At 37.3% G+C, this 72,089-nt stretch overlaps 1 protein-coding gene across 1 annotated transcript; it reads right to left on the bottom strand.

Annotated features, from left to right (window-relative positions):
• Window positions 1–22,976: 22,976 nt before the first annotated feature.
• On the bottom strand, window positions 22,977–42,443 carry LOC145111793 (uncharacterized). The gene is made up of 9 exons (XM_079048044.1): window positions 42,282–42,443; window positions 41,901–42,240; window positions 41,182–41,648; window positions 40,537–41,124; window positions 40,272–40,420; window positions 40,102–40,163; window positions 23,549–23,679; window positions 23,233–23,439; window positions 22,977–23,144 (listed from the first exon to the last, which is right to left on the bottom strand). Exons 1-9 carry the CDS (start codon window positions 42,441–42,443, stop codon window positions 22,977–22,979), a joined length of 2,274 nt encoding a protein of 757 aa, XP_078904170.1.
• Between the last annotated feature and the right edge of the window lie 29,646 nt (window positions 42,444–72,089).

Genomic DNA, 72,089 nt, shown 5'->3' with positions numbered 1-72,089 from the left:
CAATATGACAGGAGCAAAGAGGGACAAACAACAACAAAGGCATATGTGTATCATATGACAGACTTTCCATATCACCTAATGATTTGATTCAAGGATTTACAATCAATGAGATACAACAATTTCAACATGATATACATCAATAAGACTTCAGCCCAAGTGGCACAGAAAATAAACAATTTCTGATTATCATTTTGCTAGAATATACAGGCTTTCAGCCCTACCTAGCCCGATGCCAATACCAAAAGTGATACCAGTCATTCTCTATATGGCCAAAGGCACAAAACCAATACCAGAAGTGATACGAGACATGCTCTAGATGGCCACAGGCATAAATCCAATACCAGAATAATACGAGACATGCTCTACATGGCCAAAGGCTCAAAGCCAATACCAAAACTGATACGAGACATGGTCTACATGATCAATGATATAAAACCAGGATAACATTGGAAAGCACATTGAAGATATAACACATAACATACAATTGTCCCTATATTGAACTCACAGTGAAATAACCGAATGATAAAATGGTAATCTGGGCAGCACTTCGTTTCTAAAAATGACTTTCTTTGACGAAACCGGGATTTTTATTGAAAACCGGGCTTTGTGCGGGCATAGTTTCGACTGAAAATATTATTTTCTCGGGGTCTCCAGTGCTCTGGGGCTTGCTTCGGGTGTTGGGGTGATTTCCTAGGCTTCGGGGGTGTTAGGATAGCTTGAAATGAAGTAGAGGGTGAAAGAGTGTCAAATTTGTAACCATAAATGGGCAGCCTCGCACCCTATTTATTGTATCTGAAGTCCAACATTACGTTGGGCGTAATCTTTAGGTACGCATGGCGTACTGGCTTTTGATGCTCCATGCTGAGCGTATTCTCGTACGATGGGCGTAGAAGCTTCGTGTCATTTGACGTGTCAATTGTGCGAGATATGTGTTGCATGCAATGGAGTAGGCGATGTGGCCAATCTCGGACCGTGTACACGAGTACGCTGGGCGTACTCCGATTTTTCAAACTTCAAAAAATCGTAACTTTCGCATACGAGCTCCATTTTTGACGTTCTTTATATCCATGCGTAGGTGAGATTATACTCTACAACTTTTGTTTAGACTCTGTCGGCTAGGTTTGACTTCATTTTTAATATTATATTTTTAACAGGTCGGGACAGGAAAATCCGTTAAAATTTCATAACTTCTTCATCCGACGTCCGTTTTCGTCTGTCTTTTTACCGTTGTACTACTATTGACGAGACCTTCGATTCTCGTTTAAGTTGTGTCGGCTAAAAATCACTCGATCTTTATTTCGAGTTTCAGATTATGTCCTGCTATGCCGAATCTTAGAAAAATCATAACTTCCTCATACGAAGTCAGATTTGGACGTTCTTTTTATGAAAGCTCTCGGTTTAATGAATACTAAAACTTTCATTTAGATCACTTAAGCTATAAAGTAGTTTATTGAAAACTCACTTTTTACGTCATATTGCGTCGTGCCGGTTCTGTCGCGAAACTTTAATGAGTCATAACTTCTTCGTTATAAGTCGGATTTTGATGAGGTTTTCGCCTAAATGTTTCTAACGAGATAATCTACAACTTTCAATAACATTATTTTTACTTATTTCCGACTTTGTATTTTCGTTAATTTTAATAGTTGACTTTTGATCGGAATCTCATAAGACTTCCAATATTTTCCGAATGATTCTAAACATAGTTTTACTTCAAATCTCGTAAAAACTATCTTGTTAGAACTCAACGCTCAAAATCATATAATATTTAATAATATTCACTAACAGGCTTACAAAATACGATAATTACACTAGGTTAATAATGGGTATGTTACAGTATGTGACTCATTTCTGCTATTTCAGCCTCTATACTCGGACTCTGAGTCTTACTCAGATTGGCATTGCATTCGATAGGTAAGTCACCTTTCTTGGAGTTATCCATGCTGAAACGCTTCAACACATTGTCCAAGTAGGTACTTTGACTAAGTCCTATTAGACTTTTACTCCTGTCTCTCAATATCCTTATCCCTAGAATATAAGCAGCTTCAACGAGGTCCTTCATAGTGAAACACTTCCCAAGCCAGGACATAACCTTCTGCAAGGTTGGGATGTCATTTACTATGAGCAGTATCCCATCTACATACAATACCAGAAAACTAACTATACTCCCACTAGCTTTGACAATATACACAGGACTCATCCTCGCTTCTCGAAAATCCGAACTCTTTGACTTTCTCATCGAAACAAAGATTTCATCTGCGAGATGCTTGCTTCAATCCATATATGGATTTCTGAAGCTTACACACTCTATTAGGGTACTTTTCATTGACCAAACCCTCTGTTGACTCATGTAAACATCTACAGCCAACTTTCCATTAAGGAAAGCGGTTTTGACGTCCATTTGCCATATTTGATGGTCATGAAATGTAGCTATGGCTAGAATAACCCTTACAGATTTAATCTTCACTACTGGTGAGAAGGTCTTATCATAGTCAACTCCTGGAGTTTGAGTAAAGCCCTTCGGAACCAGTCGCGCTTTATATGTGTGTACTTTCCCATCCATGTTGGTCTTCTTCTTGAAGATCCGGTTGCACCCGACTGTGTTACGACCCGATACATTATCAACCAAGTTGCAAACTTGATTGTCATACATGGACTGAATCTCACTGTCCATAGCCTCTTTCCATTTTGCAGACTCGGGGCATGCCATGGCTTCCTTGTAGTTGTTAGGTTCATCCAAATTTACCAGTTGGCTATCACTGATAAATGTATCACCTTCAGAAGTCATATGGAAACCATAAAACTCAGGTGTATTTCTAACTCTACTTGAACGCCTCAGAGGCAAGGACTCGTCAATTGGATCAACTGGAGTTTCCTCCTCAGGTTGATTGCTAGTGTTTGAGGTTCCTTCACCATTTGACTCTTGAAGCTCTTCAAGGTCAATTTTCCTCCCACTGTTTCCTTGGCCTATGAGTTCTCTCTCACGAAAGTCTCCTCTCCTCGCAACGAAGACAACATTGTCACTTGGTCTATAATAGAGATATCCAAAGGATTTCTGTGGGTAGCCGATGAAAATACATCGCTCACTCCGAGGTTCGAGCTTGTCGTGATTTTCTTTTCTCACAAAAGTCTCGCAACCCCAAACTTTGATGTGGTCTAATGTGGGAACTTTCCCTGTCCACATCTCATGAGGTGTTTTGGAAACCTTTTTGGTAGGGACTAGATTAAGGATATGGGAGGCAGTCTCTAATTCATACCCCCACAATGAGATGGGTAACGAAGCTCGACTCATCATGGAACGAACCATGTCTAGCAAGGTTCTATTGCGCCTCTCAGCTACGCCATTAAGCTGTGGTGTCCTAGGTGGCGTCAATTGTTAAACAATTCCACATTCCTTAAGATAGTCAAGGAATTCGATACTAAGATACTCTCCTCCACGATCGGATCGCAACATCTTTATCTTCCTTCCCAATTGATTCTCCACTTCTTGCTTAAACTCTTTGAACTTTTAAAAGGTTTCTGACTTATACTTGATTAAGTAAATATACCCATATCTACTATAATCATCTGTAATAGTCACATAGAAGCGGTTAGCATCCCTTGTGGCGGTTCTGATTGGTCCACACACATCAGTGTGTATGAGATCCAACAGACCTTCACCCATTTCACAAGCTCTAGTGAAGGGTAACTTGGTCATCTTTCCAAGTAAACAACATTCACAATTGTCATCCGACTTTAAGTCGAATGACTCCAAAACTCCATCCTTTTGGAGTTGGGCTATGCGCTTCTTGTTGACATGTCCAAGACGACAATGTCACAAGCATGCCTTATCCAAATCATTGGAAGAATCAATATTCAACACATTATTTCCTAAGTTATCTACAACCATCACAGTTTCATATATATACCATTTCAATGTAATGCTTCAAAATAAAATACACCATTACAATAAGCATAAATACCACCATTTTCATTATTAGAGGAAAAGGTAAAACCTTGTTTATACAAACTGTGAAATGAAATAACATTTCTCGCCATATCGGCCAAGTAAAAACAATTATTCAAATGTAAATTTAAACCATTACTAAGCAATAAAGAATAAACTCCAATCTTGGTCACAGGCGACACTTTCCTATTTCCCATGATTAAGTTTATCTTCCCGTTCTCCACAGTCCTACTTCTTTTTAGTCCCTGCAAATCAGAACAAATGTGAATACCATAACCTGTATCAAGGACCCAAGAATTAGCATGTGATGAGTTATTAGATTGAATAGTGTAAATACCTGCAAATGAGGGTTTGATCATCCCATCCTTAATGTCCTGCAAGTACTTGGGGCAGCTTCGTTTCCAGTGCCCTTTATCATGACAGTGGAAGCACTCTGTTTCCTTCAGATTAGAAGAGGGAGTAGCAGAACCAGCTTTGGTCCGACTTGAACAGGATCCATCAAGAGACTTTCCCTCGCGGCTCTTGTAGGGAGCCTTCCTCTTCTTACCCTTTCCATGTCCAATTGCCAGAATAGGGGCAGAAGTAGTGATAGGAGTAGACACAACCGACTTGCCTTTCAGGTTGCTTTCTGCAGTCCTAAGAAGGCCTTGAAGCTTGCTAAGAGTGACCTCCTCCTTGTTCATATGATAAGTCATACGAAACTTATCATAACAAGAAGGTAAAGAGTGTAGAATAATATATATGGCCAACTCTTCATCAAAATTAACATTTAATTTAAGCAAGTGATCCACAAATATGTGCATCTTTTGCAAGTGGGCCGTGATGGGTTCACCATCCTTCATTTTGGTTGTGATCGTGGAGGCAATGATCTCATACCTCTCCTGCCGAACACTTTGATGGTATATTTCCATCAAATCATGATACATTTCATAGGTATAGTAGTCCTCATAGGACTTCTGCAGCTCAGCAGTCATGGTTGCAATCATTAGACACGACACCTTTGTCGCATCCCTCTCATGAGTAGTGTGTTCAGCGATTTGTTCAGGAGTAGCAGAGGTGACATCAATCTCCTTGAGCTCTTTATCTTGGACATATTCTTTATCCTCATAACGAATAGCCATCCTGATGTTTCGAATCCAAACATTGAAATTCGAGCCATCGAAAATGACCCTCCCATATAGGTTCATGAGGGAGAAAGAGCCTGAAGTGATTGGGTTGGAAGCATTGTTTGGGATAGACATCTGTAAAAGAAGAAAAACAAAGTTTATATTAGATGAGAATCCTTAATATTACAGCCAAATGAAATATTAAGGCTAGGACCCAACACAATATTCTACAATTGTGAAGAAGGATGCCGTAATCCAATTGTAAAATATTTGAAGGTAGGTAAATGACGATTTAACAATTTCCACCATGAAAAACGAAATAGATTATTAAGTTTTAATTGGTTTGAAATTCATTGAACTTTTAAATGGCATGTTTAAATCTTGATTGTGCCCTTCAAGTTTGTGATTGGGATGCCGAGGATCACAAACAAGGAGTGAATAACCATGCAAATTAGCTTGGTACACCTAATGTTACAAATCACCTAATCAATGTGTCGGTTAACCACACACGCTCCATTGATCTATGATTAACACCAAGTTACCCTTTGTCACACATTGTCAATCCCAGATTAGTGTGTCGGTTAACCACACACGCTCCACTAACGACTTAACAAGTTACCCTTTGGGAATTCTAATAAAATTTTAGTTACTTTATATTTTATCATTATACTTTTAATGAGGGAGAATTAATGTCCTATCCTACCCATTCGGCTAACGACCCTCCACCAGTCAAGGAAGCGGTGGTGAGAGTGAACACCCATTAAACTACCATTTTATAGGCAGTAACCTTATACCCCCCTTATAGACCGGCTTCGTGAATGAGGCCTAATAACGGTAAGACCGACTTAGTTTTATAGATATATATAAGTTTAATATTATACTTTATACTTTATAATATATATACTTTATAATATATATAAGTTTAATATAGACCGACTTATACTTTATAATATTATAAGTTTAATAATATATATATATATATATATATATATATATTATTAAACTTATAATATTATAAAGTATAAGGGTTGAATTTTAACTTTTAAAACTCTAGGGTTTGGAATTAAAGTTTCATTAGTGTGACTTTACAAATTCCAAAACTTGAGGGCAAGTTTTGAAACTTATCAAAACTCTTCACATTCATAACTTATGAGTTTAATTGGATTTTAATGTATGAGACCTTTCATTTTCCATAACTCGAGGACAAGTTATGGATGTCATTAAAATTCATTTAGATCATTTTTCTAACAACAAAATTATCACATAATCTATGATCTAACTAAACTCATACTCAATATAATTTCTATTCAACAATTTGAAAGCAATTTCGGTTTATCATATAAAGACAACAATTATTTTAAAACTTTGACAATTATCTTGTGGTTGGATGAGTACAAGCACTACCATATCATAAAAAACATTTCCAATTATCCAAAATAGTTTGTGGTAGTGTTCCAAATCCAAACCAGGCCAAGAAACTAGAAATTCTGCACACAGAGCCTTCAACTCGTCGAGTACATGAACTGGACTCGGCGAGTTGCTCTGTTACTGAGTGGACTCGTCGATTCTGTTCATGTACTAAGCGAGTTCACCATTCAGTGGCCAAAATTTCGACTTTTTAGCTTTGAAAAACTAGTAAGAATCAAATATAATAGAAAACAATCATAGTCTCTGATACTACTGTTAGGTTTTGAGCACTATAACACTCATATGTTGCACATGCAACCCTAAATGCTTTGGATCTATGTTTTCTCTATTATACATGCATATTTTCAATTTTTCCAAACCATTGTCCTAACTAGCGTACAAATTACCAAATGAATAATAACATCTAGTTAGATGACATACCTTTTAGAAGGACTTGTAGTTCTTGACCTTTGAAAGCTTGAGCACCTCAAGTGTGATGCCTCTAATGGTTCACAAACACCAATATGGAAGAGGATGATTTAACAGAATAATCTATTTATCTCAAAGAGAAGAGGCAACCGATTTTGGTCTATGAAGGGTTCTATTTAGAGTGTTGCACATGCTAGGGTTACACTTGGTAAACCCTAATAACCCATGACTTTCCACATTCTCATGCTCCATGGGTTTATCCTCCATGGACTATCCATGGATTAGTTTAGCCCATAATCATGGATCATTAGCCCACACTACAAGAATGATTGATTTACATAATCAATCCCCATATATTTAATTAGTCTCTTTTGATCACAAAATTAATAAATTAATTCTTGATCAATACTAATTAAATAATTTCGTATTAATATATTATACTTGTAATATATTAATAAACAATAAATAACCTTATTCTCAAAATCCATCCTATCAAATTGCACTAGTGAAGGCAACCCAAAAGGACCATGCTACAATCGGGTCAAGTACATACCAGTTATAGTTATGGGCTTAGACACCAAATCCAACACTTGTAACGTCCCAAATTTCCACAATAAAATTTAAAGATTTCAGATAGAATAAACAACCAACCAAGTTAAAATCATTTTTTCAATGACCATATTTCCAAATCAGAGTTAAAAGAGAAAAACAATGTGAAATCTTGAATTTTAAAACTGTTGATGTGTGTATAGTCCCGCCTTCTCCATATGATGAGTACCAGAAAAGCATTTAATCCACAACTGTAAGCCAAAGATTAGTGAGTTCCACCAACATAAACCCCACACAATAATACACATACAATGCATCTACACATGAGCCTTTAGTCTGCCTGGACTGAGTCACAATGTCTACGGGATACCTGGACCTCTCTACCGAGCCTATAGTCTAACTGGACCGCTCTACCGAGCCTATAATCTAACGAGACAACTCCCTTGGGCCTACAGTCTGACTGGAACACCTTACAGGGTCAACAATACACTTGGACCGCTCGGGTATCTTGTCCTATAGCACAAAGAAGGACCGCCTCAACCCAACAAACCACAATATGTCAACATACACAAACAGATAAACAATAACCAGCATAGCACAGGTAATCATAATAGATCTACCAAACTAACAGATTACTACCGCATACCAACATCCTATAGATCAGGATACATACTATAGTACAAATTATACTGAGAAAACTAACCTGAGCTAACCAGTAGAGGCTCAACGTCAATACTCAGGAACAGAACAATTGACACAAGCTAACTAGCCAAACTAGAACCAGATCTTAGCTAAACACTCAATTTTATCATAGTGTAACCAAAAGTCAAATTGTTCAAAAAGTCAATGGTCACCAGTCAAAGTCAACATCTAAAAGTAAGCACAATTGATCACCACGTCGTGGCCATGTGCTTGCCACGTTGTGTAAATCCCTCGACAAAACAGCCGCAAAGAGTCCACTCGCCACAAACTATCATGTCCAATGCATGTCTTGAACTTGGTTAGGTCGAAAATGGTGAAGATGAAATCAAAATCGCATACATGGAACGAAAAATCAACCAAACTTTAGATCTAGCACACTAAACCTCAAAGGGACCCGAGGGACCCATAAATTTGCCAACTTTATAGAATCTAATCACTCAAACCACTCTAAACATGAAGAACAAAACATAAAAACCTAGATCTAGAAGCATGGCACATAAAGGTTGGAACTTGAGGACTTACAATGGTTTAAAATATATGCTCCATGGTGGTGAGGGAACTTATTTGTTGGATCTATACACCAAGAACACATTCTTCTTCTCCAAGGTATCAAAATCAACACCAAAAGATCACAAATGGGTGAAAGAGAGGATGGAAGGCTTAAAGTGATGAAAGGGAGGATGGGGTTTCATTTAGGAAGGTTGGAGGCTAAATATGATGCCCTAACCTTGAATTTAGAGGCTTTAAATATGGAAGAAACCCTAAAAGATCATAGGCTTGGGCTACCACGGCCACCATGTCATGGCACACTCCTTGCCACATCGTTGTGCTCACCAGAAAAGGGCGATCATAAAAAGCCATACCACATCATGGGTATCCATACACCACGTCGTGACAAATATTTTTCCTTAAAAACCAAACTTTTGACTTATTCAGGTGAGCACTAATCCATCCTGCAAAACGGATGTTACAATATATATATATATATATATATATATATATATATATATATATATATATATATATATATATATATATATATATATATATATATATATATATATATAGGGAAGGGTTATATGGAAAACAAAAAAACCCTAAAAAAACCTTAAAAATCATAAAAATACATAAAAAATACCTAGACATCACAAAACTTTTTTTTGACTTTACACATCAGATAATCGCAGGTTTTTTAAAAATTTCGCTGAAAAAAAAATAAAAAATCAATTTTTTTTATAAAAGAAAATTTCAAAAAGAATTTCAGCGATTTTGTGTTAAAAGGTGCGATTTTTTTCAAAAAAAAAAATCAAAAAAAAGTTTTGTGATCTCTAAGTATTTTTTTAATGTATTTTTATGATTTTTAGGATTTTTTTTCCATAGAACCTAAACCTATATATATATATATATATATATATATATATATATATATATATATATATATATATATATATATATATATATATATATATATATATATATAGATATATCTTACTACTTTATAATGTATATATAATAGTGGGACCCCTTAATTTTAAGACCAAAGTCTTAAAAACAAGGAGGACAATTATAAACCTTTAGATCTAATTTGGATGGTGTAGATTGAAAAATAATGATCCAAGTAAACAAAAATGAACCAATTAAAACAAGTTATTTTTATAGTACCTCTATCAAAGCATTAAGTATCACAAACCATGTTTAAAGAAACACAATTCGTTCGGATTACACATGACCATACATACATACTCACACTCTATATAAACATATGACCCCACCACACCATATTTCTTATTTTTATTTGTCAATTTTTTTTTCTTTTTTCTCTCTGGAAACCTAATAAACAAAAGCATAAACACTTTTCACCATCGCCTTCTTCATTAGCGCTTCATGAACCACCCACCAGCATCATCGGTTCCCCTTTCTGTTATTGTTCCTCTCCGTTACCGTTTCTCTCCGACGAACAACTCCGCAACCAACGCTTCTGCAACATCGACACCTCTACTTCACCTCCCTACCATCACCATTATTGTCGTTGTCACTGCTTCCAAAAACATGTTACAGCCGATGCTATTGTCACTTCTAAACTCCATGGTTTTACAGTCACAACCTTTACAGCCACAACTACCTCGTACAAGTTGTGTCTCTATCTCTCTCATTTTCTATTCTATCTTTATCTCTTTAATCTATTATAACCAAGATTTTTTATGGTAATAGATTCATTTAGACACATCGTTCCATCTCTTTTGTTGATGAATGTTGACGGAGAAGATGCAGAAAACAAGATCCAACATTTGATGTATTTTTTAAAGTTTTTTATTTATATATTTTACATATAAATCGTATTTTTTTTAGATTTTCAGCAAAATGTTTCGATTTTATGTTGTAGTAGTATAGATTTGAGAAAAAATTATTGTTAAATACATATTATGTAAGTGTTAAATTTCTATGAGTTTTAATTTTTTGAAATATTGCATATAATAACTTCCTTATGGATATGAGATACGATTAACCTTTTATAGTTTTGTGATGCTATATGTTTTTGTGTAGAGTTTGATTATTGTTTTTTATATTAATATATATGTTTGCAGTTTAAAAGAAAAATCGATTGAAGTTTATTCTACAAAGCTATAATGCTATTTCTTTTTGGAGTTCGTCATTTATATAAGTTTTGTAATAATGGTGTTATAAAGGAAAATATTGCAGAAGTCAAAAGAAATGTTTATATAGATTTGGTGAATGGTTGTTCGAGGGAGATGATGATATTGACTAAGAGTAGACATAGTTTGTGTGATGGTTGTTATATAATGTGTTCTGTATTCTAGAATTTTTTTGTTTTTGTAATCTAAAATTGTAAATTTGAATTCAAGTTTTCTAGGTTTTTAAAATATGTTTTATAACTCTGTTGTTCCAAATATATATATATATATATATATATATATATATATATATATATATATATATATATATATATATATATATATCTTTTATATTTCTTTTTAGAAACCTTTAAATGAAAGATATAATGTTTATTCTAATTTTATCTTTGTATACCATCGAATCAAAATTAACTGGTTACTAATGATATGTATTGAAAATTTAACTTAATTGGGAAACTTAATGTCTTTTTAATACAAGTTCAATTTAATATTATTTGGCTTTAGGTTAGTTTTTTTTATTTAATTTAAATTTATAAAATAATGTTTTTGTAAATACCCTTACATTTTAATTAAAATAATCAATGTAACAACAAAATGAATATATTTTAGTATTTATTTCTTTCTTTTGTAAAGGAAAAAAATTATTATCTTTAATTAATTATAATTTTAAAATCTTAATATTAGATGAAAGCTTATTTTAATTTATATTGTAATTTTGGCATAAACATGACGGTTGAGATGCTTTGAAAAACCAAAAGACGTTTACAGTTCCAAAAATAAGGTTTTAATATCATATTTTATCACAATTATAACATCAAAATGCTTTACATAAATTGTTTTCAATATATATCTATAAAATAAAAAATAAAAGCTATTAATATTATATTTTTGTGTCGAATAAAATATACTAATAAAACTCAAATGACTATAAATAATGTCTAAAACGATGATATTATTTAAAATGAGAATATATAAAAAAATTACTTGTAATCATTAGTAGTTATTAAAATTATATATATATATATATATATATATATATATATATATATATATATATATGTATATATATATATATATATATATATATATATATATATATATATATATCTTACTACTTTATAATACATATATAATTGTGGGTCCCATAATTTTTAAGACTAAAGTCTTAAAAACAAGGAGCTTAAATATTAGCCTTATGATCAAATTTCAATGGTATAAGATGGTAATCCAAATGAATAAAAATCAACCAATCAAAAATAGTCTTTTGTAGTATAAAATAAGACACAAATCAACAACTTTTGCTGAAAAACCCTAGAACTTCAAACATCTTTCGTGCCTCACGAGATTCAGCCATCACCACTGCACCCTCATCTATTTGAAAATAAAACCTAATGTTGTCACTCTCATCTTCTTCTTTCACTTATGTTGCCGCTACTATTGGCCACAACAATCGACATCACCTATGTCATCGTTCTCCGATATCAAAAACCCACACATGTAGCTGTAACTAACCAATGATCTAAAACTCCGAGTAACAACTACTCACCGTTGTTTAACATTGCTACTACTGTTTGTATTTCACCAGCGTACATCTCTCTCATTCTTTCTTTTTCTAAGAAAACAACAAATCTATAACGCGGACACACCTCTCTCTTTTTAAGTCATTTATTTATCGGTGCACCACCGTTGACATCACAATTACAAACAAAATATAATCAATAGGTAATGTCGTTAGTATACTATATTCAATTTGATAAAATATGACATTTCAAGAAAAAGATATAATAAAATAAAATATTTTTCACACAAAATTTAAAAAGATGAATTGTAGATATATATATATTTTTTTTAAACAGTGGAGTTAATGATTAACAGTTACTATCACACTTTATTAATTGTATTGTACATATACAATTAATATACTTTTCACTATTTAATTCTTATAGAGTTTCACAATGTATTCATTATATCACAATCCTTTTATAATAAAAATAATATTATAATATTCAAAATATCATAATAATTATTTGTTATATAAAAAGATTATTTTGTAAATGAACGTTTATTAGTTGTTAATGATTTGATAATTCGATTTTTGTTTAGTATTATAAAAAATAGCTAAAATAGACAATGGAACTATCTTACTTAATTCTACGACGGTATTATGTGATATTTTATATTTTGTGATAGAAATTCTCTGGTCCATTGGTATATTAGAATTAGTCTAAGAGTAAATTAAATTTACGCTAAGATCAGTATATTGTTATGTTATTCCGTAATTTGGTGTAAAAAACAACGTATTTTCATTTTTAACTAAAAACTGCATGTATTTAAAATAAAATAGCAACACATTTTTATTTTAACCCAAGAATAACATTCATCGAAAGGAAACTATACATCAAAAGGAAACAATTTGAGGAATATAAAAACGAAACTAATTTTCTGCTAAAACTAATTGCCGCAAATAAACAAATCACCGCCGCTGCATAGCGCGGGTACACCACTAGTATATATATATATATATATATATATATATATATATATATATATATATATATATATATATATATATATATATATATATATATAAACAACCCAAGCATGCAAAATATATATGTATAAACCAACTATCTATTGACATTTTGTGAGCCAGCATAAAATTGTCAAGTCCTTACAATGGGACATAAAGGGACCATAAAATCTTCATATTGTTGCATTTTTTTCCTCCCGGTTGCTTTACAACTCTAAGTTCCAAAGCTACAAAAAATTTAAAAGTTTTGAAAACTTTATAAAATCATTGGGTGAATTATTGATCATCCAAAACGGTCATCATCTTCATCTTGTCACATCTTGTTAGATTAATGTATCAGTTTGAAACAAGTAATTGATGATACTCCTTCTATATTTAAAATGAAATTTTATGTCAATATTTTTGGGATGTTACACCCACTTTTCCCCGTTTGTTACTCGGAACCGAGCAGAACCAATTCCTGTATACCAGTTCGGTTCTTGGTTCTTATAAATCATCAATTTCGGGTTCCGGGTTTTCTGGGTCCGGGTAAACTGGTTCGGGTTTGGACCCACTTTCATCCCTAGGCTCAATAATGTAGCTATCAAGATAAGAAAAGAAATGACGACTAGCAGTCTCCTTTTATGTATAGATCCCCAATTGTCTCCCTAGCTCAATCAAGCTACAAGATCAGGATACGCCTCCCAGGAAGAAAGAGAAATATGATCGATCAGCCCACCTCGTCGACGCCTTGTTGAAGTGGACTGTCAAAAATAACTACCATTAGAGCCCATTGTAGATCATCTCCCAGATCCTAACGTCGACGCGACGCCATCCCTGGAAACTAAATAGCTCAAAATTGTTATCATCACGTAGGGCCCAAGTAAGGAATGGGTCCAAACAAACCATTAACCCAAAGCCATCTACATCACTCAAGGAAATAGCTTGGGAACACTGATCTTCTTGGATAGAAGAGAAATCAGGAGAGAGAAGAAGGAACTCCAATCAGCAAGATTATTGGGGAACTGTAGAAATGGATATCACAGTCAGTTTGGAGGTAACTGACCTGCAGCCTGACGACCTTGTTTCGACATATGTGTAGAAAAATAATCAAAAGACATTTTGGAATTAGTTGGATTAGGTAAATCCAGCATAGAGTGTCGAAATGTATCAAACGCGCAAAGGTGCGTGTTGCATGATAGTGCGCGCAATGCATAAGCCTCCGCACGACGTGCTCTAAGAACATGAAGAACAGCAGGTTTCGAGATCCGCTCTTTCGTCTAGATTCCAACACAATAACCATGTAGGGATGTTTGACCAAGCTTCTAGAATGCAAATAAGTAGTTTATTTCGCCTAAAACACTACCAATTGAGGGATTTAGTTGAAAATTTTGAAAAATTTTTGAAATCTAAAAACTCAAAATATGGATCAATGGAGGAAATAAAGTCAAAAATTATTATTAAGGTAGTAAAATCGGTAGTATAACAAGCCTTATGGTATCCCATTTCAATCAATTTGTCTAAAATCTACCCAATACAAATATTTCTAAAAACCCTTAAAACCCGAATTTAAGCAATATAAAGGGTTCGGATTAGTGTATATAGTACCTGGAAGTAGAGGAATCAAAGGAAAAGCTAAAATTCGAAGCATACGATTGAGCGTGTGGCGTGCTCATCGTGCGATTGGGGACTAGTCGATACAGAAAAGGAGAGGGGGGGGGGCAAAGGAATGTTTGAATATGAAGCCAAAAATTGACTTTAATGCTAATCTGTTTCAGGTGCACTCAACACATATCGTATGGTTGTCGCGCGTTGTTCAAAATTTCAAAAATTATCCTTTTGATTTACCCTCATATTATATTACACACTAAAAACCCTAAAGGCTTAATTTAGTTAGGAAATAAGGAACAATAAAGGAAAATTTTCATAAGATAAAAGTAAAATTTTTTAGCAATAAGAAGACTGGTTGCTAGGATAGCAGCAGTGGCTTGCTATAACAGAGGAAATATAATATTCCTAGTATCAAGACACACAAGGACTCGATTACAACCCCATTAGTCAGATATAGGATCGAAGAATAACCTATTTGTTGTCATTTCAGGATAATAACCCATCAATGGTAACCTTGATTGACCCAACCACCATTTAGACCATGATTCAACGTCAAGTCTCTGATGCGTTAGGGAATCTCAAAGCAAGTAATGAAGAGGGAAGCAATAAGGAAGATTGTCAAATGACAAAAACCTATAAGGATTTCATCAACAGTAAACCAAGACCTTTTTATGGAGATAAAGTAGTAGATAGTTTTATCCACTGGATAAAGGAAATGGAGAGTAAGTGTGCTAATAAACATAGAGTTAAGTTCACATCATGCATGTTTATGGAAAGAGCTCTCATCAGGTGGACTACTCAGGTCAAGGCTTTAGGCATAGACAAAGCCTATGCAATCCCCTGGGAAGAGTAGAACATGATGTTTGGTCATCTAAACACAAGGGAATCAGGTATAGCCTTCTATACCATACAATTTGAGCACCTAATCACTATATGCCCTGAATTGGTTGACTCATAGATCAAGAAGATCGAGGCATACCTTCAAGTATTAACTCCCCATATTAGGAAAGAGGTGCATGCATACCAGCCCAACACCTACTAGGAAGCTAAATATTTAGCCTTCAATATCAAGGAACCTATGATCCAGAACTCAAGAAGGAGTAAGAAGAAGTCCAAAAAACTCAAAAACAAGTGGGAAGGAACCACCAAGGGCAAATCTAGCCAATCCTTGTGGAAGGAAAGAGAAGAAGGAAGCCTTGTGAGAGATCACCCACTCCACCAATGGGATACTTGGGAAGACTCCCCTTGTGTAATAGTTGTGGACTTCATCTTCTGGGCAAATATGAGGAATTTAGGTGTAACAATTGCGGTAGAACGGGACAGATCGCAAGTGCTTGTATAAGTCAACCAGGCCATTAAAAGGTAATATTGGGTGTTAGAATAAGGGATTTAAGGGAAACGTCCCATACAAATAATCATGTAATGTTTTAAAGAAAGGATTGAAAATCCTTAAAATTGTACTTTTATATATATATATATATATATATATATATATATATATATATATATATATATATATATATATATATATATATATATATATATATATTTGAGTACAAGTAGGAATAGACACATAAACATAGAAATCCTTCAAGAAATCCATACCAATATTAAAATAAAAGGTTTATGTTTTCTATTGGTGTAAAATAAAGATGAGATCAAATAGAATATCAAAAGGGTAATGATAAATGAAGTTAAAGAATTAGAAGTAGTACTAAAAAAAGGAAATTTAGTTGTCCCAATAAAAAGGAAAATGGTTGATCCATGAGTAAGAAACTGGTCTCCCTTAATAAGATTACCCTAAGATCTGAATTTCAGGACGAATTCCTAAAACAGGGGGAGAATGTGACAACTGTGAAATTCTCGTCACTAGAGATTAGCATCACCAAAAGGTAACAATAGAGTTTTTCATATTTCGGGAATATATGATCGGATATACTATGATTTTTAATTAAGAAAAAGGTTAATAGGGCCAAAAATGAGTGACCAAAAGGTTATACCGATAGCAATATTGGTTAGTGTATTTGGAAATTACACAGTAACTTGATCCCAAGGATACAAACTTTGTAAAAATCTGACTCCAACTGGAGGACTTATGATTTTATAAAAAGTGAAAATCAACCGCGTTAATAATACTATTAACATCAAAATGGTATAAATAAATCGATTGAGTTTTGGCTAACGACACTAAAAAAAATCATAGTACTCCGAGAGATAAGAACTTTAAAAGGAAAAAGGTTAAAAACGGAGTTCGTATAAAGAAGATATGATTTTTAGAAAAATATAAAATATGGGTTAAAAATAAAAGTTCAAATTAGACAACGCAACCTTAAGGGAAGTTATATTACTAGTAGAGAGCTATATAAATATATAAAGAGTGTAAGAAACAAGATTGTAACGACCCAAAATTTATAAGTAAAAATTTCATTTTTAAATTCATCAATCCAAACATAACATATCCTGAAATCATCCAAAATACAAGGTATCACAAAATATCAGAGTAAAAATATAAAAAGTGCGGAAATCATGAGGGGAGGATGTTGTGCCATCACGTCGGGCCCTTCCCTTTCGTACCAGAAGTACCTAAAACCATAAACACAAACTGTAAGCACAAGGCTTAGTGAGTTCCCCAAATTACCACATCCCAAACAAACAACTGGGCCTAGCCCTGGGACATAATCAAGCCCAATACACAAATATGGGCCCTGCCTTGGAATTTCTTTCAGCCCATCATATACTCACGGGCCCAGCCCTAGGGTTTTATTTCATACCAAATCATACAAACATGTAAGAGTAACATAATAACTAGCATACGATATAACAACACAGTGGGTCGGCGTTGGTGCCTTCGACCCACAAGCACAGTGAGAGACTCATTTCTGACAGAAGATAACTGAATTGCATACTCGAGCTGATCCTAACATAGCTCCTCCCACTAAACATAACCCGATAACAACCCTAATTAATTATCAGGATTTAACCCACGATTAATGGTCCAAAACATAATTTAACCTACCAAGGGCAAAAGACCATTTTTTCCTTCCACATATGGCCCAAAAACCAAATACCAAACCTACCTATGACCCAAGGCCCAAAATGGACCAAAAAGGTTTTCCTGAGCATACGCCCGGCGTACGCCTCGTTACGCTTAGCATACGACTTGATCTCGGAAGACTTACGGGGTCGCAACCCAGTACGCCCAGCGTACTCAGCAGGCATCCGAAACTCTATTAAGGTATTAATACCTTAAGTCTTAATGTCCAAACTTCATATCCAAATAACGTATAGAATCATAAAGTTGCAAACTTTATGCATTTGCATGGCTACAAGGAGTCCAAAATCCAACTCTAAGTCTTATTCATGACCAAAAGGCTTAATATATCCATCATGCATGATTAGGAAAGAACAAGATCCCATTTTTATGAACCACAATGCTCTGAAATGAAAGGAAACACTCCTCATTAGGTCTGGAGTTGCTCAAATTCTCAAGATCTAAGGCTACATGACCAATAATGAACAAATCTTACTATATAACTAGATCTAAAGAAATATGAATCAAGGTTGGAGCTTTATACCTCAAGAACATGCACAAGGATGAGTAATTGTTGGATCTAAAGGCTTGAGTGCAACACCAGAACTCCAAGGGTCTTCCTTCACCACCAAGAGCACCAAAATGACATTCTAAAGCTTCAAAACTCACACACAGAATTACGGTTTCGAAATGGAGGCTAAGAAAGGTGGAGGCTGGAGTTAAGAAAGTGTTTGAGGTCATAATGTTCTTTAAATAGGGTCCAAACCATAAAAATTAGGGTTTCTCTCTACAACAGTATGCCCAACATACCTATATGTACGTCCAGTGTACGCAAGGGATCCACGATCATCATTTAAACGCCTACGCCCGGCGTACCTATCTCGTACACCCAGCGTAGGGACCCAGTTTTCAAATTTTTAAGGAAATGAGCCACAAATGAAAAAACCTGGAACACTGATGTTACAAAGATTCATATAAGGAAGATATGAATTTTTATAAAAGATTTAGCGACGAACGCCAAGTACACACCATGCTCGACGTGCACGTCTGACACCCAGATTCGATATGAGTGGAGAGATGTGGACCATCAGGAGTGGGACATGTGGCAAGCTCTAGATGGAGCCACAAGTCATGTGCACGACTCGCGTGAGATGCGTTGCGCGCATATACACTATAAATAGAGGTGCCCACCTTCTGAATCTTCACACCCAAAAATCTTTCTCTTTCTCTTGATCTATCTCGAAAGTTCTCCCAATGGTGGGAAGCTTCGAGTGCAGTAGCAAGGATTCCTCCAATCACGCTACTATGGTGAGTTCACGGCCCCATTTTACTACATTAAAGGTTTTACAAAGGGGAGGGGGAATACATGCTTATCAAACTGCTTTATCAAAACACATTTATATATTTATGTTAGAAAGTCATATAAAACATGAAACCTTAGGATAATGTAACCATAGATACTATACCTAGATGTAAGCTATGATGATATGCCTAAGAGTTATAATGTCTGATGGTTTAGGAAGAGATAATACCTAGATGTTATAATGATCAATTTTATAGGATGACATAGTACCAAGAAGTAATGTCGTTCGATTGTAGGGATATGCAATGTACCGAGTCGTTACTCTGCCTAAATATCCTATTTTCCAATTAATCGTAATTAAGTTATATATGTATGGAAAAATAATATATATATATATATATATATATATATATATATATATATACACACACACACACCAGATAATTATGAGATAAAAAAATTATAATTATCAAATATAAAGTAAAAGAATTATATTGTGATAGTCATAAAAATTACTAAGTATGAAATATAAAAGATAAAAGACCTAAGGTTAATGCGTTAGTGAGCTATTATTATTCATCCATAGCCTTATTAAATTCGGCTACCCCAAACCTATAATTGTTAATCTTGAAAGAGCCAGAAATATATGTAGATCTATACGGGGTTTGACATCCCCACCGGTGATTGCTAGCTACAATCCCGACAAGATAACTTTCTTTATTATACAAGCATCACTCGACATCCGATGAATCGTCGTGCGGTGGAAATTATTAGTCTACAACATCAATTATGGGGGCTCATGGTAATACATTCTGACAACCTTAGAGATCTGACTACCTATAGGGGACGCCTTCGAGTAGTTAATAAAATAAGTTAGGATTAGTAAAATATCCTAAGATATAAAGATAGTAAGATAGGATCGGTAAAATATCCTATTAAGATATTAAGATAGGGTTAGTAAAATGTCCTATAAGTATAGTAAGTTCGGATTAGTAAAATATCCCATAAAGTTAATAAGTTTGAAATTATAAAATATGCTAGGAATATATTTTGAACTAGGAAAAGAATACAGAACTGTAAAATTTTAAAGTATTCGAAAAACCTATAAGATTCAAGATAAAAGGAACTTTAGAAAATACAATATAGTAAAACCTAGGAAACAAGGAATATAAGAAAATGATCTTAATCATTATAAAAATTCCTAAATGGTTTTCAAAAGAGTTTATTTAATATTTATTTAAACTTGTGAACTCACCAACATCAAGTTGACATTTTCAAAACAACATGTATTCCTAGGATGGAGTAAGGATCAATGCAAGTAAAGACAATCAACTTGAAGATAGATTAGTTCATTTATTCCTTGTAATAAACATCATTGATTTATAAAAAGATAGTTATGGTTTGTGCTCTTTGATTTGGGCAATCTTTGTAACCACCATCACCACTTGGCGTTTTCTCCAACGACCAGGGGAGGTGTGACACTTGTGTAATCTTTACTTAACCACTTAACTAGTTAGTTGGAAACATGCTAAGCCATTACTCAAAGCGCCCAAAAGGTTTGTACATAACATTCAAAATCATACCATATGATATTTTATAAATTTGTGTTCTCTTTATTATTATTTCCTCGAAACAATAATTCCTAATATATTGGTAAAATATTATTTTTCATAAAATGAAACTTTTCCAATTAAATAAAAGTGTTGATATTTATTAACAATCAAAATTACTGTAAAAAATAATCAATTAGTAGTAACTTGCTATTAAGTGTGACCCTATAGGATCATATGTCATTAGCAATATCATTCTATAATGAATTTTGGGCATAAAGATCATTCAAGTATTGTTACTAGAAGCGTAGTACGTAATAATCACATAATTATATAGCTTACATCACATTCCAACCAACCCGCATGACTATCCTAATATAAGCATGTCCAAAACTCAATCATCGGTATACCAGTGATAAAATGGTGCAAAAACAACAGGGAAGCATCTAGTTATATATATATATATATACATATATATATATATATATATATATATATATATATATATATATATATATATATATAGTGTGAATGATAGGGTCTAAAAGCTTGTCTACCGGTGATGGATGTTGGTGTGTAACACCTTTCTTCTTCATCATTATCCATGGGGACTTGTGCCATATGGATATAAATTTGGCGTGCAGAGCGTCTAAGAGGTTTTGCATGTGTTTTTGTATTCTTCATATGGAATCTCTTTTTCATCTGACAACTGATTATCTGCAGATGGCTTCTCATGTCCGTCATTCAGCGGTTGTTCAGGACTTCAGGTGTACCTAACCCATAATCATGCTCCCATGAGTCACTATTGTTTGTGGTACCAACATCTTCCATTATATGTACATGCACGGTTCAATAATATTTAATTATAAACGATGCAATAACAAGTATACCATAAAGTTTAATCAGGGCCTGTTCTGAGGATTTAAATTTCCTCAAATGCCCTGGATGAGCAAGAAAAAGGGCCCTTATCACTATTATAAGTTTTTTATTTTTAAACAAATATATATATATATATATATATATATATATATATATATATATATATATATATATATATATATATATATATATGTATGTATATACATATATGATGTGTGTATGGAGGTATTGATTTTAACAACTTAGAATGCAGCGGAATATTCAAGATTAAATCAAGAACAAGAGAACAAAAAAGTAACATGCGCAACAAGAAATTAAGAAAAGATAGTATGATAAACAATCTAGACCTATAAATTGAGTATCGAGATAAGAAGATTCTTTATTTAATAATCAATAATCAAAGACATGTCTCAAAAATGTTCAACTAAGGGGATTTGTATAGCCTTAGAAACGTAATAAAATAAGGAAACTAAAAATAAAAGGAAACTTCAAAAATAAAAGGAAACTGCCTTGGAAAGGTTTATTCACGTCAAAAATGCCCCTCTAGAATCTTCCAGCTAACCGACGTATGCAATCATGCAAACCCCAAGCATGTCACTTTTTCCCTTTCGTATCCAACACTCTCGCATCCAATGGCTTCGCATCCGTCAGCCAAAACTAACCATTCACAATCACCTTCCCAAGCTTTGCATTCGTAATGACTCTTCTGGGTTTCACATTCACTTCTCAACACTTGTGATGGGTTACGCTCGTTCGCATCCATTCACATCCGGTCGCATCCAACATGTTACTTAAATTGTGAAAGGTTGCGATTCGCATTCACATCATCTCCTCCCCCTTATAAAGGAATTATCCGCAATTCGGATATTCCATCATCATTAAGATAAGGCGAAAGGTCTCCAATGTTGAATGTGGCATGAACTCCATATTCACATGGAAGCTCAGCTTTGTAGGCATTATTATTAACTCGTCCCACCACCTTGTAAGGACCTTCGGCTCTTGGCATCAACTTGTTCTTTCTCTTACTTGGAAAATGTTCCTTCCTCAAGTGTACCCACACTAAGTCTCCATTAGTAGATGTTATATGCTTCTTGTACTTATTCGGCTTATGTTTATGGTTCGCATTCACAACTTCAATGCGATTACGAATCTGCTCATGCAACTTCATCATCGACTTTAACTTGGCTTCAGCATCCTAATGAACTAATTCTTCTTTTGGCAACACATATAGATCTAAGGGAAGATATGGATTAGCACCATAGACAACCTCGAATGGTGAGTATCCAGGGGAGATCATAGGAGATCAATTATAAGTGAACTTAGCATGTGCCAGCTTCACATCCCAATCTTTCTGAGTTTTACTCACCAACCCTCGCAAAAATGTTCCCAAGGTCCTATTCGTAACATCTGTTTGTCCATCCGTCTGTGGGTGATGCGAAGTACTAAACAACAGTTTCGTACCCACGTTCCTCTATAGAGTTTTCCAAAAATAACTCAAAAATTTTGAATCTCGATCTGAAACAATAGTTTTTGGGAATGCCATACAACCGAACAATCACCTTAAAATATAAGCTAGCCACATTACTAGCATCATCGGCTTTGTTGCAAGCAACATAATGAGCCATCTTCGAAAAACGATCCACCACTACGATAATCACATCCTTACCCCTTTGAGTACGAGCCAAAGCAACCACAAAAACCATAGATACATCTTCCCAAGGATGATTAGGAACTGGAAAAGGAGAGTACAACCTGGCTTGAACAAACTATTGGACAATTGAAACGTCCCGCACTTTTTCACTATGTTGGTCACATCCCCTAACATCTTTGGCCAATAAAAATGCTCCTTTAGTATCTCCAAAGTCTTGGTAATACTGAAGTGTCCAGCCATCCCTCCACCATGAGCTTCTCGCACCAATAGCTCATGAATTTCATGCTTTGGGCGCAAAGTCTATTGCCTTTAAAAAGAAAACCTTCATGCAAAACAAATTCACCTTCAGGTCCACCTGCACATTTTAAAAACAAATCTCCAAAATCTATGTCAATTACATAATAACTTTTTAATGTCACGAACCTCAATAATCGAGCATCCAAAGTCACTAGCAAAGAATATCATCACGACAATGCATCAACCACCACGTTGATTTTGCCATCTTTATACTTGGACGAAAAGTGAAAAGATTTTAGGAACTCCACCCACTTAGCATGTCGTGTATTCAACTTCTGTTGACCATTAATATATTTCAACGACTCATGATCTGAGTGCAAAATTCTTTATCATACGTACAATAATTTAGTCAAGCACCTTCAAGCTTTTCTGAAAAATAAACGCTTGAATAGTGGCGTAAGTAATGAATCCAATGATTCCAATGATCCAACACTTGAATAGTGGCGTAAAATTCTTTATCATACGTATAATAATTTAGTCAAGCACCTTCAAGCTTTTCTGATAAATAAACGATGGGAAGCTTACCTTGAATGAGAACAACTCCTATTCCAATGCCACTCGGATTGCACTCCACCTCGAATGGTTGTGAAAAGTCAAGAAGTGCTAAGACCGGAGCAACACACAATAACTCCTTCACTTTCACAAAGGCCTTCTGAGCATCCTCCCCATGCGAAATTTGTTGGATTAGGTGTCTAAGTTCATAACTATTTCTGGAATGTACTTAACCCGGTTGGCATGGTCCATTTGGGTTCCATGGCATTGCAACACTTGGATAGACTAAATGAGAGAAAGGACACTTATGGTTTATTAATATATTATAAGTTCTGATATATTAATAATATTATTTAATTAGTATTGATCAAGAATTAATTTAGAATTAAGTCGGTGATCAAAAGGAGACTAATTAAATATATGGGGTTGATTGTGTAAATCATTCATTCTTTTATATTGGGCTAATGATCCATGGTTTATTAAGTTGGGCAAAAACCCATAAGGTGCTCCATGGATAGTCCATGGAGGTTATAAACCCATGGATCATGGAATATGAAAAGCCATGTCAATTAGGGTAAACATGTTGTAACCCTACTTGTGACACAACTATAAAAGGACCACATGGGCTACCAAAATCGACACTATGTGTAGAACAAGAGGGCTAGCTGATTTTGAGTGAGTGTGGACTTCTCTCAAAGTTATTCCAAGATTTGTGGTGTTGTGTGAAACATTTGAGGCATCACACTTGAGGTGCTAGGCTCACAAGGTTCTCAAGGAATCCAAGCAACAAGAAAGGTATGTTCTTCTACTAGCTTTTATGTTTCAAAGTTCCCCATGTCATGCTAGTTAGGTTAAGAACCTTGGAAAATCGAATTTGCATGTATCTTAGTAAAACATAGATCCAAGGTTTCTACGGTTGCATGTACACCTTAGGAGTGTTAGAATACTCAAAACCCATCAGTGGTATCAGAGACTAGGCTTGTTTTCTTGATACTTGATGCAATTGTTGAAAAAACTCAAGATTTCTGCATTCTGCTGAGTGAACTCGCCGAGTCCATGGGGGGACTCGATGAGTCCATGTGTTATTTCATCCTACTCGTCGAGTAGGTTCATGAACTCGACGAGTAGGAGGCCATGAATGCAGATTTTCGAGTTTTGATGCTGGAAATGGACTAGAAACATTACCCTAAACTATTTTGGTCTTATAAAACTTGTTTTAGATGGTGTAATGGTTACGCTAATCCATTTACAATGGTTATTATGAAAATTTCAAGTTTTGTATGTGTTATTTATGATTCTTGAAATTGTTGATATTAATATTTATACACTTATGAGTTTAGAAGATCATAGGAATTATTTGCAAATTGTTTGTTAGTTAATTCTTGATCATTATGTGTTTAATGGAATCCATAATTTGTCCTCAAGTTATGGATTACCAAAAGTCACTCCTTTTAAAGTCCTTTAATGAACACATAGGTTACATAAAATGAAGAGTCTTCATTTTAATAAACTAATAACTCATAAGTTATGAAGTTGAAAAGTTTTGAATAGTTACAAAACTTTCCCTCAAGTTTTGGAACATGTAAAGTCACTTTAGAAAACTTCAGTTCCAACCCCTAGAATTTTAAAAGTTAAAATTCAACCCTTATACTTTATAATATTATAAGTTAATAATATATATATATATATATATATATATATATATATATATATATATATATATATATATATATATATGTATGTATAAGATCAAGTCATTTTACCGTTAGTAGGCCTCATTCACGAAGCCGGTCTATAAGGGGGGGGGGGTGTAAGGTTGTTGCCTATAAAATGGCAGCTTAATGGGTGTCCACTCTCACCCACCACTTCCTTGACTGGTGGAGGGTCGTTAGCCGAACGGGTAGGACAATGACTTTAAATCCTCATTAAATGTATGATGGTTATAAAGTAACTAAATGTTTTTATAAATTCCCAATCTTAGTTAATTTAGGAAAAATGTGAATATGGTGCTAACCCATGAAATTACACTTTGCACTTTGCTTAAGTCGTTAGTGGAGCGTGTGTGGTTAACCGGAACACTAACCTGGACTTAACAAGGTAGGCAAAGGGTGGCTTAAGATTTATCATAGATCGGTGGAGCACGTGTGATTAACCGGCACATCGATTAGGTGATAAACATTAAGAGTACCAAGTAATTTGAATGGTTAATTCACACCTTGTTCTGTGATCCTCGGCATCCCAGTCACAAAACGTGAAGGGCACATTCGAGATTGAAACATGCCATTGAAAAGATCAATGAATCTCAAAAGAATCTAGGAGTTTCAAAACCAATTAAAACCTAATAATTTCTTTCGTTTTTCATGGTGGAAATTGGTGAATCGTCATTCACCTACCTTCAAATATTTTATAGCTTGGATTACGGCATCCCTCTTCTAAGTTATGTAATATTGTGTTGGGTCCTAGCCTTAATATTACATTTGGGTGTCTTATTAAGGACTATCTTTATATCTAATCTAAACTTGTCTTTCTTCTTTTCAGATGTCTTCCAACAATGTTGCTTCTGGCTCAAACCCTACCGACTCCTTCTCTCTCATGAACCTTTGTGGGAGAGTCATCTTCGATGGTTCCAACTTTATGGATTGGATCCGGAACATCAGGATGGTCCCTCGTTACGAGGACAAGGAATATGTCCTCGATAAGGAGCTTAAGGAACTTGATGAGTCGTCTGCTACTCTTGAGGAGATCGCTGAATACCGGACTCATGAGAGAAATGCCACCAAAGTGGCATGTATCATGTTGGCCATGGTGGCAGCCGAGCTCCAAAAGTCCTATGAGGACTATTTGTTGAATTAATGTCTAAGTCCATAACTATATTTGGTATGTACTTGACCCGACCCGTCATGGTCCATTTGGGTTGCACTTTACCGGCACAATTTATATGGATAGTCTTTTGAGAATAGTATATTTATGATTTATATTAATATATTATAAGTTCTAATATATTAATATGGAATCATATTATTTAATTAGTATTGATCAAGAATTAATTTAGAATTAATTAAGTGATCAAAAAGAACTAATTAAATATGGACTCTTATATATATGGAATGGGCCAAGTTCATTTAGGTTGGGCTAAGCTTTCATGGATGGTCCATGGAGCTTTTAACCCATGGATCCTATGTAAATGAAAGGTCATGGGTATTAGGGTTTACATGGATGTAACCCTAATCCTCCATAATATATAAAGGGGTCCTTGGCTCACAAAATTGGCACAAGTGTGTGAAAATAAGAGTGGGCCGATTTTAGTGTGCATACATATTCTCTCAAGTTCTTCCAAGGTGTTTTGGTGATTTGTGATTCCATTTGAGGCTTCCACACTATTGGGGCTAAGCTCTTAAAGCTTGAAGACATCAAGCTACATCAAAAGGTATGTCATCTAACTAGAACTTTGTAGTATAGGTGCTTCATAATATGCTAGTTAGGATGAAACCTTGGAATAGTTAATATTTGCATGTATAATAGAGAAAACATAGATCCAAGGTTTATAGGGTTGCATGTACACCATAGGAGTGTTAGAATGCTCAAAACCCAACAGTGGTATCAGAGCCATGAGTTGTTTTCTGTTATATTGATGCAAATGTTTTATTTTCAAGTTGAAAAAAAAAAGGAAAAAAAACATGACGTTTGTCAAGTTTTAAGATAATTACTTGTTTTGTGAAAAACGAATTATTTGTAACATTTGAATCATTTGTTATATGAGTTGAATTAGGTCAAATTTAGTAAAAGATAAAATGATATGATTATTTTATTAGTTTTAAAAGTTTGATCTAAATGTTTTAAGGAATTACATATTTTGTCATAAAATTTTGGAGCTCAAAAGTTTTTTTTAAAGTTGTGATCTTAAGGGTTTTTGAAACTTCCATAAGTTATGGATATGAAAGTTTTTTTTTAAAAAAAAAAATTTGATTCAAAGTTTTTATGGAGTTACAAAATTTGGTGTTAATGTTTTAAAGAATTCCATAACTTGTTCTTAAGTTATGGAACATGGAAAGTTTCATCATAAAACACCATTAATTCCATAAGTTATGGAATCCAAAGGTTTTCAAGAGTTACAAAACTTGCCCTCAAGTTTTGGAATTTGGAAAAAGCTTTTTATGAAAAAAAGAATTGAATTCTAAAACTCTTGGGTTCATAACTTAAACAATTAATTAAATGGTTTTAATTTTGAATTTAATAATTGGAATTATGATGTTTTATTGAATAATTCAAATTAACTCTTATGGACTTTATTAATAGTTAATTAAAGCGTTTAATTAAATGAGTATTATTAAATCCATAAATAAAGATATGGTTTGAGTTTAATTAAATTAAAAGTTTAGTTTAATTAATAGATTAAACCACCAAGTATTTTAAATGTCTAAAATACACCCTTATACTATTATAATATTAAAAGTTTAATATATTATATGTATAAGAGCAAGTCGTCTTACCAATAGTAGGCCTCATTCACGAAGCCGGTCTATAAGGGGGTATTAGGTTAATGCCTATAAAATGGCAGTTTAATGGGTGTCCACTCTCACTCACCGCTTCCTTGACCGGTGGAGGGTCGTTAGCCGAACAGGTAGGACAAGGACTATAATTCTCCCTTCATTATAAGTATAATGATAAAATACTAAGTAACTAAACACTTATAAATTCCCAATCTTAGTTACTTAGGAAAATGTGAATAAGGTGCTAATCCATGAAATTACACTTTGCACTTTGTTTAAGCTGTTAGTGGAGTGTGTGTGGTTAACCGGCACACTAACCTGGACTTAACAAGGTAGGCAAAGGGTAACTTAATGTTTATCATAGTATCGTTGGAGCGTGTGTGGTTAACCGGCATATCGATTGAGGGGTAAATATTAAGGGTACCAAGTATATTTGCATGGTTACTTCACACCTTGTTTTGTGATCCTCGGCATCCCAGTCACAAAACCTGAAGGGCACACTCGAGATTGAAACATGCCATTGAAAAGTTCAATGAATCTCAAAAGAATCTAAGAGTTTCAAAACCAATTAAAAATTAATAATACATTTCGTTTATCTTGGTGGAAATTGGTGAATCGTCATTCACCTACCTTCAAATATTTTATAGCTTGGATTACGACATCCCTCTTCCAAGTTATAAAATAGTTTGTTGGGTCCTAGCCTTAATATATCATATTGGGTGTTATATTAAGGACTTAAATCAACTTTACGTGAATTTCTACCATTGTTGATGTCTGGTTTAGACAACAATGATCTTCCCAAACCAAGCTTTCCTAATGAATATGACTTCCCGAGTTTGGCTCATGGAAGTCATACTTCTCTTCCACCACCTCCTCCAATTATTCTCCCTAACCCACAAGTTCAAGGTCACTCAAGCCCTAATGGAAAGCAAGGTCTATGTGTGATCACATCTTAGAGATGAAGTCACATATTGACAAGCCGGGAGAGTTGGGTGTCAAAGTCTTGAGAAAGTTGGATGTTCAATCACTTTCTAAGTCACATAGTGAGTTCCTTTGGGACTACTATGAAACAGACTATGACATGAACCTTAATGATCATATTTATTTGCTTGGTGCTGCTGAATCAGCAATGATTTGGAACGATAGTAAAGCAAATTTGATTAGAAGATCAACTTCCCAAAAACTTTATGGACAGTGACAATGGTGACACTGGAAATCCAGAAAAAGCATTCTCTTCCCAATGGAAAGGGATTGGCCATAGTCAACACGGTTGACCAAATGGTAAAGAGAAAGGCTAAGTCTGAGATAGTCCCATTACCAAAGGGTCCATATGTTTATTTTGCCAAAGGAAGGGGCGTTGATTGCAAAGCTGCCAAATTTACCTAAGGATGTTAAAGTCAATAAGTTTGATTCTACATCAGGTAGAGCCCATTATCTAACTTTGTTAAGTTCTATTCTGAGATCCTCATTACATGATGTGACTGGGTCACATGTTGATGTTTTAAGAATCAAAGAATAGAGAGAAATCTTAAAGGAAGTATATGTTGATTCTGATCGCGAAGGTGGATTTCGATCGCATCAGAATTTTGAGCAGTTGCTTAAGAAGTTATGATATATTGTTAAGGAATAGATAACAACAATTTTCCATGTGGATTGTAAGGATAAGTTTTTCCGCAAAGTTTTAAAATAAAAGAAAATTGTTTAATTTTATTTATTTGAAGTATCCTTACAATGGCATTTGTGGAAAATTGTTGCTTATATGATTCCACTGACAGCAATATTGGAAAATGGATTTGATTCTTTCATTTGTGGTAGTGTCTAAATTTACCAAATCAGGAAAGTTCCTCATCGCCCAAGTTTCAATTGGACCGAAACTTGGAATCATGCAAGTTGAATAGTATGATGAATGAGAACTTTCAAGCATTGGAAAATCAAGACTAATTACTTGTTCACATGGATGTGTGAGTCAAGTGAAGGACTAAATGGATCGAGTACACATTCTTGTGCACTGGTCATGTCCACCACAAAGCTCGTTAAGACTATTTGATTTACTAAAATTTAGTAAATATGGTTATACTTACAAGTTTAAGTATAATTCTGAAACATTGGAAAAGTCTCAATGTATGGCAGAACGAATGGGAAGAATCAAATTAGGCAGAAAGATAAAAGTTTCTCAAATCTGAAAAGATGGGAGAATACTTTAGTATCATGTTTGTGATCATCTTAATGATTTAGAAATCATATCACAATTAGTCCTCTAAAGGTCATCTTAGTGCATTCTTATGACTAAGAAGAGGAGTCATGAATTGTTGAAATGGTTAGATCAGGAAGATGAGTCATACTTCGTTCCAAAACAATTCTTAGAGTCATACTCCAAGATTGTAACTTGAGTGACATATCTTAAAGAAAGGTTTAAAACACTTGTCAAATGTAAGAGTAAAAGTGTCCTACTCTTGTACATTTGAAATTGGTAAGTTGTGATGTTTTGGATAAAACAAAGACCAACTAAGGCCAATTGTGTGAAGTGTTTGTCTTGATAAAGAATCCGCACTATCTCTTGAATATTTGGCAAGATAGTCTTATATGTCAAGAGGATAGTGGGAGTCTTAAAGATCCTCAAAAGAATTTCAAGAACTAATCAAGAATAAAACCTGAGGTTCTTCACTAGCACACGACTTGAGGTTTATAACCTATCGTGTTGACATATTCTGTGCCCATTCCAGTTAAAGTTGGCTTTGCATAGGAGTTCTGAAAGTTCTCAATTGGTTGCATAACAACTTGGAAGCAATGGCAGGCCCTGTACTGCCAGGTGGCAAGAAGTTAAGATTGCATAAGTTCAGTCCATATGAGTTTGGATTTGTCATTATCCTTGTCTTGTGACTATGGTTTTGAAGATTCACATGGATAAGAACACATACACAATAAAATCTAAGGGTCATAAGGTTTCTCTCCGATTCATGAAAATGATGGTGAGGAAACACTTCCACCAAGTAGATTTGAAGCAGATGGCAAAAGGTCTAAACAATTGAGACTATGATTACGTCATCCCTTTTCATAGTTCTGAAATTGTTTAGACACACATGCATGCTATCTAAGGAAAGGTGTATGATTTTGATAAAGTTTTATCAAAGCATCTCGTATTAGAAATCTGAACTTTGGTAAGAAAGTCAATAAAGTATTGATTTCTAGAAGTCCACCTGATTTCTGAGTACATGTCAAAGCTAGTGGGAGCATAAGTGTTATGCTAATAATCATCATGTTAGTGGGAGCATGATAATTATTGTTAGTGTTGCAAGTTAGCAATGTTAATTATAGAAAACAAAAGTTTCAATTCGTGAGGCTGCAGGGATTGAAAAAGTTGTTTTGCTATAATTAAGGGAGAGGATATACTTCATTTCAGTTCTAAAGGCTTATATTGAGACCTTAATCATCTTTAGTCAAGAATATATATATGAATTTCATGTTGGATTGGTTCAACTTAAGGAAATTCTATATATTGCGTTCTTAAAATTCGATTATGATTACGGCATCCCTCTTCATAGTCAAATTTTGAAAACATGGCAAATAAAAATATTGTAGCAAAAGACTGGTCTAGAATCATGTCTTTATGTGAGACATCATGAATCGTGTACCATTTGCTTTGGGTACAGGATCGATTGCATGTGCTATAATATTTGTCATTTCTAAATTTTTCCAAATGCCCAGAGGCATTAAGAAGGGAAAAGGTCTAGAATTGGATATGACTAAAATGATTAAGCAATTGTCGAGGACAATCTGAGGTTTACCAAAGATTGGTTGCTCAGGGACAGTTGGAAGTATAGTGCTAATTTTGGAAGGACCATATTGACATATTCTGAAAAGAGGCATCTCTTATTCAGAAGTGATAGTCAAAATGAGAATATGGAGTTGTCTCCATAGGTGGAAGTTATCTGTGTAAGATTAGAAAACTTAATGCAAGAAGCATGTCCAAAGCAATGTACTTTGAATATGAGAATTAATTTCCATGAAGTTGATCTTCATTGGAATGCCCTGTAATGATTGTTGACAAGTTTTGTGACTTTGTACACATTCATTACAAGAGGGTCGGTGCATATAAGTTTAAAATCTAAACAGATTTCGATAAATGATAGGAATTTGGAATTCTTACATTTTTTCGATAACGATTTGGGAGTGTGAAAAGAGAATCATTGAAATTATGTTCAATCGATCTAGTTCACAAAGTAAGGATCATAGACAAACATAGAGTGCATACTTGGTGTATGGCAAAGCTATTGTTTAAGAAAAACACAGTGTACATGCTTGGAGCATGGGACAACTAGTGTTTTTAATTCAAGTATAAAGTTGATAAAACCGAAACAATGAATAATGAGTAATCAGTATGGTGATAAATAAAAGTGTTTATTTATATTCATAGGGTTTGATACCATATTTGATTCATTTATTCTTGTGTTTCACTTTGCATGTTTTGACTTCCAGAATAACTAAGTCGCTCTTCCTGAATGATTAAGTTATTCAAACCATCCACAGTCGGTCATATGTTGGAAGTAGATATGAATCAAGACTGTCATGGGTTGGTTTGTAGAGGTCCAAGTTGGTGGACAAAGTGGTGCTACAACACTCATGAGTGCTCATAAGTTCTGAGTATTGGATTCAACCCGCGCTCATTTGAATCACTTCATGGATTTTATCATGAGTGATCATGAGACGATAATATCTTATATTCTTCAAACCTAGAGATATGAGTTGTTACTATGAGTTGGTTATACATTGATTGCACGAAAACGCATTTGGTAACTCGATGTTATAAAACGTGCCTTTGTGTATGATTCAACAAGTAGTAGAACAAGCCATATGAGTCGAAGTTTGTCCATTCCTTTTACCATCGGGATAAAAGCGATATCTGTGGGCCCCTCGATGATTTAGCGATGACACATGTGAGTGCTTGGCCAAGCCAGGACTGATTTGATTTGTTCAATCAGTCAGTCATCATAAATCGAAAATCGGGAAACAACAAATGGACAGAGAGAATGATTATAATCCATGTCTCAGTCCATATGATATCTAGAATGGAGGAATATATGATCCCTTATCTAATATACAAGTCATTGACAAGGTCAGAGTTCGATAGCGGCTTTAAGAGCTACGATTGCCAGTTAGGTTTTGAAGTCATACTTAATAATAGTTTTAGACTTATCCAAGTGGGAGACTGTTGGATTAATGTCTAAGTCCATAACTATATTTGGTATGTACTTGACCCTACCCGGCATGGTCCATTTGGGTTGCACTTCACCGACACAATTTATATGGATAATCTTTTGAGAATAGTATATTTATGATTTATATTAATATATTATAAGTTCTAATATATTAATATGGAATCATATTATTTAATTAGTATTGATCAAGAATTAATTTAGAATTAATTAAGTGATCAAAAAGAACCAATTAAATATGGACTCTTATATATATGGAATGGGCCAAGTTCATTTAGGTTGGGCTAAGCTTTCATGGATGGTCCATGGAGCTTTTAACCCATGGATCCTATGTAAATGAAAGGTCATGGGTATTAGGGTTTACATGGATGTAACCCTAATCCTCCATAATATATAAAGGGGTCCTTTGCTCACAAAATTGGCACAAGTGTGTGAAAATAAGAGTGAGCCGATTTTAGTGTGCATACATGTTCTCTCAAGTTCTTCCAAGGTGTTTTGGTGATTTGTGATTCCATTTGAGGCTTCCACACTATTGGGGCTAAGCTCTTAAAGCTTGAAGACATCAAGCTACATCAAAAGGTATGTCATCTAACTAGAACTTTGTAGTATAGGTGCTTCATAATATGCTAGTTAGGATGAAACCTTGGAATAGTTAATATTTGCATGTATAATAGAGAAAACATAGATCCAAGGTTTATAGGGTTGCATGTACACCATAGGAGTGTTAGAATGCTCAAAACCCAACACTATTACCCTTTTGAGATGCACCAGGACTTGATGGACCGCTACCATCAAAGTGCTCGTCAAGAGAGGTATGACATCATCTCCTCCATGATAACAACCCGGATGAAGGATGGTGAACCCATCACGGGCCACATGCAGAAAATGCAAAGGTATGTGGAAAGTTTGCTGAAATTGAATGTGAATTTCCCCGAGGAGTTGGCAATTGACATCATTTTGCACTCCTTACCTTCGTGTTATCATCAATTTCGGATGACATATCACATGAACAAGGAGAAAGTTACACTCATCAAACTTCAAGGACTTTTGATGACCGCGGAAAGTGGTCTTAAAGATAAGTCGTTTGTTACTACTCCTACTCCTACTGCGGCCCCTGTCTTGGCAATTAGGCAAGGTAAAGGGAAGAAGAGGAAGATCCCTTAGAAGGGTACCAAGGGAAAGTCCCTTGATGGTTCCTCTTTGAGTGGAACCAAAAGAGGTTCTGTCACTCCAGAAGCCAACCCTAAAGAGGCTGAATGCTTCTATTCCCATGAAAAGTCGCACTGGAAGCGAAACTGCCCAAAGTATCTGCAAGATGTTAAGGATGGGAAAGTGAAACCCAACCATGCAGGTATTTACACTATATTGTCTAATAACTCACCCCATTCTAATTCTTGGGTCCTTGATACAGGTTGTGGTATTCACATATGTTCTGATTTGCAGGGACTAAGAAGAAGTGAGAATGTGGAGCATGGGAAGATAAACTTGATCATGGGGAATAGGAAAGTTACACCTGTCACCAAGATTGGAGTTTATTCTTTGTTGCTAAGTAGTGCGTTAACTTTAGATTTGAATAAATGTTGTTACTCGTCTGAAATGGCGAGAAATATTATTTCCTTTCATGGTTTGTACAAACAAGGGTTTGCCTTTTCATTTGATAATGAATGTGGTGGTATTAATGATTTCTTTAATAATGTTCTTTATTTTAAAGCATTACCTTGTGATGGTGTATATGAAACTGTGTCGGTTGTAGATAACCTAGGAAATAATGTGTTGTGTATTGATTCTTCCACTAGCTTGGATAAAGCATCATTATGGCATTGTCGTCTTGGACATGTAAGCAAGAAACGCATAGGCCAACTTCAAAAGGATGGAGTCTTGGAGTCATTTGACCTAAACTCGGATGATAGTTGTGAATCTTGTTTACTTGGGAAAATGACAAAGTCACCCTTCACTAGTACTTATGCTAGGGGTGAAGGTTTGTTGGATCTTGTACACACAGATGTGTGTGGACCCTTCAGAACTGCCACAAGGGATGCTAACCGCTTCTATGTGACTTTTACTGATGATTATAGTAGATATGGATATGTCTATTTAATCAAGCATAAGTCATAAACCTTTGAAAAGTTAAAGGAATTTAAACAGGAAGTGGAGAATCAGTTGGGCAGGAACATTAAGATGCTTCGATCCGATCGAGGTGGTGAGTATCTTAGTACAGAGTTCCTTGACTATCTTAAGGAATGTGGGATTGTCTCACAATTGACACCTCCCAGGACACCACAGTTGAATGGTGTGGTTGAGAGGCGTAATCGGACCTTGTTGGACATTGTTTGTTCGATGATGAGTCGAGCTTTGCTACCAATCTCATTTTAGGGGTATGCCTTAGAGACTGCGGCCCATATCCTTAATCTAGTCCCTACCAAAAAGGTTTCCAAAACACCTCACGAGATTTGGACTAGGAAAGTTCCCAATTTGGACCACGTCAATATTTGGGGTTGCGAGGCTTTCGTGAGGTGCGAGGCTCATGATAAGCTTGAACCTCGAAGTGAGAGGTCTATTTTCATCGGCTACCCACAGAAATACTTTGGTTATCTCTTCTACAGGCCCAGTTATAATGTGGTCTTTGTAGCAAGGAGAGGAGTCTTTCGCGAGAGAGAGTTCATAAGCCAAGGAAACAGTGGGAGGCAAATTGACCTTGAAGAAATTCAAGAGTCAAGTGGTGAAGGAACCTCAAACCCTAGCAATCAACCTAAGGAGGAAACTCATGTTGATCCGAATGACGATTATGTACCTCTGAGGCGTTCCACGAGAGTTAGGAATGCACCTGAGCATTACTATGGTTTCCATATTACTGCGGAAGGTGATACACTTATCAGTGATAACACACTGCTAAGTCTGGATGAACCTAACAGCTACACGGAAGCCATGGCAGGCCCTGAGGCTGCTAAATGGAAAGAGGCTATGGACAACGAGATACAGTCCATGTATGACAATCAAGTTTGGAACTTGCTTGACAATGTACCAGGTCGTAAGACAGTCGGGTGCAAATGGATCTTCAAGAAGAAGACTGACATGGATGGTAATGTACACACTTATAAGGCGCGACTAGTTGCAAAGGGCTTTTCTCAAACTCCGGGAGTTGATTATGATGAGACCTTTTCACCAGTAGCAAAGATTAAGTCTATTAGGGTTATGTTAGCCATTGCTGCATTTCATGATTATGAAATATGGAAAATGGATGTCAAAACCACTTTCCTTAATGGAAAGTTGGCTGAGTATGTTTACATGAGTCAGCCAGAGGGTTTTGTCAGTACAGAGTACCCTAATAGAGTGTGTAAGCTTGAGAAATCCATCTATGGATTGAAACAAGCACCTCGCAGATGGAATCTTTGTTTCGATGAGAAAGTCAAAGAGTTTTTCTTTTCGAGGAGCGAAGATGAGTCTTGTGTATATGTCAAGGCTAGTGGGAGTATAGTCAGCTTTTTGGTATTATATGTGGATGACATACTACTCATAGGAAATGACATCCCAACTCTGCAGGAAGTGAAGTCCTGGCTTGGGAAGTGTTTCGCTATGAAGGACCTTGGAGAAGCTTCCTATATCCTAGGGACAAGGATTTTGAGAGACAGGAGTAAGAGACTAATTGGACTTAGTAAGAGTACCTACTTGGATAAGGTGCTGAATAGGTTCAGCATGTAGAATTCCAAGAAAGGAGAGTTACCGATCCAGAGTAACGCCAGATTGAGTAAGACTCAGAGCCCGAGTACAGAGGCTGAGTTAGCTGAGATGATTCAAGTATTGTATGCTTCCACTGTAGGCTCGATCATGTATGCTATGACTTGTACTCATCCTGATGTGGCCTTTGCTTTGAGCATGATCAGAAGATATTAGGGAAACCCTGGCAAGGCTCACTGGACTGCGGTAAAGAATATTCTCAAGTACCTGCGGAGGACTAAGGACTGGGTCCTTACTCTCGGTGGGAGTGATGACTTGAGAGTAGTAGGGTATAGTGATGCTAGCTTCCAGACTGATAGGGATAATTTTCGCTCTCAGTCAGGCTAGGTCTTTACCTTAAACGGAGGAGCAATTATTTGGAAAAGTTTCAAGCAGGAGACAATGGCTGATTCAACTTGCGAATCAAAGTATATAGCAGCAAGCGAGGCAGCAAAAGAGGCTATATGGCTAAAGAACTTCATTGGAGATCTTGGAGTTGTACCAGCTATAAAGGAGCCTATGGAGATTTTCTATGATAGTGAAAGTGCAATTGCCTTAGCCAAGGAACCAAGGGATCACGGAAGATCCAGACACATCGACAGAAAATACCATTTCATCAGACATCGAATAGAATAAGGACTCCTCGTGGTAAAGAGGGTATCATCGGATGAGAACCCAGCAGATCCCCTCATGAAGGGACTGGGTACGGGTAAGCATATTCATCATGTGAGGTGCATAGGGCTAAAGGATGATATTAGTTTTAAAAATTAGATAGCTTTGAAATTTGTAAAGTGTAATTGACATTTGATGATAAATAAAAGTTGTTGTTTATTTATAAGTAAAGTGTTGCTATCTTCTGTCAATCGTTTACTATCATTTCATTTTGCATGTTTTGACTTCCAGAATAATTATGTTATGGTATATCATATTATTCAAATTCTCCACAGTCGGTCATATGTTGGAAGTAGATATGAATCAAGACTGTCATGAAGTTGGCTTGTAGATGTCTAAAGTGTTGGACATAGCAAGGGTTGCTACAACATTCATGAGGACTCATAAGTTCTGAGTATTGGATTCAACCCACGCTCACTTGTATCACTTCATGGAATTTATCTCGAGTGATCGTGAGACGGTAATATCATATATGTCTTCAAACCTAGAGATATGAGTTGTTGACTATGAGTTGGTTATACATTGATTGTACGAAAACGTATTGGTAACTCGATGTTATAAAACGTGCCTTTATGTATAATTCAACAAGTAGTAGAACAAGCATATGAGTCAAAATTTATCTATTCCTTCTTGGATTAGAATCGATATCTGGGCCCCACGATGATTTTGTTTTGACCTATGTATCGGGCCCTGTCAAAACTAAATTGATGTGTTCGATTAAGTTCTATGTCAAACAAATTGGAAATCGGGAAACAAACTGTTGGACAATAAGTACGACATTGTTCCATGTATTTGTCCGGCTGATATCTAGAACAGAGGATTATATGATCACTTATCTTAAATGACGTATCATCATCATCTCTGTTCCACGAGACTTTGAAAGAGCTACGATTGTTGATCGGTTCCTGAAGTCATTCTTGCAGTTATAGTTATTAGACTTATCCAAGTGGGAGACTGTTGGATTAGGTGTCTAAGTTCATAACTATTTCTGGAATGTACTTGACCCGGTTGGCATGGTCCATTTGGGTTGCATGGCATTGCAACACTTGGATAGACTAAATGAGAGAAAGGACACTTATGGTTTATTAATATTTTATAAGTTCTAATATATTAATAATATTATTTAATTAGTATTGATCAAGAATTAATTTAGAATTAATTCGGTGATCAAAAGGAGACTAATTAAATATATGGGGTTGATTGTGTAAATCATTCATTCTTTTATATTGGACTAATGATCCATGGTTTATTAAGTTGGGCTAAAATCCATAAGGTGCTCCATGGATAGTCCATGGAGGTTATAAACCCATGGATCATGGAATATGGAAAGCCATGTCAATTAGGGTTTACATGTTGTAACCCTACTTGTGACACAACTATAAAAGGACCCCATGGGCTACCAAAATCAGCACTATGTGTAGAACAAGAGGGGTAGCCGATTTTGAGTGAGTATGGACTTCTCTAAAAGTTATTCCAAGAGTTGTGGTGTTGTATGAAACATTTGAGGCATCATACTTGATGTGCTAGGCTCACAAGGTTCTCAAGGAATCCAAGCAACAAGAAAGGTATGTTCTTCTACTAGCGTTTATGTTTCAAAGTTCCCCATGCCATGCTAGTTAGGTTAAGAACCTTGGAAAATCAAATTTTCATGTATCTTAGTAAAACATAGATCCAAGGTTTCTAGGGTTGCATGTACACTTTAGGAGTGTTAGAATGCTCAAAACCCATCAAAGGCTCCCTTCTTCAAGTAGCTTGGGATCAGACTCATAATAGTACTAAAGCTCAGAATGAACCTCCTATAAAACAAAGCAAGTCCATGAAACGATCAGACTTATGAAACAATAGTAGGAGTAGGCCACGACTTAATTACTTCGGTCTTGGATTGATCCACCGACACACCATATTTGGAAACAACATAACCGAAGAAAATCACCTTTTCCGCCAAGAACGACCATTTTTTCCTTTTTCCCATAAATGTTTTGTGTTTTAAGAGTTTTAAACACCTTTTTGTAGATGCACCATATGATCTTCCTTGCTTTTGCTATATATCAAGATATACAACTACAAACCTCCCATGAAAAGACTTCAATACTTCATTCGTCAACTTCATGAAAGTACTAGGCGCATTCGTAAGACCAAATGGCATCACTGTCCATTCGTATAACCCATGCTTGGTCTTGAAGGCTGTCTTCCATTCATCACCTTCTCTCATGTGAATCTGATGATAACCACTTCGCAAGTCAATCTTAGAAAACACCACTCACCCATGCAATTCATCCAACATATCGTCAAATCTAGGAATGGGAAACATATCTTAATTGTTATATTATTCACTAATCTGCTATCCACACACATTCGCCATGTTCCATCCTTCTTATGCACGAGTAAGAATGGAACGGTACAAGGACTAAGGCTCTCATGAACATAGCCTTTGTTCATCAGCTCATCGATTTTCTTTTCCAACTCCTTTGTTTCCTCCGGATTACAAGGATTGGCCGCTTTGTATGGTAAAGAACCACCTAGAACAAGATCAATCTGATGTTCAATACCACGGATTGGTGGTAAACCTGTTGGTAAATCGGTTGGCAAAACATCACAAAACTCCACGAGCAACTTTGCAACCGGACCTTCTAATTTCTCATTCACGACCTCTTTTGGGTCTTCATTCGCAGTCTCTAACTTTCGGCCTTCTTTCGTAGTCTCTATGATTGGGTATTCTTTTGCAACAAGAACGAAAATATCCTCTCCTTTGTTGAGAACCTGTTCCACCTCCTTTTTTCTAGCCAACATAGTCAAACTTGGTTTCTTATTATTTATCGACCACAAGTCTGTTGAGGACATGAGTGACAACACGGTTTTCTTCCCATTGTGTTTCAGCTGGTACTCGTTACTCCTTCCTCTATGAACAACATACCTATCAAACTGTCAGGGACATTCTAATAGAATATGGAAAGCATCCATGTGAATCACATCACATACAATCTCATCCTCGTATGACCCCTTTGTTAAGCCAACTCGAACTTGTTTTGTCACCTTTATTTTATTCCCATCATCAAGCCAATGAAGTGCATACGGTTTAGGATGGATTGTTGTAACTAAACCCAACTTTGCAACCATCTCACTTGAAGTCACATTCATACAACTACCACCATCTATGATCAAGCTACACCATCGGTCATTCACACGACATTTAGTATGAAAAAGTTGACCCCTCTGATCGCTATCAACATGAACCACTTGAGTTTGTAAATTCCTAAGGACCATCATTGTTTCATTCTTTGGTGCCTCATATTTCTCTTCTTCCTCTTCTTCTTCAGAAACTTCCTTAGAAACAAAAGTGTCGTCCAAAACCAATTCTTCTTCCAATAACTCAACCCGAATCGCAACAGTTTCTCTAAGTGTCACCACCCTTCTATTTAGATACGCGTTCTGATAGTGTCCAAACCCTTGACACTTAAAACAACTAACCTTAGATAAACTTATTTCTTTGTTCGCATTGCCCGCCTTTGGACTTGCAACGAAACTCCTCGCAACGGGAGTAGCTGGTGCTTTCGCCTTCGCTTCCAACTTCACCTAAGTCTTAGGTTTATCCGTCACTCCACTAGAACTTCCCATAAACTTGGCCTTCCCTTGTGATTTTTCCTTCAAACTAAGACTACAAAGCGCATAAAAAAAACAAGGATAAAGCTCCATAATACCTGCTATGTTGTAATTCAACCCACTAGTAAAGCGTTCCATCTTTTGCTCTTCACAATCCTCAACATCCCCCAGAAATGTCAACTTCTCAAACTCATTGATATATTCACCAACACTTAGTTTTCTTTGCTTCAAATACTTCATCTTCTTATAAGTGGTCGATCTATGATGAGCAGAAACATATCTTTTTCGAAGTTTCTCCTTCAAATATTCCAAAGAAGTGATGTTTTCTTTACCCTCGCGAGCCCTTCTATTCTTCATGCCTTCATACAATAGTGATGATCCTCCACTCAGCTTAATAACTGCATACGTACAACACTTATCATCATTAAACTCCTTAAACTTAAAGATCAAGTCGATCTTTCTTTCCCAATAGAAATAACCTCAGGATCAACACCACCAACGAACTCAGGTAACTCGTTAACCTTGACATCATCAGCAACCCTAAATTGTCCACGCCTAGGCTGTCGCCTTTTTCCACCTTCTTGCAAACCACACAAAACTTCACGCAAGGCGTTGATGAAATTTGGATTGTCAACATTCATGGCTTCTTGATGCGACTTCCAAATACCAACAACAAGATATATCAACGGAACAAAATTGAACTCAAACGTCAGGAAAATCAAAATTTGATGCTATGATACCACTTATGATGCGTGTATGGAGGGATTGATTTTAATAACTTAGAATGTAGAAGAATATTCAAGATTAAATAAAGAACGAAAGAACAAACAAGTAACTTGTGCAACAAGATATCAAGAAAAGATAGTATGATAAACAATCTAGACCTATAGATTGAGTATCAATGAAAACAAATCAAGACCTATTGATTTGATTTCTAACCAACCTAGAAAACACGATATAGAATTGATCAAGAACGAGTAAGCAACTCAAAGAATGAGGTTTTTTATTCGATAATCAGTAAGCAAAAACATGTCTAAAAAAGGTTCAACTAAGGCGCTTTATATAGCCTTACAAACGTAATAAAATAAGGCAACTAAAAAAAATAAAGGAAACTGCCGTGGAAAGACTTATTCACATCAAAAATTCCCATCTATAATTTTCCAGCTCACCGACGTATGAAACCATGCAAACCCCGTGCATACGTGACTTCTGACCACTTTCCCTTTCGTATCCAGCACTTTCGCATCCACCAACCAAAACTAACCATTCACAGTCACATTCCCAAGCTTCGCATTCGTAATAACTCTTCCGGGTTTCACAGCCACTTCTCAACACTTGGAATGGGTTGTGATCGTTCGCATCCATTCACACTTGGTCACATCCAACATGTGACTTAAACTGTAAAAGGTTGTGATTTGCATTTGTAACACTCAGTTTTGAATCGTTTCATTATTCGGGGTCGTGGACCAATACTCGGTTACCATAAGTCTTAGAGACTTGGCGAAGAATGGAATTGGGCCTTTTCGGATGTGAATATTATAGATTAGATAATCCAAGAGTTCGATTGTGTTTCGGAGCCCGAGGGTATAACTATAATTTGGCAGTTTGGGCCTTTATGAATTTTGGGTTTTTGTTTGCAAAGTTTTAAGGTGTGGGTGAGTTGTTAGAAGTGAAGGGCTTCTCTTCACCTTTCCATGGATATAAAGTTCGTCGGAAACGGACTTAGAACGAAGGAGTTATGGCTAATTGAAGTTAAGTGTTGTAGAAGGTTCATCGAGTACGCGGGGCATACTCATCGTATACACGGGGCGTAGTGCCTGGCCAGATCACGGAGGTTGACAGTCATTTGTGGAAGAACTTATGGGTTCAATCACTACCATTTCTAGGGAAGGAGCGGTAGCAAAAAGATGGTGGTGGCAGTCGCGTGAGCTTGGTTAGTCACTGGAGTGTCAGGAAATTAATCTATCGCTGGGGTTTTGGTCTTGTCACTGGCATAAAGGATTTAAAAATTTTGTGGCTGTATCATCGGAAACATTTAGGGTTGTCGGATTTGCTGAGAGTTCAAGGGGTGTCCATCTGGTCTTCAAGTGTTGTACGGTCTTTGGGTTTTGGCTAGTGATGGAACACTAGCATTGGTAAGCGCAGGTTGTTAGCGGTTCAATCATAAGGGGTAAGATGGGTTGGGAATTCTTCAACTTGGTATGTTGGGAGAGCTTCGACGAATTCAAGTGGGTGAGAATTGTTTAGCTTTCCGGAAGTTGAATCAGGCATGAAACTTGGATGAGTTTCACATTCCCGTTAGGAGGGAAGACGACTCTGGTGGCCGTCTGGATTGAGGACTATGTGAGTTGGGATTTCAGGAAACTTCCAGCAGTTGGTTCACGCCTTCATGGTGATGGATAGCAGGTTTTGATGGATCCAGGTTGGGGTTCCAAGCGTGACCCGAGCCCCGGGTTGGGCGCATAGTCTGGTGTGTGTTCGACGCAGGACGAGTATGGATGGATTGATCGATGAGCCGTAAGACCATGGGAACTGGCCATGGCAAGATAGGAGTGTTGTAAGACTGTGGAGTGGCATGTAGCATTCACTAGGTTGGCAGATAGTGTGGGAGTGTTGTAAGATTGCGGGGTGGGTCGTATCATTCACTGGGTCTTATGTATCGGTGAGGGCATGGCAAGTCCATGATTAGTCATGGATTTTTTAGATGGATTAGAGCAGGGTGGGTCATGTTGTGAGACTGTGGGGAGGCCACAACATGCCTGGAATCAGGAAGTGGTAGATCATTGAAGGTCGGTTGTGATATAAGACTACAGTTGGTCAGGTAGCATTCACTTTTAGCTTTGGATTTTGTGACGTCAGGTTCGTCAGGCTTACATGATTGGTTGGAGCCATAAGTGGCAAGCTAGCTTGGGCAATTATTTCCAGATGAGGCTTTCATTTGGAAGTCACGTGGGTCGACTGTGTGTGTCTCTTGACTCAGCAACCGGGCGGGAATCCAGTGTTTCAGTTAGTTGACACACAAGAGGTCTCGGCTGCTTTTGGAAAGCAGCTAGGGGGCATTGAGGTAACTCAAGGCGGTATTAGTGATTTGGGACTCGTGTGTGGAGTCGCTTGTTATTCGTAAAATATGGTAAGTCAATTGTAGCTTGGATCGAATCATCTCATAGTAAATGATTTGAACCTGTTTCGTAAAATAAGGTTCATCGAGTACGCATGGCGTAGTGCCTAGCCAAGGTCGCAAATGTTTCTCGAGTACGCCAAACATACTAAGGGGTACGCGGGGCGTACTCCTTTCAGCCATGAAACCCTAATTTTTGGTTCTTGACCCTATTTAAAACTCATTTCTTCATGAGCCTTGTCTTTTTTTCAACCTCTAAGCCTCCTGAACCCTAATAGTCGACCCTTAGCCATTATCTTGGAGCTTTTAAGCCATTCTGCAGAATCTTGGAGTATTTTTGTGCACTTTGAAGAGTTTGGAGCTTGTTGAAGAATCATCACATGGAAAGGAGCTTGTAGATCCAGAAGTTGCTCATCTTTTGCAATCTATTGAAGGTAAAAAGCTTTGATCTTGACATCTCTTTGCTTAGATCTTGTTTGAGGGAGGTTTTGGTCCCTTTGCTTTGTATTTATGAGTTTGAGCTTGTCCCAAGGGTTTGGACACTAGATTTGGACGTCTTAGGTGTCCCAAATGCATAAAAATGTGATCTTGATGGTTGATATCAACTCATGCATGTGTTTTAGCCTCTTTGATGAAGTTGTAAAGTAAGAACTTGGATTTGGGACTCATTGAGCCATGCAAACGCTCAAAGTTAGCAGCTTTATGGATTAAGGCATGTTTCGAAACTAGATCTGAGCTTTGGACGTTTTGGCTTCAGTGATTAAGCGTTGAATGGAGTAGGATGGAGTTAAGGGAGTACGTTGGGCAAACCCATTTGGTACGTTGCGCTTATTGGCCCCAAAGGTAGTACGCTGGGCGTACCAGCTGAGTACGCGGGGCGTAGTCGGCCTGTTTGACTTTTCTTGAAATGTTGACTTGTTGACTGTCACACCCCGAAACCGATGGCGGAAACGTTCTAGGGCGGAGGACGTCATGTGTAGCATCACAACCAATGAATAACAGCAATCATAGTAACACAACCATTACAATGAATACTTAAATAAAAATGTTTACATCAGTTTGAAACTTTGTCTGAAACTTAGTTCGAATTACATCCAATAGCTTTGTATAGTATAAACATAAAACTCTTATTGCTCCAGTTCCTCGAAAATCCAGCAAGTACCTGTCTACTGATTTCCTGAGAATACAAGCAGTTTGAAAGAGTATCAGCATAAAGCTGGTGAGTTCATAAGCGGTGGTTTGTAGTGAAAATCGTTGATGAGTTCGTAAAAGTGTTTTGTATAATTTCAAGAAATTTCGATATTTTCTTTAGTGAAAATGTAGTGTTTTCAATTCTGTATAAAACCATGAATGCTTGTCACTGAAAACTGTAGTGATATGCGAAATTATTACTTCATGTGACTAGCTAATGCTAATCATAATGTAATAGTATTTCGTGCGTGAAACCATTGTATGTTCGTTTCTGTTTGAAACCCTGAAAGTTCTCCAGTTGTAGTGTGTATTAGTTCTATTTAATGTAAATAAAACTGTTGAAGAGTGTTAAGTTGTAAACTAAAGGTGATTTATACATATTGTGAGTCGTATAACCATGCTTGATATGACTAGAGACCTTTCCAACGTTCTTCAGGCGTCGAGTTAAATGACATTTGTACATCTCAGGCGTGCCCGCCTAACTGTAGCTAGCAGTCTAGATGTGGGATTGTCAGTCCCGAATAGATCTATTCACAAATCTCACGCTCTCCCTCCAGGAGACTCTGGTTATACTATGGTAGGATTTATCCCTATACACCTAAGGGTACATTAGTGAAGTAGCACCTCATAGTATCGTACAATCTAGTTTACATGTAGTGTAGTAGCGTTCTACCGTAATGAAAATCCGTATGTATACCGTATGTAGTGATAATTACAGTTATGAATACCGTGATAAAGTAGTGATGTAAACTGTAAACGGTTTCTGTCTTAGTGCATATGTTTAGTAGTGAAAGTTTCTATACTTGATATGTTTTAGAAAATCCCAAACTATACCGATTATAGTTTGCATGTATAGTGAATAACGTGTCCGGAAAACTATGCAATTTTAGTGAAAACGTCCCTTATGCTCAGCATCGTACAAAAGGGTTAAAGTACGAGATTTGCATAAGTTTTGAAAACATTTAGGTTTAGCTTGTATTCCCCCCTGAAAACATTAAAAATACGGAAAATGTAGGGGTATGAACTCACAGTTGTTGCGTGAAAACGCTGACTGAAATGAAGATCCTCGAGTTGTTGCACGTGACACTTAACAGAATCCTATTATCAAATAAATACATATATGTATCTAAATTAGCCATTTCGTTAGATAAAGTGTTAGAGGAACACTTGTATTCGGTTGAGGAATGTTACCGGGACTTGATCGAATCGATGAAAGTGGGTTTTCAGCCAAAAGCACCACTTAAAAGGTCTTTACGGCCGTGAACAAGGGTTTACGGTCGACAGACAGTTTATGGCCATCAACAGGGTTTACAGCCGTGAACTGGGGTTTACGGTTTCTGAAGGCTCGGTGAGTTTACGGTCGTAAACTCAAGAACAGAGTTTACAGTCTTTGAAGGCTTGGACCGTAAACTCAAGAACAGGGTTTACGGTCTTTGAAGATGGACCGTAAACTCAAGAACACTGGTGCTGATTTCGAAGAGATAAGCGTTTCCAGACGTTTCGAAGTGACTCCAAACGGTGTTTCTCGATGTTTCCTGAAGTTTGAAGGTGTTTTTAGGTGTTTACGGTCAAGGTTCTTAGAGAGAGGAGAGAGTTTTTGGCCAGAAATGTTCAAATGAAGGTGGAGGTCTCGTATTTATAGGGGTCTTGTGGTCGATGGTGGGGGTCCACTCTTTACTGGCCGTAAACGAGTTTACGGTCGTAAACGAGTTTACGGTCGTAAATGAGTTTACGGCTGTAAACTTACTTAGGCCGGAATTGATTGATTTTTCGAGATATTCGGGTTTCTGCGTGATTTTTGGTTCCGACTCGTATATAATTTAATTATGTAAAACTAGATCATTTTCTAAACCAAGAAGTTTGACGGAAAAGTTAATGAATTCGAAATTTTATTAACGAAAATAACATAATGGAAATGGACAAAGTTTCGGGTTGTCACATTGACCATGGATCATTGACCAGAAGTTTGACCAGGGTTAACCTTTGGTTATTTTGGGCATTTTACGATATTGGGCCATCTTAGGCCCATGATGGGTTTGGGCCCAATTTGGATATTTGGGCTTTAATGGGCCTTGTGGTTTCATTTAAGGGATTGGACTTATGATGCTAGTGGGTTGGTCTTTGGATTTTGGCAAGTAAGGAAAAGGGTAAAATAGACTTTTACCCTGAAGGTTTGGTTATTGGACTAGAATCCTTGATTGGGACTGCAGTCGATTGTTGATGAAATATAGTGGTTGATGTCAATGTAGGGATTCCAGAAGCAGCAACTCGAGTAATCGGTTATCTTGGATTGAGGTGAGTTTTCTCACTATGTCCATGGGTCGAAAGCACCAATGTTAGCCCATTACTTGTTATGTGGAATGCTAGTTGTCTTTGTGATACTTGCATGAAAGACCATGGGGATAGCCCATGGCACCTGGATTTCAGACCATGGGGGTAACCCATGACATTTAAAGGAAGGACCATGAGGGTAGACCAAGCCACTTGGATGTCAGACCATAGGGGTAGTGTCATACCCCAAAACTGGAACGGCGGAACGTTCGGGGGCGAAGGACGTCATGTACAGTATCACAACAATGCATAATAGTAAACAAGCAACAACATCATCCATTGCATTAATAGTAATAATTTTAATACAAGTGTGTTCTGAAGTTTATAAGACACCAAAAAGAATAATCAAAATAAAAGATGAGTCTTGAATGTGCTCCATCTTCTCAAACTTGGCCATCGGTACCTGTCTATTGGCGAGCTGAGAATACAAGTTATTTTAAAAGTGTAGATCAGCATTAAATCTAGTGAGTTCATAAGTATTTTAGTGTCATTGTTTGGATAAGTTTGAAGAATGTACTTGTAAATGTTTGACGTAAAAGTTTGTAAGTATTTTATTGTAAATGTATGTAAACTTCCTAAAAAATCCTATATTTTCTACTAAAGCAGTCTTCTACCAAGACCCAACTGTTCTCTATGTTTGTTCTTTTGTAAAAGTATGAGTTTTCCCAAAGTATGACTATCATTACCAAAATATAGTGGGTTTAGCTTTCCACGCTTTCCGAAGCGTATTAAGCCCTTCCAGGGTGAGACCTTCAATAGGACACGGTCGCCCACCTGGAATTCCAACGGTTTCCTCCGCTTGTCTGCGTAGCTTTTCTGTCGGTCTCTAGAGGCTTTCAATCGTTCACGAATCTGAACGATGTTCTCTGTCGTTTCCCGAATGATTTCAAGACCTGTGAGAGTGCTTTCAGGAACTCGTCCTTTAGCTAACTGTATGTCGCCCACCTCAGCCCAGCACAGAGGGGATCTGCACTTACGGCCATAGAGGGCTTCAAATGGAGCAGCCTTTATGCTCGTGTGATAACTATTATTGTAAGAAAACTCAACAAGGGGTAAGTGAGTATCACATGCCTTCCAAAATTCTATCATGCAGGCTCGCAACATATCTTCCAATGTTTGAATAGTCCTCTCACTTTGTCCATCTGTCTGTGGATGGTAGGTTGTACTCATGTCCAACCTAGTTCCTAGGGAACTCTGTAGCGACTGCCAGAACCTCGAAGTGAATCTACTATCTCTATCAGAGATAATGGATATGGGAACACCATGCAGTCGTACTATTTCCCTGATGTATGTTCTGGTTAGTTTCTCCATCTTGTCAATTTCTTTGATCGGCAGGAAGTGTGCGGACTTTGTTAACCTGTCTACAATCACCCAAATGGTATCGAGACCACCCGTTGTCTTGGGCAACTTGGTTATGAAGTCCATCGTGATCCGCTCCCACCTCCATTCAAGTATCTCCGGTTGCTGAAGTAAACCTGATGGTTTCTGGTATTCGACCTTAACCTTGGCGCAAGTAAGGCATTTACTCACGAGGTAGCAATCTCTGCTTTCATGTTAGGCCACCAGTATAACTTTTTAAGATCCAGATACATCTTATCTGAACCTGGGTGGATGGAATATCTAGTGTTGTGAGCTTCGGTCATGATCAAGTCTCTGAAACCACCGTGTTTCGGTGTCCAGATCCGATCCACGAGATATAAAGCCCCGCCACCCTTGACCACCAAGTTCTTATCCATCCCTCTCAGGGATTCACTCGCCACATTTTCAGGTTTCAAAGCTTCGAGCTGAGCTTCCTTAATTTGTGTGGACAAATGTGAATGGATAGTCATAGTCAATGATTTGACTCTACGACCAGAGTATTCTTTCTGACTTAGGGCGTCAGCTACTACGTTGGCCTTGCCGGGATGATAACGAACTTCGCATTCGTAATCACTGAGTAGCTCGACCCATCGTCGTTATCTCATGTTGAGCTCCTTCTGGTCGAATATATGTTGTAGGCTTTTGTGGTCTGTAAAGATAGTGTTTTTTGTACCACACAGGTAGTGTCACCAGATCTTCAGAGCAAACACCACTGCTCCTAACTCAAGATCGTGTGTGGTGTAGTTGACCTCGTGTGTCTTCAGCTGCCTTGAGGCATAGGCGATGACCTTACCTTGTTGCATAAGAACACAGCCGAGTCCTTGATTGGACGCATTGCAATAGACGACTTCTATCCCTTCAGGGAGGGATAGTATCGGTGCGGTGCATAAGGCTCGCTTTAGCGTTTGGAACGTTTTCTCTTGCTTCTCTTCCCAGTCAAAGGCCACGCCCTTCTGGGTCAGTGTTGTAAGAGGTTTCGCAATCCGCGAGAAATTCTGTATGAACCTGCGATAGTAGCCAGCGAGGCCCAGAAATTGACGAATTTCTGTAGGCGTCTTCGGTGCTGACCAGCTCTCAATGGCTTTAATTTTGGAAGGGTCCACGTGTATTCCCTCTTCACTAACCACGTGCCCCAAGAATTCGACTCTTCGGACCCAAAATTCGCATTTCGAGAACTTCGCATAGAGCTTCTCTGATCGTAGTGTTTCCAAGACCTGACACAGATGTGGAATATGCTCATCCTTACTACGAGAGTAGATAAGTATGTCATCGATGAAGACAATGACGAAGTGATCCAAGTAAGGACGACACACCCGATTCATTAAATCCATGAATACTGCGGGCGCATTGGTCAATCCGAACGGCATCATTACAAACTCGTAGTGTCCATAACGAGTTCGGAAGGCTGTCTTCGGAACATCCTCTCCTAACACTCGTAATTGGTGATACCCATATCTCAGGTCAATCTTTGAGAAGTAATTCGCCCCTTGTAGTTGGTCGAACAAATCGTCTATGTGAGGCAGAGGGTAACGATTCTTGACGGTTAGTTTCTTAAGTTCCCTGTAGTCGATGCACATACGGAACGATCCGTCTTTCTTCTTCACGAATAAGACCGGCGCTTCCCAGGGTGAGAAGCTTGGCCTAATGAAGCCCTTGCTGAGCAATTCGTTAAGTTGACTGGATAACTCCTGCATCTCAGCTGGTGCGAGACGATAGGGCGATTTGGCTACGGGGGTAGCCCCTGGAACTAAGTCGATTCTGAACTCGACTTGACGTTGCAGAGGTAATCCGAGGAGTTCTTCTGGAAAGATGTCGGGAAAATCGCGTACTACTGGAATGTTCTTTATGTCTTTCGTCTCTTGGCTCACATCGACAACATGAGCAAGGAATTCGCGATATTCCTTTCGCAAGAATTTCTGGGCTTGAATGCTCGAGATGAGGCGAAGGTTCGTGCCGGGTTTGTCGTCGTAGATTACTAGAGTTTCGCTAGATGGCAGATTAATGCGAACAACCTTTTCGTAACACATGATGTCGGCACGATGAGAACTCAACCAATCCATGCCTATTATGACGTCGAAACTTTCAATTGATACCGGCATGAGGTCGATTGGGAAAGAATGGCTATCTAGTGTTAGTGAACAACCTATGTATATGCAGCTAGTACTCTTTGTATTTCCGTTAGCCATTTCTACTGTAAACGGTTCTGTAAGTGCATGCGATTTATTCTTAAGTAAGTGAGCAAATTTCTGGTTCACGAAACTCCTCTCCGCTCCACTATCAAACAGAATGCATGCATATGAGTTATCGAGGAGAAACGTACCAATGACCACTGTGGGGTCGGCAACTGCTTCCTCGTGGCCTATAGCCAAAACTCTTCCCACTCCACCGGCATTCCCTGCCTTCGGGTAGTTCCTTTTGTAATGGCCCACCTCGCCACAACCGTAGCAAGCCTGACAACACCAACGCCGGGGACTTGGGTAATTGGCTTTGTCGGAGCCTTGCAGAAATGGGCAGTGTGCCCCTTCCTGTTGCAGTTAGAGCACTGCATTTCACGGCAGGGTCCGTTGTGGTGGAAGCTGCATTTGTTGCACTTCGGCAAGTTTCCCACGTACTGTTTACCGGTGCAGCAGCGGCAGGTGCTATCGCAGCGTGAACAGCTACAACCTGCTGCTTTTTGGCAGCTTTCTGCTTCTTCTTGTCATCCCAGAATTTCCGCTTGTTGTCGGCGGCTTTGGAGGGTTCTGAGATGGCTAGGGTTGTTTTTGTTGATGGGGTTCCGACCCCATGGTCGATGAGCCTTTGTGCCAATCGCTTGGCACTATCGAAGGTAGTGGGGTTAGAAGCTAGGACGTTCCCCTGAAATGGAGGTACCAGCCCCCATATGTACCTCTCCACCTTCTTGGCCTCAGAAGGGACCATTCCCGGACATAGCGCTACCAGATCGCTAAACCTGGCGATGTATGAGACTATATCGGAGCCCTTCATGGTTAGGCTCCAGAGCTCCTGCTCTAACTTCTGTACATCGCTCCTCAGGCAGTACTCCTCGATCATCATCTCCTTAAGAGCTTCCCAGCCGATGGCATTTGCCACTATAAGGGATAGTGACTTGACATGGCTGTTCCACCATGTCAGAGCTCGGTTCGCGAAGGTGCAAGCGGTAAATTTTACCTTGCTCCCTTCCGGACAGGAGCAGATCTCAAAGATCGACTCCGTCTTCTCGAACCATTGTGAGAGGGCAATGATTCCACCAGTTCCATTGAAGGCCTTGGGTTTGTAGCTGGTGAAATCCTTATACGAGCACTCTCTAGAGCGCGCTGGAGCTTCAGTTGGGGTGGGAGGCACATTTGTCCCACTCTCGCTAGTACCGGTTGAGTTGAATTGAGCTAGGGCTGCCGTAACAGCCTCATTCACAGCAGCTTGGATAGCTGTTGGGTTGTATTGAGGAGGAGGAGGTGGAGTTTGATTACGAGTAGTGCGCCTCGTTACTCGGCGTGGAGGCATCTTGTAGCTATAAGATCACAAAGATGAAGATATTGATAACAATTAAATAGAGAGTATGATGAGAGTGACTCATGGACTAACTCTCCATAGCCCAACAACACAGATGAAAACATGATTGGATACTTAATTTCTAATAGATTAGATATCTGCCAATAATACTGGGATTACATGTTGGATTAATGTCTAAGTCCATAACTAAAATTGGTATGTACTTGACCCGACTTGGCATGGTCCATTTGGGTTGCACTTCACCGGCACAATTTATATGGATAGTCTTTTGAGAATAGTATATTTATGATTTATATTAATATATTATAAGTTCTAATATATTAATATGGAATCATATTATTTAATTAGTCTTGATCAAGAATTAATTTAGAATTAATTAAGTGATCAAAAAGAACTAATTAAATATGGACTCTTATATATATGGAATGGGCCAAGTTCATTTAGGTTGGGCTAAGCTTTCATGGATGGTCCATGGAGCTTTTAACCCATGGATCCTATGTAAATGAAAGGTCATGGGTATTAGGGTTTACATGGATGTAACCCTAATCCTCCATAATATATAAAGGGGTCCTTGGCTCACAAAATTGGGACAAGTGTGTGAAAATAAGGGTGGACCGATTTTAGTGTGCATACATATTCTCTCAAGTTCTTCCAAGGTGTTTTGGTGATTTGTGATTCCATTTGAGGCTTCCACACTATTGGGGCTAAGCTCTTAAAGCTTGAAGACATCAAGCTACATCAAAAGGTATGTCATTTAACTAGAACTTTGTAGTATAGGTGCTTCATAATATGCTAGTTAGGATGAAACCTTGGAATAGTTAATATTTGCATGTATAATAGAGAAAACATAGATCCAAGGTTTATAGGGTTGCATGTACACCATAGGAGTGTTAGAATGCTCAAACCCCAACAGTGGTATCAGAGCCATGGGTTGTTTTCTGTTATATTGATGCAAATGTTTTAAGATAATTACTTGTTTTTGTGAAAAACTAATTATTTGTAAAATTTGAATCATTTGCTATATGAGTTGAATTAGGTCAAATTTAGTAAAAGATAAAATGATATGATTATTTTAGTTTTAAATGTTTGATCTAAAGAGTTTTTTGAAACCTTCATAAGTTATGGATATGAAAAGGTTTTTAAAAAAAAAAATTGATTCAAAGTTTTTTATGGAGTTACAAAACTTGGTCTTAATGTTTTAAAGAATTCCATAACTTGTTCTTAAGTTATGGAACATGAAAAGTTTCATCATAAAACAAGTATTTAACTCCATAAGTTATGGAATCCAAAAGTTTTCAAGAGTTACAAAACTTGCCCTCAAGTTTTGGAATTCGGAAAAAGTTTTTTTATGATAAAAAAAAAAGAATTGAATTCTAAAACTCTTGGGTTCATAACTTAAACAATTAATTAAATGGTTTTAATTTTGAATTTAATAATTGGAATTATGATGTTTTTAGTGAATAATTCAATTAACTCTTATGAACTTTATTAATGGATAATTAAAGTGTTTAATTAAAAGAGAATTAATAATTCCATAATGACATGGTTTAAATTTAATTAAATTAAGAGTATAGTTTAATTAATAGATTAAACCACCAAGTATTTTAAATGTCTAAAATACACCCTTATACTATTATAATATTAAAAGTTTAATATATTATATGTATAAGAGCAAGTCGTCTTACCATTAGTAGGCCTCATTCACGAAGTCGGTCTATAAGGGGGGTATAAGGTTACTGCCTATAAAATGGCAGTTTAATAGGTGTCCACTCTCACTCACCGCTTCCTTGACCGGTGGAGGGTCGTTAGCCGAACAGGTAGGACAAGGACTATAATTCTCCCTTTATTATAAGTATAATGATAAATACTAAGTAACTAAACACTTATAAATTCCCAATCTTAGTTACTTAGGAAAATGTGAATAAGGTGCTAATCCATGAAATTACACTTTGCACTTTGTTTAAGCTGTTAGTGGAGCGTGTGTGGTTAACCGGCACACTAACCTGGACTTAACAAGGTAGGCAAAGGGTAACTTAATGTTTATCATAGTATCGTTGGAGCCTGTGTGGTTAACCGGCACATCGATTGAGGGGTAAATATTAAGGGTACCAAGTATATTTGCATGGTTACTTCACACCTTGTTTTGTGATCCTCGGCATCCCAGTCACAAAACCTGAAGGGCACACCCGAGACTGAAACATGCCATTGAAAAGTTCAATGAATCTCAAAAGAATCTAGGAGTTTCAAAACCAATTAAAACCTAATAATACATTTCGTTTATCTTGATGGAAATTGGTGAATCGTCATTCACCTACCTTCAAATATTTTATAGCTTGGATTACAGCATCCCTCTTCCAAGTTATAAAATAGTTTGTTGGGTCCTAGCCTTAATATATCATATTGGGTGTTATATTAAGGACTTAAATCAACTTTACGTGAATTTCTCCCATTGTTGATGTCTGGTATAGACAACAATGATCTTACCAAACCAAGCTTTCCTAATGAATATGACTTCCCGAGTTTGGCTCATGGAAGTCATACTTCTCTTCCTCCACCTCCTCCAATTATTCTCCCTAAACCACAAGTTCAAGGTCACTCAAGCCCTAATGGCAAGCAAGGTCTATGTGTGATCACATCATAGAGATGAAGTCACATATTGACAAGCCGGGAGAGTTGGGTGTCAAAGTCTTGAGAAAGTTGGATGTTCAATCACTTTCTAAGTCACATAGTGAGTTCCTTTGGGACTACTATGAAACAGACTATGACATGAACCTTAATGATCATATCTATTTGCTTGGTGCTGCTGAATCAGCAATGATTTGGAACGATAGTAAAGCAAATTTGATTAGAAGATCAACTTCCCAAAAAAACTTTATGGACAGTGACAATGGTGACACTGGAAATCCAGAAAAAGCATTCTCTTCCCAATGGAAAGGGATTGACCATAGTCAACCCGATTGACCAAATGGTAAAGAGAAAGGCTAAGTCTGAGATAGTCCCATTACCAAAGGGTCCATATGTTTATTTTGCCAAAGGAAGGGGCATTGATTGCAAAGCTGCCAAATTTACCTAAGAATGTTAAAGTCAGTAAGTTTGACTCTACATCAGGTAGAGCCCATTATCTAACTCTGTTAAGTTCTATTCTGAGATCCTCATTACATGATGTGACTGGGTCACATGTTGATGTTTTAAGAATCAAAGAATAGAGAGAAATCTTAAAGGAAGTATATGCTGATTCTGATCGCGAAGGTGGATTTCGATCGCATCAGAATTTTGAGCAGTTGCTTAAGAAGTTATGATATATTGCTAAGGAATAGATAACAACAATTTTCCATGTGGATTGTAAGGATAAGTTTTTCCGCAAAGTTTTAAAATAAAAGAAAATTGTTTGATTTTATTTATTTGAAGTATCCTTACAATGGCATTTGTGGAAAATTGTTCTTATATGATTCCACTGACAGCAATATTGGAAAATGGATTTGATTCTTTCATTTGTGGTAGTGTCTAAATTTACCAAATCAGGAAAGTTCCTCATCACCCAAGTTTCAATTGGACCGAAACTTGGAATCACGCAAGTTGAATAGTATGATGAATGAGAACTTTCAAGCATTGGAAAATCAAGACTAATTACTTGTTCACATGGATGTGTGAGTCAAGTGAAGGACTAAAGGGATCGAGTACACATTCTTGTGTACTGGTCATGTCCACCACAAAGCTCTTTAAGACTATTTGATTTACTAAAGTTTAGTAAATATGGTTATACTTACAAGTTTAAGTATAATTCTGAAACATTGGAAAAGTCTCAATGTATGGCAGAACGAATGGGAAGAATCAAATTAGGCAGAAAGATAAAAGTTTCTCAAATCTGAAAAGATGGGAGAGTACTTTAGTATCATGTTTGTGATCATCTTAATGATTTAGAAATCATATCACAATTAGTCCTCTAAAGGTCATCTTAGTGCATTCTTATGACTAAGAAGAGGAGTCATGAATTTTTGAAATGGTTAAATCAAGAAGATGAGTCATACTTCGTTTCAAAACAAGTCTTAGAGTCATACTCCAAGATTATAAGTTGAGTGACATATCTTAAAGAAAGGTTTATAACACTTGTCAAATGTAAGAGTAAAAGTGTCCTACTCTTGTACATTTGAAGTTGGTAAGTTGTGATGTTTTGGATTAAACAAAGACCAACTAAGGCCAATTGTGTGAAGTGTTTGTCTTGATAAAGAATCTGCACTATCTCTTGAATATCTGGTAAGATAGTCTTATATGTCAAGAGGATAGTGGGAGTCTTAAAGATCCTAAAAAGAATTTCAAGAACTAATCAAGAATAAAACCTGAGGTTCTTCACTAGCACACGACTTGAGGTTTATAACCTATCGTGTTGACATATTCTGTGCCCATTCCAGTTAAAGTTGGCTTTGCATAGGAGTTCTGAAAGTTCTCAATTGGTTGCATAACAACTTGGAAGCAATGGCAGGCCCTGTACTCCCAGGTGGCAAGAAGTTAAGATTGCATAAGTTCAGTCCATATGAGTTTGGATTTGTCATTATCCTTGTCTCGTGACTATGGTTTTGACGATTCACATGGATAAGAACACATACACCATAAAATCTAAGGGTCATAAGGTTTCTCTCCGATTCATGAAAATGATGGTGAGGAAACACTTCCACCAACTAGATTTGAAGCAGATGGCAAAAGGTCTAAACAATTGAGACTATGATTACGGCATCCCTTTTCATAGTTCTGAAATTGTTTAGACACACATGCTTGCTATCTAAGGAAAGGTGTATGATTTTGATAAAGTTTTATCAAAGCATCTCGTATCAGAAATCTGAACTTTGGTAAGAAAGTCAATAAAGTATTAATTTCTAGAAGTCCAAGTGATTTCTGAGTACATGTCAAAGCTAGTGGGAGAATAAGTGTTATGCTAATAATCATCATGTTAGTGGGAGAATGATAATTATTGTCAGTGTTGCAAGTTAGCAATGTTAATTATAGAAAACAAAAGTTTCAATTCGTGAGGCTGCAGGGATTGAAAAAGTTAGCAATGTTAATCATCAGTTCTAAAGGCTTAGATTGAGACCTTAATCATCCTTAGTCAAGAATATATATATGAATTTCATGTTGGATTGGTTCAACTTAAGGAAATTCTATATATTGCGTTCTCAAAATTCGATTACGATTACGGCATCCCTCTTCATAGTCAAGTTTTGAAAACATGGAAAATAAAAATATTGTAGCAAAAGACTGGTCTAGAATCATGTCTTTATGTGAGACATCATGAATCGTGTACCATTTGCTTTGGGTACAGGATCGATTGCATGTGCTATAATATTTGTCATTTCTAAATTTTTCCAAATGCCCAGAGGCATTAAGAAGGGAAAAGGTCTAGAATTGGATATGACTAAAATGATTAAGCAATTGTCGAGGACAATCTGAGGTTTACCAAAGATTGGTTGCTCAGGGACAGTTGGAAGTATAGTGCTAATTTTGGAAGGACCATATTGACATATTCTGAAAAGAGGCATCTCTTATTCAGAAGTGATAGTCAAAATGAGAATATGGAGTTGTCGCCATAGGTGGAAGTTATCTGTGTAAGATTAGAAAACTTAATGCAAGAAGCATGTCCAAAGCAATGTACTTTGAATATGAGACTTAGTTTCCATGGAGTTGATCTCCATTGGAATACCTTATAATGACTGTTGACAAGTCTTTGTGACTTTGTACATATTCATTACAAGAGGGTCAGTGCATATAAGTTTAAAATCTAAACAGATTTCGATAAATGATAGGAATTTGAAATTCTCACATTTTTCGATAAGGATTTGGGAGTGTGAAATTAAAATCATTGAAATTATGTTCAATTGGTTTATTTCACAAAGTAAGGATCATAGACAAACATAGAGTGCATACTTGGTGTATGGCAAAGCTATTGTTTAAGAAAAACATAGTGTACATGCTTGGAGCATGGGACAACTAGTGTTTTTAATTCAAGTATAAAGTTGATAAAACCGAAACAATGAATAATGAGTAATCAGTATGGTGATAAATAAAAGTGTTTATTTATATTCATAGGGTTTGATACCATATTTGATTCATTTATTCTTGTGTTTCACTTTGCATGTTTTGAGTTCCAGAATAACTAAGTCGCTCTTCCTGAATGATTAAGTTATTCAAACCATCCACAGTCGGTCATATGTTGGAAGTAGATATGAATCAAGACTGTCATGGGTTGGTTTGTAGAGGTCCAAGTTGGTGGACAAAGTGGTGCTACAACACTCATGCGTGCTCATAAGTTCTGAGTATTGGATTCAACCCGCGCTCATTTGAATCACTTCATGGATTTTATCATGAGTGATCATGAGACGATAATATCTTATATTCTTCAAACCTAGAGATATGAGTTGTTACTATGAGTTGGTTATACATTGATTGCACGAAAACACATTTGGTAACTCGATGTTATAAAACGTGCCTTTGTGTATGATTCAACAAGTAGTAGAACAAGCCATATGAGTCGAAGTTTATCCATTCCTTTTACCATTGGGATAAAAGCGATATCTGTGGGCCCCTCGATGATTTAGCGATGACACATGTGAGTGCTTGGCCAAGCCAGGACTGATTTGATTTGTTCAATCAGTCAGTCATCATAAATCGAAAATCGGGAAACAACAAATGGACAGAGAGAATGATTATAATCCATGTCTCAGTCCATATGATATCTAGAATGGAGGAATATATGATCCCTTATCTAATAGACAAGTCATTGACAAGGTCAGAGTTCGACAACGGCTTTAAGAGCTACGATTGCCAGTTAGGTTTTGAAGTCATACTTAATAATAGTTTTAGACTTATCCAAGTGGGAGACTGTTGGATTAATGTCTAAGTCCATAACTAAAATTGGTATGTACTTGACCCGACTTGGCATGGTCCATTTGGGTTGCACTTCACCGGCACAATTTATATGGATAGTCTTTTGAGAATAGTATATTTATGATTTATATTAATATATTATAAGTTCTAATATATTAATATGGAATCATATTATTTAATTAGTATTGATCAAGAATTAATTTAGAATTAATTAAGTGATCAAAAAGAACTAATTAAATATGGACTCTTATATATATGGAATGGGCCAAGTTCATTTAGGTTGGGCTAAGCTTTCATGGATGGTCCATGGAGCTTTTAACCCATGGATCCTATGTAAATGAAAGGTCATGGGTATTAGGGTTTACATGGATGTAACCCTAATCCTCCATAATATATAAAGGGGTCCTTGGCTCACAAAATTGGGACAAGTGTGTGAAAATAAGGGTGGGCCGATTTTAGTGTGCATACATATTCTCTCAAGTTCTTCCAAGGTGTTATGGTGATTTGTGATTCCATTTGAGGCTTCCACACTATTGGGGCTAAGCTCTTAAAGCTTGAAGACATCAAGCTACATCAAAAGGTATGTCATCTAACTAGAACTTTGTAGTATAGGTGCTTCATAATATGCTAGTTAGGATGAAACCTTGGAATAGTTAATATTTGCATGTATAATAGAGAAAACATAGATCCAAGGTTTATAGGGTTGCATGTACACCATAGGAGTGTTAGAATGCTCAAACCCCAACATTACAGATGTAACAAGTTTGGGAAAAATGACCTAGAAGTAGGTCTTACATCACACCAAGATTAAGAAAATTTGACAGAAATAAGACCTATTCGACTGAAAGTTCAAAGTCCTAAATAACAGGAATTTATAGGAAAAAGTGCTACTTAGAGCATAGATAAGAAGGCTAATCCTTAATTCAAAAGAAAAGGGGGTGAGCAGAGCATCCCCTACTGATGGCGGGAACCCCTTGGGCGAACCCTTAGATCATCCATCAGACGCTCCACTTCAAGAAGGTGTCGCTCGTACACTCGCTGGCGCACGCGATGCTCTATGACTTCATCCCTAGTCTCAGCCAGTGCTTGAAGTAGAGACTTACGGTCTCTTTCAGTTCTCTCACGAGCATCTTCCAGCCGACGAATGCGGACAGTGTTGATCCCTGTATTGGCATCAAGTTCCGCAATGCGTTGGAGGGCTGTCCTTCCTTGGATTTCGTTACGAGCAACTCTGCGGAGTAGGATAGGCAGAACCCTGTCCACGGAGCCTGCTTCGCTCACATTGTAAAAACTTTGGTCTCCATTGTACGGGATAGGTTGGCCCTGTTCTTGGGTCCAGGTCTTCAGACTTTCCACCCACAGAGGCGTCGGGCCTTGAAAAGTCGGACGAGGGTTTGGGTTTTGAGCCACCAGTGGTTGATCGTTAACTTCTGTCTCGGAGTCAGAATCCTCCGGGAAGTTCTCAGCAAGGTCATCATCCAGTGGAATTGCAAGTTCCTCTTCAGGCTTAACATCAAGCCATCCTCCGTCGCCTTGGTTGGGAAAGTACGGGTCTCCGGGGATATGGAATCCAGCCATGTTATCTAAGCGAGAATATGGGTAAAAGAAATAATTAATAGACGAACTAATTAAGATAATTATAAGATGATCCTTATCAGTTACTCCAACATTTGTGTAGTGCATACCAGTCATATGTAACCAAAACAGGATAGACCTTCGAATAAGTGACCCTAACTCTAAGTCCACAACCAAACAAGGAACAGGAAGTAAAGCAAAGATCACAAATTCTAAGTCTATAATACCCTAGTCACATATAACCTTAGCGTATCCACTCAACAACTATTGACATACTCATAAAGACCTTTTTAGTTTGCACATAAGTACTTATAGTAGCACAAAATACTGCTATAGTATTTTAAGTTTATGTTATGTTCTAATGTTCTCATTGTAGTAGTGTTGGTAAGTTTTTAGACTTGTTGCAACATCACAAACAATCCTGGACACATGCTAATCACTTCTCGGAAAGATATAGTTGATCAGGCTATATCACTCCCAGATCTGATTATATGTCCCCAAGACTACTCGCGTTGTCCAACAATCGTAATACTTTTGTTCTGTCCTAGTGACACTGATTTTAGTATGAATGCATGTATGTATACTTAGGTTAAATATTTTATTATTTAAAAGTATGAACTCTTGGTCAGAGTATTTTAATACCATTGTGTTTATAGTTGTATATCTTTTATGGGTTGATATACTCAATTCACTATAAACAATGCTCTGATACTAATCTGTCACACCCCAAAACCGGAACGACGGAAACGTTCGGGGGCGGAGGACGTCATGTACAGTATCACAACAATGCATAATAGTAAAGAAGCAACAACTTCATCCATTGCATTAATAGTAATAATTTTAATACAAGTGTGTTTTGAAGTTTATAAGACACCAAAAAGAATAATCAAAATAAAAGATGAATCTTAAATGTGCTCCATCTTCTCAAACCTGGCTATCGGTACCTGTCTATTGGCGACCTGAGAATACAAGTAATTTTGAAAGCGTAGATCAGCATTAAAGCTGGTGAGTTCATAAGTATTTTAGTGTCATTGTTTGGATAAGTTTGAAGAATGTACTTGTAAATGTTTGACGTAAAAGTTTGTAAGTATTTGATGTAAATGTATGTAAACTTCCTAGAAAATCCTATATTTTCTACTAAAGTAGTCTTCTACCAAGACCCAACTGTTCTCTATGTTTGTTCTTTTGTAAAAGTATGAGTTTTCCCAAAGTATGACTATCATTACCAAAATATAGTTTCTCAATACCGTTTATGTGAGAAGATCACAATGTGAATGAAATGGGAAAAATAAAGATGTACTGTAGTTTTATCTAGATAACTACTAATGTACTAACTACCTTTAAACTTGTTAGTTAATTAAGGTAAAATGTGATATGATTGTAACCATACTCGATTGACCAGTAAAACACGACGTTCGAGACGTCGAAATGATATGACATTGGTTACCCGCAGACCTGCAGGTCCTACTGTAGCTAGCAGCAAGGTGTAGGAGGGTCAGTCCCATATAGATCTATACACAAATTCACACTCTCCCTCCAGGAGACTCTGGGTACAAAACGTGACACAGCAGTATATGCCAAGCCATGAAGTAGTATCTCACATTAATGTTATAGTATTCTTGTATTTGTATAGTATGTACTAGTGTAGTATTCTCTCTGTCTAGTATGTAGTATGTTCTCTAGTGTATAGTGTGTAGTATGTATTGTTTCTCGTGATAGTATGCTCTATCTGTTTCTCTTTATAGTGAATATTGTTTCTCGTTATAGTATGTATTGACTCGTGTATGAACTGACTCGTTGTATGTTTCGTTGTTCTAGTGATAGTATTAGTAACATTCTAAACTATACCTATTATAGTTTACTAGCAATGTTGTTTGTATGAATGAACATGTTTGTATACCTTTGCTACCCAAAGGTATTGAACTGGACGAAGGACTTTTATATCTATATACATACACATAATATATAACTAAGATTCAAACGACCTTCGGACAAACAACCGATACCCTAAGTCCACAACCAAACAAGGAACAGGAAGTAAGGCGAGCTATCAGTCCTATTTCCTTTCAATCCTACTTATATAACTATATCTATATAGATATGCATTTGACAAAATATAAGTTTGAAAGAGTTTGATAAAGAGTTTTGAATATAAAAGAGTTGGTAAAACGATTTGAAGCAGTTTGTTTGATAACACGGTTTGAAATGTAACAAAATCCATATGTTTGATAGTTATTAATCACATGTGATTGGTAGAATAACTATAATAGATCAACTTGTATTCCCCCCCCCCCCCCATAAAAGCATTTAAAATCATTTAAAAGATAAGTTAAGGGGTATGAACTCACCTGTAGTGAGTGGTTTGGATGAAAGAGTGGTATAGGATGCTTAGGTGTCAAGTGAAGACTTGAGCACACACACGGATCCTAATAAGCATATAATGACACATATATGTATATAATTAGTGTTTAAACAACTAATCATGTAAGGAAAACAACTTAGGAACTAGGAAACACTTATATAGAAGTGTTATAATCACAAAGGATTGCATCTAAGGAGTTTAAGGCCACACTATGGTGTTTACGGCCATATGTTCACGGCCACAAGAGTTTACGGCCATGTGTTCACGGCCTCATGAGTTTACGACCGTAAACTCATGATGATTTGTGCCCAAAAGGTGTTTTAAGGTCTTACAATCCACAAGGAATTGTTCTAGCCTTAAGTCCAAGCCCTAGGAAAAGCTATGACCACATTTGCACCTTTAATAAGGGTTTACGGCCAAGGGAGATGCTTTTGGCCATAAACTCTCTTTGATCATGGATATTGGATGATTTCAAGGTGCTAAGCATGAGTTCTTACTAGATATCAAGTATAGGGAAGTAATGCTTACGATATAGAAGCTAAAAAATGTTGATTTTGGACCAAAACACTAGCGTGTTCTTGGTGTTCTTGATGACCTTGAAGATCTAACCCAAAATGTGATGTTAATGGATGGAATCAAAGGGGTTATGCTAGATAAGAAGATGTAGTAACTAATCAAGGGATAAAACACTTACATTTTTGGAAGAAAATGAAGATCCTTGATGATAGTTGAGAGCAAAACCCGATTTCTTGGCTTGGAAATGGTAAAAGTGTTGAAAAATGGCCAAGTATCACATATATAGCCAAGAGTTTACGGACACCATGAGTTTACGGCCGTAAACTCATGTGTCATGGCCGTAAACTCCTCATGAAAGGGGTTTATGGCTTGATTGATGGTTTTGAACTTCAACAGACACTTCCTATCACTCATTCCTTGGATGTACTAGGTTTAGAATGCTCAAACAAACCCTAAATAGTGCTAGAAGATAGCAGGAACAAGTCTGACTTTGATTGAGTTCAAGTGTTGTACAAGATAGAAATTTTGGGTTGTCACAGGTAGCCCATGGTATTTCAAGGAAAGACCATGGGGGTAGTCCATGAGACTTGGATGTCAGACCATGTGGGTAGCCCATAGCATTTCAAGGAAAAGACCATGGGGGTAGTCCATGTCAAATGTATATATTGGTATGTGGTATTTTGGGGAACTCACTAATCTTTGTGCATATGGTTTTCAGTTTATGTTTCAGGTATTTCGGTTTTCAAATGGTAGAGTTCGGGATGATTGCAGAGTACACACCACCTCATTCCACATTTTAGTGACTTACTCTGATATGATGTGATGATTGATACATTTGTTTTATTTGGATTTTTTTGATGATGTTTCTGGAATAATGGTTTTATTAATTTAAAAATGAAAAATTTGGGTCTTATTTTGGGACGTTACAAGTTGGTATTAGAGCATTGATTTGAGGGATTCAGACATACTCTTGGGTGTATCTGAACTCAAATTGAGGGTTTGGTAAAATTTTCATAAAATGAATATTTATTAAAGGGTTTTCTAACAAAAGAAAGGGGTGTGATGCGTGCAATCGTTCGCGCTCAAGTAAGTGATTCCAAGAATACCCATACATGTTTATTATGTCGTACGTTATGAGAACCGCATGCTAGATTAGGGCTAAGGATCTAGGAGAGATGCCTTTGTAAGCCTCTATGAGCTTGTAGACTTGCATGTTAGTACTAATCAGTCGGTGATAGGATGGCTTGTTTAGCTTATGCCTGATTGTTTGAGATTTTAGAATTGCATGCTAGTATGGTTTTCAGATATGTGGATGGGATGGCTTGATTAGTGTATGCTGGTTAGATTTTCCGTTTCCTGAATGTTGCTTGCCTTATGCTTTGTGGGGCTCTTAGCAATATGGATCAACAACTATGTGAATATGTTAAGTCGCATGTCGCAAAGGTTAAATAATCTCATAGTGATAGACCGGACCCTATTGTGCAGCTCTTGTATGAGTCCAACCGTTAGGGTTGAGTCTTTTACTCGAAGGATTATCTGATCTCTGTTGCATGTGACTATATTCATGAGGTAGTTAGTTGACATTGCTGAGGGCCTTTCAGCAGCTAAGCGCAGGGGTGAGGTCGGGAACCTAGGAGAGCCTAGGAAATACGTCAGTTGGTTTAGTTGTGGAAGTTAGTATTGTGTGACAACACGAAATTCTAACTTGTACATTCTTCATTTTCATCAAAGTTAGCCTCGTTTCGCTATTTTGTAATGAAGTTTTGGGTCTATATGTGTGCTTGAGACTTAGTATGATCTTGATATGAGTCTAAGGAAGGGTGATAATGTGTGTAGCATCACTAAAACGGGCCAAACACACCTAGCAAGTTGTGTGCGGCCGCACACCCGAGTGTGCGGCCAGCCAGCCGCACACAGCTGACCGCACACCCACCTTCCAGCTGCACACTCCCCCTTATATATATAAGGAGACCCCCTTCAGTCATTCCTTTCCTTTGGCTGCACTCTACTTTCTCTCACTACTTTCTCCCTTTAAAAACTCCATCTAAGAACACTCTAAAGGCCTAAAAAACGTGAACTACTTCATCATTCAGCTCGTTATATTGGTAAGACACCTGAATCTAAGCCTAAAACTCATAGTGTTCTTCGTGTTCTTTATCCTTTAAAGGTGTACGGCCACACACCTTCATAAGGTGGCCGCACACACATTAAAAGCTCTCCAAAGTGAAGATTTTGGCCTTCATTCACTAATAGGACTTGGTATTAGCACAAAAACACCTCAAAATAGACATTTCGGGCACAAATGAGGAGTGTACGGTCGCACACCCCTGTGTACGGCCGCACACATCCTCTGTATGGCCGCACACTCTTGTGTGCAACCGCACACACATACTGATGGCCGCACACTTCCTTTATTCGATCATTTATGGCTCCGACACTTAGTTCCAAGCATTTCCAAGTCCCTAGGGTGGTTTCCCATCGTGTTTTATCATGAAATGCCTTAATCTAATATGTATAATCATTATTATATGCTAATAGGATCCACTTATGTACAAAACATCAATTGACACTCGGTGCTCGAAACCGATCGTACATCCGAATCCTACGATAAACTGTGAGTTCATACCCCTACGCTTTTATAAGTTTTTATAACGTTTTCAGGGGGAATACAAGCCAAACATAAAGGTTTTCACAACATAAAAACTAATGCAATTAGAATGGTTTTACGTTAAACATTTAGTTACTTTATCCCTTTTGTAGTATGTGGAGCATAAGGGACGTTTTCAATCAAACTATAATAGGTATAGTTTGGAGATTTCATTATCAGTTTTCAGAATCAAACTCCAAGCAAGTCAAACATATAAACTATGATCGATTTAGTTTATCCATACGAATAATGAGAGTATCTTACTAGATAATTATTTTGTATAATTATTATACTCCACATCGTTTATCAATGATTTCGAACTCGAGAACAACTGAATTACTCGTAAACTAGTTAATACAGGATTGTGAGAATAATCTTCGTTTTGCCTTTCGGGGTACCAATAAATCCTTTCCGGAAGTATAACCAGAGTCTCCTGGAGGGAGAGCGTGAAATTTGTGAATAGATCTATTCGGGACTGACAATCCCACACCTGCACTGTTAGCTACAGTGGGGCGGGCACGCCCGTGGTGACAAATTTTGTAATCGTACGACGTCTGAAGAAACGTCAAGAAGGTCTCGGGTCAAATTAGCATGGTTATCCGACTCACAATATGTAAAACTAATCTTTGTTTACGCGATTTCTTTTTCAATAGTTTTATTTAATTATTAAAACTATCTATCTACTTACTGGAAGGGAGTCCAGCGATCTAATTCTTGGTTTTATTTGAATAATAAAACTACTTATCTACTGGTGGGAACCAAAGTTTTCGAATGAAACTTACTTTTATTTAGTACCCAACGAACATGTTAGAAAATATGGGATTTTCTTGGGAAGCATGCATATCTATTTCTAAACTCAATAACGAAGGTTTTCGATAACAAAACGATATTTACCTATAGCAAAAAGGAATAAATTTTACAAATTCAGTGACTAGTTTCCACTACAAAAACCTGCTTATGAACTCACCAGCTTTATGCTGACCCGTTTTCAAAACCGTTTGTATTCTCAGGGCAACGATAGATAGGTACCCTCGCTCACTCTTGGAGAAGACGGAACATCTTGAAGTCCAGTCTTTATCTTTTGTCTCTTTTGAATATAATGATATGTACAAGTTATGTTTCCAAACAGATGTGAATATTCATAATGCAATGTAATGGTTGTGCTTACTTTGATTACTATGATACGATTGTTGTGATACTACGTATGACGTCCTCCGCCTCGGAACGCTTCTGCCTTCGGTTCCGCGGTGTGACAGATTGGTATCAGAGCTATTGTTTATAGTGAAATAAGTATACCGAACCTTACATGGTATACAACTATAAACACTAAGGGGCTAAGGTGCTCTGAACTAAAAGTATACTTTCAAAATATAAATATTTTACAAAAGTATACAAGTATACCTACTTACCAGAAACAGTATCCTGTATAGAACAAACCAAAAGTATTTGGGTGTTGAACACTGCGGTTAAACCTGGGCAGTTATGTAATCATGTCTAGGGTCAATATAGCCTGATCAACTATATTCATTCGAGACATGACCAACATGTGCTTGGGAGTGATTGTAGTGTTGCTACAGGCCTAAAACTTACCAAGTATTCATACTCCAATACATCAAAAGAACGAAACAATCAAACTTAAAATACTATAGGAGTATTTTACTAAAGTCAAATTCATCGCAAAAATTCACCTCCAAGTGTTGCTACTCATTCCTTTTAGCGATAATTTATTTACACTGGTAGCCTTTCCTTGCTTATCGCTTAGTAGAACACTCTAGCTATCATAGTAAGATATTTTTGCTTCATATCTCTTGATTCAATTCAGAGGACTTACCATCCTCATCTTCCTGTTCATTTTATAACAAGATGCCTCCTCGAAGAAGACCCATCAGAAGAAATGACGATGCTCCACCACCACCGCCACCTCAATTCGATCCCGCTATGTTTCAAGCGGCTGTTACTGCTGCGGTGGCTGCCGCGATGTCACAGATAAATTCTAGTGGATCTGGCGGGCAGGGAAGTGGTACTCATCCTGAAAGGAGTCAAGGGCACCAGAAGGAGTGCTCCTATAAAGACTTCATGAACGCAAAACCTACTCCATTCGATGGCACTGGAGGTGTTATTGCCCTGACTCGATGGATTGAAAAGACCGAGTCCATCTTCGAAATCCGCTCTTGTTCTGAAGCCGACAAGGTGAAATTCGCCGCTTGCACTTTCACCAACAAAGCATTGACCTGGTGGAATGGTCGGTTCAAGTCCCTAACCCTGCCAATAGCAAATGCTATGGGTTGGGAGAGCTTGAAGGAGCTCATGCTAGCTGAGTACTGCCCACGGGGCGAAATGCAAAAACTGGAGCACGAACTTTGGAACCTAAAGATGAAGGGTTCCGACATTGCTGCTTACACTTCTAGGTTCGAAGACCTAGCACTTCTCTGTCCGGGGATGGTCGCTCCAGAAAGCAAAAAGGTCAAAAGATACATTTGGGGACTGACCCAGCCAACCAAAGGAAACGTCTTGGCCGCTCGGCCAACTACATTTGATAGCGCCAAGTGCCTGGCGCAGACTCTGATCGATCATGGGGTCGATCTCGATGAAGTGATAGCCACTCCTGAACCGGCTAAAGGGAGTGGTGAGAAAAGAAAATTTTGGAAACATAAAAAGGGCCAGTCTTCGCAGGAGCCCTCAAAGAAGCAACATACGGTAGCAGTTCACGTTGTTACTACCCCTGTCGCTGCTCCTGCAACTCAAGCACCTACCAGTAGGTATACTGGTACCCTCCCTTGGTGCAATAAGTGCAGTTATCATCACCGCATCCCTGGTCCATGTCGTGAGATGCTCTGCAACAATTATGGTAAAAAGGGCCACCTGGCTCGAGGCTGCAGAATCCCAGTCCAACCAACCGATCAGGCCTCTGGAGCAGGTGTTGGTCAAGCCTGCTACGGCTGTGGGGAAGTCGGGCATTTCAAGAGAAACTGCCCCAAGGCAGCAACAACTGGCAACACCGGGAGAGTACTATCTATGGGGCAAGATGAGGCTTTGGCTGACCCTACTGTTGTGTCGGGTACGTTCCTCCTCGATAACTCTTATGCATGCATTCTTTTCGTTTCTGGTGCTGAAAGAAGTTTTGTTAGTCATGCATTCAAACATTTTCTAAAGCATAAACCTCAACCCTTATATGAAACATTCATCGTCGAGATGGCTAACGGTGAGAAGGAGAGCGCTAATGATATAATCCGCGGTTGTACTCTTACACTGAACGGTCATTCGTTTCCCATCGATCTTATGCCAGTTTCCGTAAAAAGCTCCAATGTCATCAGCGGCATGGATTGGTTGGGCCCCAATCATGCTGATATCCTTTGATTCGAAAAAGCCATCCGTCTCAACCTTCCCTCTGGTGAAGCTCTCATAATCTACGGGGATAAACTTAGTTCAAACCTCCGTATCATCTCATGCATCAAAGCTCAGAAACTTATGCGAAAGGAATGTCATACGTTCCTAGCCCACGTCGTCAATGAAAAGCAGGAAGTTAAAGACCTTGCGAGCATTCCCAAAGTCTGCAACTTTCCTGATGTCTTTCCTGAGGAGCTTCCGGGAATCCCTCCTGAACGCCAAGTCGAGTTTCGCATCGACTTAGTCCCCGGAGCTACCCCCGTAGCTAAATCTCCATATCGCCTAGCACCAGCAGAAATGCAGGAGCTATCTAGTCAGCTCAATGAGCTGCTCAGCAAAGGATTCATCAGACCGAGTTCCTCACCCTGGGGAGCCCCGATCTTATTCGTGAAAAAGAAGGATGGATCCTTTCGAATGTGTATCGATTATCGAGAGCTGAACAAGCTCACTGTCAAAAACCGTTACCCTCTTCCTCGAATCGATGATCTCTTCGACCAACTCCAAGGAACCAACTATTTCTCGAAAATAGATCTAAGATCAAGGTACCATCAGCTACGAGTCCATGAGGGTGATGTTCCTAAGACAGCATTTCGGACTCGATATGGCCACTACGAGTTCGTAGTAATGCCCTTCGGTCTAACCAACGCACCGGCAGTGTTCATGGACCTGATGAACCGGGTGTGTCGTCCTTTCCTGGACAAGTTCGTCATCGTATTCATCAACGATATACTTGTCTATTACAGAAGCGAGGAAGATCACAAACATCACTTGATATTGGTGCTGGAAACTCTAAGGGCGGAGAAGCTTTACGCAAAGTTCTCCAAGTGCGAATTCTAGATTCATAGAGTAACTTTCCTAGGTCACGTGGTAAGCGAAGAAGGCATACACGTGGACCCCTCCAAAATCAAAGCGATAGAGAACTGGTCAGCACCGAAGACACCTACAGAAATTCGCCAATTCTTGGGTCTCACTGGCTATTATCGCAGATTTATTCAGAACTTCTCCAAAATTGCCAAACCCTTAACCACTCTGACTCAGAAAGGAGTACCTTTCTGTTGGAGTGAAAAGCAAGACTCCGCGTTCGAGACCTTGAAAAAGGCCCTATGCAGCGCACCTATCCTGTCTCTGCCCGAAGGGACGGAGGATTTCATTGTTTACTGCGATGCATCCAATCAGGGTTTGGGCTGTGTGCTCATGCAACGAGGAAAAGTGATTGCTTATGCCTCGAAACAGCTGAAGGTACACGAAGTCAACTACACAACGCATGACCTGGAGTTGGGAGCAGTGGTCTTCGCATTGAATATATGGAGACATTATCTCTACGGAACCAAGTGCACTATCTACACTGACCATAAAAGCCTGCAGCACATCTTCGATCAGAAGGAGTTGAACATGCGACAACGGCGTTGGGTTGA

Source organism: Lactuca virosa, chromosome 5 (genome assembly GCF_052849685.1).
Source record: "Lactuca virosa cultivar CGN04683 chromosome 5, Lactuca_virosa_CGN04683_v6, whole genome shotgun sequence".
Classification (NCBI taxonomy): Eukaryota; Viridiplantae; Streptophyta; class Magnoliopsida; order Asterales; family Asteraceae; genus Lactuca; species Lactuca virosa.
The sequence above is the reverse complement of the archived record's forward strand: the minus strand, read 5'-3'. Positions and strand labels throughout refer to the sequence as shown.

Excerpts from the sequence above, each read along its gene's own strand:
- LOC145111793 (XM_079048044.1), bottom strand. The coding sequence starts at position 42,443 with ATGAATGTTGACAATCCAAATTTCATCAACGCCTTGCGTGAAGTTTTG. Across the intron at positions 42,241-42,281 it reads TTGGTGGTGTTGATCCTGAG|TTTAAGGAGTTTAATGATGA; the intron begins GTTATTTCTATT and ends TTGATCTTTAAG. Across the intron at positions 40,164-40,271 it reads TTGAAGTCTTTTCATGGGAG|GAAAAAATGGTCGTTCTTGG; the intron begins GTTTGTAGTTGT and ends TATGGGAAAAAG.